The sequence below is a fragment of the Strongylocentrotus purpuratus genome, unplaced genomic scaffold (genome assembly GCF_000002235.5).
Source record: "Strongylocentrotus purpuratus isolate Spur 01 unplaced genomic scaffold, Spur_5.0 spur5_scaffold_3, whole genome shotgun sequence".
Classification (NCBI taxonomy): Eukaryota; Metazoa; Echinodermata; class Echinoidea; order Camarodonta; family Strongylocentrotidae; genus Strongylocentrotus; species Strongylocentrotus purpuratus.
Genome location: NW_022145609.1, coordinates 33,292,189 through 33,364,277, shown reverse-complemented (window position 1 = coordinate 33,364,277; position 72,089 = coordinate 33,292,189). Strand labels below are relative to the sequence as shown.

Genomic DNA, 72,089 nt, shown 5'->3' with positions numbered 1-72,089 from the left:
TTTTTTTCTCCTGAAACAGAAAGTCCACTTAGCTTTAATGTAAATCTTAATTGTTGGATATATAGTGTATGTGATGTTCGGACAATAACATTGTACACTATGTGACAACTGTGTCTGTCATAGAATGACACGTTCTTGATTTAATTTAAGGACTTCGGGAAAACAGTAAGGAAAGAAGATCTGGAAACCACCATGTTTTTCATCCGTCAGCAGTTTTGCTCACTAACACAGCAGTTTGCTCACAGTTATAGCCGTTGATTTTAAGGTATCTAACTATTCATTTAAGGATGTCCAATCAGCCGGTATTCAACACAGTTGTTGAATACCGTGTGCTTACCGTTTCATAACAGTGACAGTTAATATGTTCCGGCCTATAAGTCAGGCCTACTAGGTCATCATCAGTTATTTTTCTTGGTTTTTCTACTCAGATAGGCAGTTTACATTTTCTTCCAAATGCGTTTGGAAGATATTATATCTAACTGTGGTTCTTGAATTGTTTTAATTTTGTTTCAAATGTATTTTACGGCATGACCAGGTGCAAAGGTATGTAGCATACTATTTTATTCTTTTCATGTCTAATGCTAAGATTTGAGCATCTTTTTTTATCAAATGATAGGCCTCGATAAATGTCTGACATTCAACAGTTGTTCGATTTTTCCTAATATCTTGTATACCGTTTTTTAACGAGTGGAAACAAATACATGTTTTCACAACCCATAGAAATTAGTCTTTTTTGTTTACGTATGATTAATTTCAGATTAACTTCTTTAGAGGAGATCCAGTCGTATCGAGGTAAGAACATTTTCAAACACAAAAAGCTTTTCACAGTATAAGAGCTAATTAAGAGATTCGGATATCTTTTTCCTTATCCACTAAGTCACATATTAATGTCTAGCGATGGTTAAACCTAGCGTTTAGGTTTTAAATCACTCAGAACAAGGGATTTTATAATTCATTGTCCGGGTATTTTACTTAATCGCACACAAAATGTACCCACTTATCACTAAGGCCCGGTCACACATAGACGGCGCACGGCCAGCGCATTGAACATTGGAAGAGGTCGTGCGCTCGACTTTTGGCAGGATTTGGGAGAAGCTAGCGAGCTGACACCGATTGTTTAGCGTGTTGCTAGTGCGCAGCGCGTATACAGGGCGTGAGCTCCACGTATGTCTGGCGTTGGTCTAGCGCGCTCTGCGCGGGTCTGGCGTCCTTTTGACGTTTACATTCATGCGTCGAGCTCCCCGCACACTTTTGAGCATGCACAAAAACTTCCGACGCACACAGCGAACGACGACGAATGCATAGCGTTGGTCCAGCGAGTAACGGAGGATGACGCACACCTAACGCGCGACAACGCCCTGGCAAAAATTGCAAATTTTCAATGCGCGGGCCGTGCGTCATTCGCTGTGTGCGGCGGAGCTCGACGCATGAATGTAAACGCCAAAAAGACGCCAGACATGCGCAGAGCGCGCTAGACCAACGCCCGACATCCGCCGAGCACACGCCCTATATACGCGCAGCGCACTATTCGGTGTCAGCTTGCTAGCTTCTCCCAAATCCTGGCAAAAGTCGGTCGCACGACCTTTTTCCGATTTGCAATGCGCGGGCCGTGCGTCCCCCATGCGTCCCCTATGTGTGACCGGGCCTTAAAATATCATTCGTATTCACGTATGAAGAACCACCTCTTAGGTTTACATCATTGGGCTAAATACGAGATAAACTGGGAATGTGCCCAAAATGGAAGATGAATTGGAAAAACTGATACATATAACCAGAAACCAGTATTGAACATCAAAGTTTGGGTAAAAACCTTAATAAAGTCATTTCGTTTTCTGGACAAGATTGAAATGCAAACTACATTAATATGTTATTGGCTTTTCATTTTAATGATTATCCTGATGTGCGTATGAATTTACTGTGTTGTTTATATATATATTTACTGTCGTGCCATTTCCTTATGTTTTAAATAAACAACAGCTGAACCATCAAGACCTGCCACTGTCTCTGTTGAAGTCGAAAGGAACACAAGTACGGAAATTGAACTAGAAGACCATGGCGTTTCTCTGTTTATTCCTCCGGGGGCTGTTCATCAGAATGATCCGTGCAAGATCACGCTGACCCTCTTAAGAGACCCTCCCAGTGTCGACATCCAAGATGATGAATCAATGGCCTGCTACGGGATCAGATGTGATCCTCCAGACACGATCTTCCACCAACCTGTTAAGATAAGGATACCACACTGTACCTTGGCCATCAACCCTGATAAAGTGAAACCATATATCGTGTCCCATGTATGGGATTCAGTAAACGGTAAGTCCGTTTTTTTTAATATTGGATTTAACGAAAATTGATGCCCTGAGATCCCTTTCCAGCGAACCAGGCAAAGCACCTTCGGGACAGCACTGAGGAGTTGCGATATGGCTAAGTGGTAGAGATTGGTATCGTAACCGGTATGTCTCCGGTTCAAAAACCAATTCGATGTGGTAGTGCCATTTGGTAAGTCATGAATTACCAAGTGGACTTAAGAGGACTTAAAGATGTTTGTCTCCTTGTTCTTTGTTAACGAGTATACTGCTTTCCTAGTAGTCGGTTAAAATAAACAATTAACTCTCAGTATACTATGCCCTGTTTTGTTCTAACTTTCCATTACAGGTGATAGAAAACAAAAAAGATCATATGCATACTAAAGCTTGACTCTTAAATCCTGATTTCTGATTGATGTGGACATAGAACGCTTTCTAAGTAATCTCAGTTCTAGGTATCGTCGCCATTACAGCGCCATAACGTCGTGAGGAACAATTTATAATTCCCATTTTCAATAAAGGGAAACTAGGTAAAGGGAATAGTTGGTACTTGTAAGGATGGTTTATTAAACTTAAAACCTTTTGAAGTAATAATACTCCACAAGAACACCATCACTGATATAAAAATCGTTGGTGTTACCATAATCAGGTGCAACAGTTTAAAGGACCAATTGGCTCCATTGCGGGATAACATATCTAAAAACAAACGCATTTTATTTTGTTACCCACTGGCAATAGATCTACCAAGGACATCAAGAATGAGATCATCCAGCTCTCCAGACAAACCACCATACTGCAGAGTGTACAAGACACATCTTGAGCTGTGCATTGGTCACTGTGCTGAGTGGTGGGTTCTTATTCCTCTTGAACAGCAGGTGATCCGACACCAACTTATGTGCACTCCATACATCCCAGATATCGTAGAGAAAGGCAAAGAGATTCAAGTTCATCTTTATGTGCATGCCGATGTTCCTGGCATGGTTGCGGTTAGTACCGTTAACGTGTTATATTAGTAAATTGTTAAAATACAATTCTTTTAAAACTGTCAACTACTGCAAATTTCTGGAAGTTCATAAAGTAAAAATAAAATCCGACTTCCTGGGGTAATTATGTCCAAGCTTGCTTACACCAGATTTCATGGGATTTTCTTGAATGTGTGATTAAAATTGCTGTACGCCATTACAAATATCTTGAGACGTACTTTGATTCAAAATTACTCCGAACATGGCCTGTATTCAAAAGCCTATACAATGCTGGTAACAAGCTGAATTTTCTCGGATAATACCAGTATGAAGTACGGAAAGACATTCTAATGTCCTCAAAGTATATATTATTGTATTGGCTCCTTTTCTCCATCTCTCTCTCTCTCTCTCTCTCTCTTTTCTCTCTCTCTCTCTCTCTCTCTCTCTCTCACATCTCTCTCTTTCTCTCTCTCACTCTTTCTCTCTTTCTCTCTCTTTCTCTCTCTTTCTCTTTTTTTCTCTCTCTATCTCCCTCTCTCTCTGTTATGCCTTTTGTTCGCAATTTGTGCAATATGCTGCGCAATCACACTAGCTGCCTATTCAATATAGTTATAATTAATGTTTACCAGTTTGGTAATTCGCTTGTTTTTTTTCTCGATCTATTGCATCATGAGGTTTTAGTTTTTTAAATTTTAATATATATCATTTTTTTATATTTAATTTTCAATTCCAAATTTTAACTTTACTTTTACTTTATTTCACTACATTTCATTTCGTATTTGTTTTCATGAATCATTATGTGATGGTAATTATTAGGCTCGTTACATTTATTTTCATTGTATTTTATTCAATTGATTTTAAATCCGCTTTTATTTTACTGTTGTAATTGTTTAATTTGAATTGCGTCTTATTCTGTATGGTACATATTTGTATGTTATTTTTCATGTATGCACGGATTAGCGGAAGAACAGCCGTTGGCTGAAGAAAGTGATCCGGGTTGAAATAAAATGAAATGAAATGCAATGAAGAATCATCCATCAGCGGCCTATGGGTTTTTCCGAAATGCTATCTGAGAAAAGTTAGGTGAGCTCCCAATTTTGATCAATCGATGGTTTTGAATACCATGGAAATAAAGTTGAATGGGATCGTGATAATGATTGTGAAATAGTGTGGTTTAGTGAATCCCGGAAAATCCCCAAAGGTTTTAAAGACAAATTTCCATGAGAACGCGATAAATTTCCCCATTCATTAGGCCCATGGTTTACTCAATTGCTGGTCCTCCCATCTTTGAAATAGGAAGTTCTACATGAGGAGAAGTATCAGTCGTACCGCAAGGCTCATCCTTCGGTCCCATTTAGCGTCACATCTCATTCGGGTGACGTTACAGTGGCACGTGATTGTGAGGGGAAGATGGCAGGAACTAAGGTACGAAAATCAGTTTTTAATTATCGCATCTGTTACACATCTTCTTTCATCATAATGTCATCAATCTTTACTGAATATCTGAAACCCTGAAATCCGAATAATAATTCGAATAGGACACGTTTCAAAATTTCCCCTGAAACAACACACTTGAAGATGCAATACAACAAATCATGGTCAATATCGGCCAGCGCGGCCCTTCTATTTAGTAAAAGCCGCTCTCTTTCGGGCTAACGGATAAAGAGTGTGAAGAAAATAAATGATGACATGAAATCGCAAACACGGCCACAGAACCCCTTTTCTTGTTACCTTTGGGTATTTCTTCCAGAAAGAAAGAAAAAAAGTTGTATGTTTCTGAATACTCTAACTTTCTCTTCCTTTAGGTGCTCTCCCTTAAGGAAGTTCACAACCAAATGAGACATAAAGTAGTCTTCAACGTGCCACCGAGTGAGAACGTAACTCCATATGAAGTGATAACCTTCACACTTACACAGTCTGGGAAACTAGGGATGTCTCAATCAACGATGGCATTCGTCATTAGATACGAAGGTTTGTCTACAACATGGAACCCATCCCAGTATTGCAATAAAGAGAGATTGACGATTTTTTTTTTCTTCTTGACGAGTGTTGGTTATACATTTATTTTCGTCCATGTTTTTTGAATTTCATTAGACAAGTTAATTTCCTTAACATTCTTAGCTCCGGCTGTTACTTTTATCAACTTGACTCATAACAGGAAAGCATTACTCGGGGAAAATGAACACGGTTATCAGTTTCGTATCAGCAAAGGCCTAATATGAGATTCTTTACTTATTAGCTTTTACGAGAGTTTTTATGATACAAAAAAATATTATGTTGATCATTTGGAATATACACGCGTTCGAAATTGATTGGTACACATGTTCATATTCACATTGGAATCATTTTTCTCTGGACACTTACTTGGTAGAATGACTGTATCTAAAATGATAATGATTTAAAAATTGCCTTACTGTTTTTAAATTTTCTTTTTAAAACAATCGTATACATAATTGCAGATAAAATCAAGAGTCCTGAATTTGCTCCAGCTATGCGGTAAGCATGTCTTTATCAATATATTCACATTTTAAGAATAAATTTAAGTTAGATTAAAGTGTATTAATAGATATTTTCCTCGAAGTTCAATTACAATTTCGTCTAAGATATTAAGTGAGACAAGGCCTATTGTCTGAACTACAAGGTATTAACATTCTTGATTTTGTTTTCCTTTCGTAGAAAATGTTAATGGAGTTTGGAAGATCATTAATATTTGATAATGCAACACCATGCAGGGAATGCATATTAACTAAGATATAGATACAGTTACATGTATTTGTTTTACAGAGAAATCGAAGGAACTTCTCGAAATGATCTCCCTGATGTAGATGTCCAGAAAATCGCCGAAAAGCTTTCGATAGACGACTTTTATGACCTGGGAGTTGCACTTGGTTTCCGAATACAAGAACTGGATGCAATAGAGTATAAGAGGCTCAAAGACAGACAAGAGGCTATCCGCGAAATTTTGATAACATGGAAACAGAGACAACTACCACATGAAAATGTGAAGGAAGTGCTTCTTTCACTTCTGAAGTCAGCAGAAACAGAGGCAGAAAAGACGAACCTGACAGGTTGTTATTGTTGCTCATTTAGATTTATCAGTAGATTCTTAACACTCTAAAGCATACCAAACATAATGCCTGATGACTCAGAATATCTGTACTAATCTTTTGATTTAGTTATACATTAGCCATTGTTGCTATGGGGCTCAAAACAGTTTGACGCCAATGATGTTCATAGTCATCATAAGTGTGGCGCATTATGCTCCTATATGACAATAAAAGTTTCAGATTCCCTATAACGAATTAATTCTATTACACTTCTGCGAGATGAAGAAAGGATGGAAACAACTTCCACACAGTAGGAGCAATGGATGGAAAGGCGCGATCTCCGTTTAACTTAAAGGGAGTGTGTCATGAAGATACCATGTGTCTTTCCCGTGGCCCTACCCGGGGCCAATCGAGTATAATACGACTACGGACGTCGGACGACGCGACCGCAGCATTCGCGTGCGTGCAACATATGCGAAACCGAAGCGTGAGGAGAACTTCGGTCTGTTTCGCCAACGCTAGCGCGCACTGACCCAATTTAGTACGCGCTGACCCAGTTAATCAAGTCCATTCGTTTACGTGCAGTTGTCCAAAAGAAGACGTAGACGGCGTTAACCAGTATTTGCCCGCGCTGACCCAGTTAATCAAGTCCATTCGTTTACGTGCAGTTGTCCAAAAGAAGACGTAGACGGCGTTAACCAGTATTTGCCATGACACACTCCCTTTAAGATAAGCCTTTGTGATAATGTTACGTTCTTTTAAAGAATAGCAACGTACTATAAAAGCAGAACATTTCGAATTTAAACAATACAAAGAAAAAATGGAAAACAAACCTGATATCATATTATCGGCATAGGAACCGTTACTATTTACAATGACATCACTGCAGTATAGACTAAAATAGTAAGAATAAAAATTACGATTATAATGACGGTAATAATTAGTAATGATAACTACAAAAATAACAAAGAATATTGACATTTACATTTTTTAAATGATGATTAACAATAAAAAAAAAAAAAACACAGTTATAATGATGATAGTAGTAGTAAGAGAAGTAGTAAGAACCATATATGTAGTGCGAAGATTTTATGTTTTCAAAAAAATACATTAGCCAATCAGGGAGTACAAATATATTTGAAACTATCTTTTCAATTATCATTTATTATAGTTTTTCATTGGATCATTTGAGATTATGCAGAATAACCTAATTTAACTATGTTTAATTTCTTTTTTAATGCAACAATGACGTCCTTTATATTTGGTCAACGTACTTCAGATACCGGGTAAGATGTTTTTGTTGTTCTTTACCCTTACCGTAAATCCTACCTTAACCTTAATGCAATCCTAACTGAAAACTCTAACTGTGTGTGTTTTATTTTTCACGAATTGTTTACGAAACCCAGAGCAAATATCCCAGCGCCAAAAGGCAGAACATCAAGACGAGAGATTATCAAAGAGGATGTCCACCCTAATAATATGCTGAAATTAATAAAAGCTGAAAAATGAGCGAAACATAATTAATGAGAGCTTGAGCAATATCCGATTGAAATAGGAACATAATATATCTTTTAAGTTGTCATCAGCAATACGCAAATAAGTAACACTGTGACGTATAAAGCCTAACTACAACATTATTGAAGCATATAATATTTAAACTCACCATTCTGTATAGTTAGTCCAACTAAATCGCCAATTGTCAATTACATGCACATGGTTTTATTTAAAGGGTTTGGTGTGAGCAGGGAGGCACAAAGGCGATTTGATGGAGAGTTAGAAGAGATAATAACTTTAAATCCATAGGTGATATTCAGCTTAATGATAGGAAATAAAGTTTTACACATCTGAAGTTATATTGACCCATGTGATAATAAAGATAAATGATATATTGTTGAAATAGATATAGTAGAAGTGTTTTAAAGCTTCAATAAATTACGAACAATTAGAATAAATACGTAATTAAAGGTATCCGTTCGGACCGCGTGTGAAGCGGATTGATTTGATTCTCACTAACCAGTAGTCAAGATAAGCTTTGATTATAGCATAACAAACACTTAATATCTTCTCATTATATTTAGTGACATTTCTGACCAAGACTTGCTTAAAGTGGCTCGAAATATTAAGTGGACGGACTTCATGGACATTGGCACACAGCTTGGTTTCCATCGGAATAAGCTTGAGAACATCAAACACAAGACTTTGCAGAATCGCAAAGATGCTAACATCCAAATGCTCTGCATGTGGAAGGCATCTCAAAGATCGAATCCTAAAGCGACTGAGACGTTGAAGTCCATTTGGGAATCTGTCTCCTTGGCATCTACGGTTGAGAATACAGGCAACTATTGTTCTTCATTATTAATAAATAATAGCTCTTTGACTTGAATGTATTGCAAATTATGTAATTAGTAATTTTAGTCAAATGTAGAAATGATCAAACATCTTAACTGAACTTTTTCTTCAATGGAATCGTACGATTAAATGTCTAGTGGTAATAAACAATTGTTTTGAAGCTTCATGTTGACTCTTAGGGCTGATGTCATTCACAGCAGTCTTTAAAAAAAAAACTTGTCTCAGGAGATTGGACGAGATAATGCGGTGACATCTCTTCACTAATACATAAGATATAGATGAGCACTACGTTGTATACAAACAACTTAAAACTAAAGCCTTAGCAGTCATGAAAAACATTTTGTTTAATATTTATATATTTTTCTCTTAGACGAAAGCTTGCGTATGAATTCTTCAGCGACTCCTGAGAAAAGAGCCAATCTAAGCAGCCCTATAGAGCCTGAAGATATGGATATCATAACAACATCAGATACAGGTAGATAACAGAATAACAACATCATATGATTAAGGACAATGATAGCATTGTATACATACCCTCTGTATAACATTATTCCAATTAATAGGCATTATCAATTTATTTATCTAAAAAATATTTATAAATATTTTATCAATTAATTACAAAATTCATACACTTCTTAAAAGATATTCATCGTTTGATTTTGATGTAGGGCTAGATGAAACTAATGATGACCTTGACCAATTTGGGGGTAAACCAAACACAGAAGAGCTTTGCAGCGTCGCTCTACCAGTGAAGCGTCTGCCATTAGCATGTTCACTTGGGAAAGCCCTTCGTCTACATGATGACCTCATTGTTGGATTCATCGATCCACCCAGTTCATCAGTACTTCATAAGATCGCACGACAGCTCCTAGACAGTTGGTGGAATGGTTTGAAAGAGGAAGAAAAAGAAGACGAGTTAGCTAAGCTTCTCTCGGTGTATAACATCCCAGATGTTAACACAGGTTCGTTGGAATCCAAAGGCAGTTCAATCGTCAACGTGTTGATGAGGACATACCATTTTTACCCTTTAAAGAGAACTTTAATTCAGTTCTTTTTCACATTCCGTTAATTGAATTTATTTACGCTAAGGCAATAGGATGTTCAGAAATACAGAAGATTTTCATTAGGTAAATATTTGTGCACAGTTATGTATATAAAAATCATAGCCATAAGTTCTGTTCTTTGTTTACTTGTCCTTAAATTCATTTATGTTTTACAGTTAATTTCATCTTTTGGACACCGTCAATGTTCTCATTCATCACAATCATAATGCCAATTGTATTAAGCTGGATATTTTCCTTCAAATTTATATATGCATTTTGTGTGTGTCCACAGGCATCAAAGAAATCTCAAAAGCCATTGGATCCAACACAGACCTACTGGACTTGTGTCATCGCCTGAATGTAAAACCTTCTGTCGTCTTGAAGATCATGAGCACTTCTGTGACCTTCCCGCCTCACGTGATTGGCTGTAGTGCTCTGAAGATGCTTAAAGAATGGGTACACCAAGGTGGGACTAGGATGAGGCTTCTGGAAATTGCTCAGGCTTTCCGTTTCAACGATGCAGCATTCAAGATAGCAGAAGGTAATGCCAACCCCACTGTGTTTCACGTTACATTTAATGGTGGAGGCGTTCTTGAACAGTGGAAGAAACAATGTATTTAACAGATTCATTATTATTACTTTTAACTTCTATTCAGAAGGAGTAATCATAAACCATGTTGCTAGATGAGGATACACGCAATTGAAATGAAATTATCCCATTACCAGTTATCTTTTAGACGTAAGAAGCCCGGCATACCACTAATTAACTTGTTTGAATTTTGCAGGATTATCTCGGAGATTTCGCCAACGATTTCTATCTTTTAAAACATTGACTATACTTTACTCAATACAGCAGAGTTCTTAGAAAATAAATTTGGAAAGGCGAGATTATTTTTGTTTTTAATATGAATCAAATCCTGACTCAAGATGATTTAAACATTTTTGTTCGAACAAACATGCCTCATTGCACGCGTGTTTCCCAATCGCTTTACAGTAAAAACACCCAAAAGGGACTGTTTGGGAAAAGGAACTGTAACAACTTAATATCTTTTATAAATAAACTGTAGTATTTGTTTCATGTTTTAAATGGGAATTATCGATAATTTTTGACTTTTTATCCTCATTAGCCATGAAACGCCAACCAAGCTATATGCCTTTCATCTCGCATGGCATAATTGATCACAAGGGTGGAGAACTGACCCTCAATGAACTTGGTACTGTCGTATCTATCCCTGAAGGAGCTATACCTAAAGGGATGAGATCAGTCGTAACTCTTCGCGTCTCAACGCATGACACTCCAAGGCTTCCTGTACGGGAGGGTGAGGTAGTAATCACTCCAGTCCTAGAATGTTCTCTGACACAAGAACTGCTCAAGCCTGCCACGGTGGTACTTCCACACTGTACCAATCACCATGAACTTACAGACGACTCTTCTGTCATCTTGTACACAAGAACTGGACCAGGTACAAAGTTATCGATAAAGTTATCGACATGTTCTCTTGAAATAAAAAGTAAACATCATCACTTGAAATGTGTATCCTGATAATTTGACAAATGAGGTGAATAACTTATTTCAAATCACAGATAAAATACTCTTCCCGTCATGAGAATCCATTTTAGAATGATAAGCTTGTGCACGTTTATATTAAATTATTTCTCAATAATAAAGACAAAATTACAAGTATGCACTATGCACTTTGAATGAACTCGCTGAACAAAATTTGAATATAGTCAAATACCAGAATATGAATTGCGTTGAAATCTATTTCTTACTCTACTTATAATCAATACCAGTACAAGCCTATTTTATCAGGGAGTAAGATAGTATAATCAATATTTGGAAGCCATCATTTTGTTTGTATTCCCAGGAAAATTCGGTCGTAGCAACCTGACCCCGCGCACGTCACAAATCTCAAACGATAAGATCAAGTTCCTTACATGTCATCTTCAAGTCTGGGCTCTGTCATCGACTGATCTTCAACGACTCCAGTTGAGATGTGTAGTCTTCCAACCTCTGTTCATGACTCCCTCAGAGAAACCTACTCTACGTGTGTACATACTTCATGCATACAAGAACTATATAGAGGTATTTATATCATGCAACTTATATATATCTGCTGCGGACACCAATTGACAATCGAATTATTAAGAACGTGCCCCTGTGGGCTATTTAGGTTATGAAAGGCCTATGGTAACACCTTACAATTCACCAAAGAAGGTCCCATTCGATTTTCGTTCAGACTCAATTATTATCAGAGCATAATTGAGAAAAAGAAAAGAAGGGACGGGAGAGAAAGTAATGCGTCTTGGAGAGGAGGAGGGGGTGGTGGTGAGGAGGGAGAATGAGTGGGAAGGAAATAGAAGGAGGAATGGAACGGAGAACAAAAAAAGCGCGAGAGATTGAAAGATATGGATTAGGGTAGGGGAGATGATGGAAGTAAGAAAGATGGATGGGGAAGGGGCGGAGGGGTATCCGGATTGGAGGAGTTAAATAGAAGAAGGAGAGGGGGAGGAATGAGATGGGAATTAGTAAAAAGAAACAATTTATATGCCACGTGGTTGGTTTTATTTTTATAATAGAGCTACGATAGTCGACGTTAATCCTCTGCATTAACTTATATCATTTTGCAATATCTAGATTTGAGTTGTATCTTTTATATTCCAGGATATAACGAGGAAGGAGGAGAGTTCTTCTGTACCCTATTTCCAAGTCCTGAAGGAATTCAGATTCTCGGTAGAGTCAATAGCAACGGACATAACGATTTTGTTCCACCACGGGACGAAAAGAAACAAAAAAATGGTAAATATGTGTGAATGTTATTCCCTAAAGACTATCGCAGAATAGTGGTCGATATGGAATTTAGAAATGTACGTGAAATATTGTCAGAGGTCTTTTGGAAGAAATTTGGCATCTTCTCAGCTCAGGTCCACTGCCTCTAGATCCTTCAGAAGCGTCCTCTTCCACTCATGGGAGATCCTTTGATTGATGGCATTCTAAAGCATGTCCAAACGAACTCAGAAGACGCTCTTTCATTGAACATATGTGTAATCATGTTTATTATCATTATTGTATTATTATATTTGTTTTAATAGTTGTTATCATTATTATCGTTTTTGTTGTTTTTACAGGTTTTTATTATCAATATTATTATTATTATAATTATCATAACTATCACCATTGCACTTATTATTATTCCCTTGAATACGAACCAAGATGCCCATCAAGAGTATACTAAGTGGAAAGTGCAGCCCTCAGAACTTCGAGCTTGAGTTTTCTCCTGAAGAGAAAGGAAAGAAGAACGGCCATATCGACATACTACAAGGGTCAGAAATCCTTGCAGAAAGAAAGTGTAACATTTCGATAGAAGGTAAGCCTATCGAATGAAGCCAGCTACTTTAAAGACCACACATAAATGGATAATTTCTGTAACAAGTGACCTCAAAAACAATTATAAATAACTAGTAACCTAAACGAAAATACAAACTGTCATTTCTGTAACTTCAATGTATCTATATTTTCTCCTCATTCAATAAGAATGGTTGAAATGAGGTTTAAAATTAGCGCGTACTAAATGCTCTTTTTGGCTGATTTGTGGAAAGAGATAGAGATTTATGTTGCAAAATACATGTAAAATAAATGCCATAAACACTCCTTTCTATTTTACGACATAGGAAATAGCTGTGGGGTAGATCTGTTCGGAACTGAAATCTGTTGTTAACGTATTATTTTGCTTTTCGTATCTTGCTTCTCGCAAATGGGGATATTGCATTTTCTGTTACTATTCAGATATTAAAAGCGAAACCATTGAGTTATGTTTATTTTCTCTCTAAACAAACCCTTTAGACTTAAAACAGCAATTCTAAATACTGGACAAAAAAACAATAAACGCCTAATTCCTAATGTATTTCATTATTGCTTTTGATGCAGATGAACCGGATTATGCAGTCGATCACACAGATTCGTAAGTAAACTGATATCAGCATCCTTGGTATTAATCATAATACTAATGATGTTTTTGTAACAACTATAAGCATAATCAATACTGTTTATTCTTCAAAGTTTATTTCTGTTTCAGATTTGCAATAAAGACACAATACTAATTTGTGCATGGTATTTTCAAGTTTTTCCAATATAATGCGTAAAAGATGGACATAATGACGCAAATAACGAAATTCCCAGCATTATATATTTCGATATCTTAAAATATGGTTTCCCGCCGACCCGCCGTAAATTATGAAATTACTTTTCTGCAGACATGGGCGATTGCAGTATTTACCCAACACTACTGTCGAGATCCTGGCAGATATGAACCATTCACTAAAGGACTTAAAGTCCCTTGTTTACCAGCTTGGCTTCCCTTACTCAGCTGTAGAGAAATACCTCAACCGCCGAGACTCGTCATTCGATTGTGTCTCAAGATCTGGCATTGGTGAGATGCTACGTGACTGGAGACGGAGAGTTCGACCTAGTGAGCAGGTAGATGAACTTTATCTGGCATTACAAAATGCTGGGTTAGGCCATACAGCTAAGGTCATACTACCTGAACGTAAGTACCATACTATACTCTCTCTTCCCCTATGTAAAACTACAGCGTATGATGATGTTTTCTTGACGTGTTGCAGAGTTTGGAACAATAACATATTTTCGAACTTCCTTTTACTAAACCATATACAAAGGCACTAAGAAATACTTTTCCCTTTTATTATTCAGGGAAGCGATCTGGTATGTGCTCGATTAAAAGTACCTCCGAACAATCCGATTATGTTACTTTCTTTCTTCCCTATATAATATGCGAACCATCATTGAGTAGCACCGCGAAATATTACAATGCTTTCTCCTCTATTTATTTTTAAAAATGGGAAGCACCCTCGACTTATTTTATTCTTCTTCCCAATTTCTATGTTCATTACCAGTGAGTGGCACTTCTAGGAGGAACTTTAAACAAAACCAGAAAGCATGGGAGTCAAGAAGTAGGCAACCATGTAAATGAAATATTAACCATCATCCCACGACCAAGAAGGGATTCACTTGATTTACGGATTCAACTGCGAAGCCTCCGTCTTCAGAAACATGTATTTTAAGTCAGCATGATTCTCAGCCTAATTCCGGAAGTTGCTATTTATTCCCTAGCCAATGCTGCTGGGAGTCTAGTAGTTAAGCTACATATGAGAATGGTTTATTTTTAAATATCCTTAATGATTAAACGGGAATCCAACCTTGATAGTAGTTAAGTAATATAAAAGAAAGCAGAACAACCAAAGAAGCCGGCTAATGAAAGATTCAAGAAAATCGGACTGGAAATGAGTAAGTTATGAAATCTCTTTACGTATACGCACTTAAAATTAGCTACAGAAAATGCTTTCAAAATAACCTCATATTTAAGAGGTGACCTTAAAGGATTGAACAATTGGAACTAAATATTTAAACCACATGTGGACAATGTTTACACTGCATTCGTTTTTCTGCATAATTGAGTCAATTGTATATAATTTCGATTAAATAAAATTCTCATAATATAAAATACAACTTTTCAGTTGCACCCTACAATCAAACAGGCCAAATAACATCAAGACAGCTTCCTTTTAATGCAATGGCAAACTTTACTTGGTTAATTCGTCATATTGGCTACAATAATTATGTGCGTAGCATAACGGCTACAGAAATTATTTGCATTATATTATTGCTGCATGAAGCATGCTTCAGTTGACTGGCTGAAATGATCAGTTTTAGAAGACAATTGTTGATAACTCCACTAAATATTGCCTAATTGTAAACCTGTTTCAGTTTGATTCTACTACAATTATGACATACATGAGATAATAACTATGGTAAATATAAGGTTTATTTTATATAGGTTTTGTATGAAAACTGTTTCACTTCTATTGCTATTTCTATTCTATTGCTACGGTACATATGATAATAATTACAAAGTATATTTCTTGTTTTGCGAGGTTGTATGAATATTGTATTAGTTCTATTGCTACAATAATCAAATACTCTCTGATAGGTGCTCTGCTGTTTAGCAAGTTTTAAGCATGAAAGAATATTCCATTCATTTCTGTTTTTATCTTTTCCCTTCATCTTTTAGTATGTATCATTTGCTCTAGTACCATCCAACATCATCCCCTTCGGTCTTTTTCCTTCCATTCTTCCCCCAATTATATGTCTCAGAGTCCACCATGTCCAATTCATTTCTTCTGTCTCTCCTATCTTGCTGTTACTACGTTCCGTTCCTCCCCCACTTTCTGTATAACTCATCTCTACTCACCCGAATTATCTTTGCCATCGTCCTCCCCAGCGAAATGTCAAAACTCTCAAACGTTTTGATGTCTGCCGATTCCAGATAATACGCCTCTGATGCCTAGAGCAGCACACTCCAAAACATATTCATATGATAGTATTTGCCAAAAATATTTACCTTTTAGTTCTGTTTCAACAATGGCAGTGTTCATAATATTATAATCGCAGGAAATATTTCCTATATTTTAAGGTTGTATAAATACCGTTTCAATTTTGTTACTAATATAATCATGTAAATAACATAATCATGTAAATAAGATTCATTAAATAATTGTGTGTATAGCAAGGTTACATGAATACTGTTTCAGTTCTATTGCTACAATATCATAGACGTATCATAATAGTAAAAGACATTTTCTTTATTGTAAGGTTGTATGAGTACAGTTTCAATTTATTGCTACTATAATCCTATATGTTATAATAGTTACAGAAATTCTAAGATTGCATGAACACTGGTTCAGTTCCGTTTCAACAATGTCAAAGTACAAAGGATTATAATTGCAGTCAATATTTCCTCTATGTTAAGTTCGTATAAAGACCGTTTGAATTCCATTACTAAAATAATCATGTAAATAAGATTGTAATTAATATATATTTTCTTTATCGCAAGGTCAAATTAATACTGCTCTAGTTCCGTTGCTATACTGTCACACATGATAATATTTACAGAAGATATTTTGTTTATTGTAAGGTTGTATGAATACTGTTTTAGTTCTATTGCTTCAATAATCATATACATGATAAACTAATACAGTATATGTTTATATATTTTTAATTGTAAGGTTGTATGAATACTGTTTCAGTCCCATTGCTACAACGATTATTTACATAAGATTGTATATTTAGGAGTGTTGATTAGGTCTGTACGGTATGCTGATGATCAGGGTATGATGATCAGGGGATCAAGTGGTCAGGAGCTATGGCATGAGAATCAACGAGAAGAAAACGAAGGTGATGATGATAAGTAAAGGCAAGACAAAAGAAATAACTGTCATGATAAATGGCATAAGACTAGTGCAAGTCAACCACTTCAAGTATCAAGGTAGTGTGCTGACTGAGGATGGCAAGTCTGCCAAAGAGGTCAACTTGCGCTCAGCTCTGGCAAGAGCTGCCTTCTTTCAAAGACAAGATATCCTGATGAGCCACAACATTGGCCTTAATTTGAGAAAGCGTCTTGTGAAGTCTCTAGTATGGAGTGTACTGTTGTATGGGGCTGAGACGTGGACACTTACTAAAAAGGACATGCAGCGATTGGAGGCGGTCGAAATGTGGTGCTGGCGCAAATTACTAGGTGTGTCTTGGAGGGACAGAGTTTCAAATGAAGAGGTGTTGCATCGAGCTCAGGAAAGGCGGGTGCTGATTCAAACGATTAGAGAGAGACAGAAGAAATGGCTTCGACACATAATGCGGCATGATGAGGGCTTGATGCTCAGAGTCATAGAAGGTCGTATTCATGGAAAGAAGAAGAGGGGAAGACCTCGTAAAGGCTTTCTAGACGATGTAATCACAGAATGTGGAGCAACAGGGTATGAAACGATGAAACGGTTGGCTCAAGACCGTGGAACTTGGAGAGAAACTTGTAGAGATACTTGATATAGAATTTTGAATGGGTCACTGAACCTGTCATAAACTGACAGATCACTATTGATGATGTATATTTAATAAACTTGTATGTAAAGTTTATCATCTTTGGGAATAGTCTCGATAGGCCGTTGGCCTCTGTTTTCCCCACCAGATTATGATTCCAATTGAAGATGTTTCATTTTAACGTTTCTTATTGTATATAATTATATGCATATAAATTGTACTTGTTATTATTTTCAATCAGATGTGGAAATAAAACTTAAACTCAATAATTTATTTTCTTTATTGAAAGCAAGGCTGTATGAATACTGTTCAAGTTCTGTTGCTAGAATAATCAGTTCTATTTCGACAATGACAATGTACATAATATTATATTTGTAGTCAATATTTCCTCTATTTAGTATTAAAGGTTGAGTGAAACCGCTGCAATTATATTACTGAATTGATCTTGTAAATAAGATTTTTAATCACTGAATATATTTACTTTATAGCAAAATTGTATGAATACTGTTACATCAATATCATAGACATATGATAATGCTGAAGATATTTACTTTATTATAAGATTGTATGAGTATTGTGTCAATGCTATTGCAACTGTAATCATATATATATGTAAGTGTGATGATAATTACGGGATATATTTCCTTATTTCAAGTTTGTATGAATACTGTTTTAGTTCTCTTTCAACATTGACAATGTACATAAGATTATACTTGCAATGTATATTTCCTCTTTTTTAAGGTTGTATGAAACCGTTTCAATGCTATAACAACTTTACTAAAAATGATCATGTAAACAAGATCGTAATTACTAAATATATTGTCTTAATTGCAACGTTGCGGGAATTTTGTTCTAATTTTGTTGCTACACTATCACATATGATAATAATTACAGAAGAAATTTTGTTTATTGTAAGGTTGTATGAATACTGTTGCAGTTATATTGCTACACTAATCATTTTCATGAGATTGTGATTACACGATACATTTTCTTTATAGCAAGGTTGTATGAATACCGTTTCATTTCTATAACAACCTTTATCCTATATATTATATATATATATGTTATAATAATTACAGTATATATTTTATTACTTTAAGGTTGTGTGAATACTGTATCAGTTCTATTCCTAGAATAATCATGTACATAAGATAATATTTACAAAATACTTTTTTTAATTGTATGAATACTAGAATAATCATGTACATAAGATGATACTTACAAAAGACCTTTCTTTTATTGTATGAATACCGTTTAAGTTCTGTTGATACAATGATAATGTACATACATTAATAAATACAATGAATATATAAATGAAGCTCATCATGAGGTAGTTTGAAAATTTGTTTTGCTAGAATAATCATGTAAATGTAATCAATGATTACAGCCTAAATTTTTATTTTCTATGAGGCTGTATGACTAGCCTTTCATTTGTTTTGCTACTATTTGTATTTATAGTCATGTTTATCAGACATTAATTGCAGAATATATTTTCTTTATTTCAAGGTTTTGTGAGGACTGTTTCAGTTCTTTTGCTACACTAATCATGTACATTATTTAATGACTGAAATGAATATATGCGTTATAAGGTTAAATGAAAACAGTTCTAGTTGTATGGGTACAACAATCATTATTATAAGATTTTAGAGGGTACTTTGTTATTGCAAGTATGTATTAAACATATTTGTTCTTTAGTTCTATGATGCAATGACCATGTACATTATGTAATAAGTGCGGTGAATATGTGCTTACTATAATGACAATAAAATTTGTATTAAACCTTCTCCAGTTGTATTGCCATAACGATCATTTACATAACACAATAATAGCAGCGGATAGTTTTGTTATTGTAAATTTGTATGAATACTGATGTTGCTGTATCGCACAAATCACAAGTTGTGTGGCATAGACAAACTTTGATTTGTGAGTTTATCATTTATTTTATTTAGGCGGAAGAATATAATTGGAACAATGCTACTTTAAGATGACTGCTCATAAAAATGTTATCATATTAAAAAAAAAGACAAAGTAACTTCAGTCTTTGAAAATATGTTTCCATGACACACGTGTGATACATGTATGTGCAGTGTTTTCCTATACGTGCACAGTTTTCAGCAAGATTGCATATCGCTATGATTTGTATCTGTATTATTTCCCTTGTAATAGCTTGTTTCCGTTGATATGGTCCTTTATGGCTTAGTCTGCCAAAGGAATTGGTATTTGTATATATTTTGTTTACGGTTTCATTTCTTGTATTTAGCATACTATATATTATCTACAGTAATTTGTATTTGTTTCGCGATTTTTTAATTGCTCGCCCTGAGTGCATTTTAAATTATTAAACGTTTCTTACATGTATATAATGTCGATTTTGTCATGGCTCTAAGACCAAGGTGTACAGCAGTACTAAAACCAATCGTACAATGCTTTATAAATACATTTGTAAAAATGTAATAATCAACATTTTCTAATGAATTGCAGACAGTGTCTTTTACAAGGCGCTTGCCGAACAAGTTCTTGAATTTTTGTTCATTAGGTATCAAGGTTGTTTATGTTGAATTTCTACAACAATCAAGTATACGAAAATACCAGAGTATATATTAGTATTAGGCCATAGTAAGGTTGTAGAAATGGCATTTTGGGACTGTTATATCAATGATCATGTACATAAGACGATTGTAGAGTCATGTTTGTATTATATTAAGTAGTTGTAACATTTCAGCTGTGGTGGCGCAATGACCATTTACATTAAGAGTGTTGAAATAAAGTAATAGATATTGCAAAAGTGTTGCGTATAATGATCATACATGTCCGAGATCTGAGGGAGCTGTCAAATTCACCCCATCCCAGGTGTGAACTTACATTACAAAAGTTAAGTTTGAATAAAGCTCCTGATGACATATCATCTCTAACAAAAATAAGGGCTCAATCCATTTACCTAATCACTCATGTTAGAGTCGGGTTGATGCTTCAAATAAGTCGATAGACACACATATTTTGTTCTTACGTTTGCCTTATTAAAGTAAGAAAAAAAATCAACGACCTTCAGCAACACAGTGTGTACCAAACGGAACGCAAAACTTTTGATGGGACTTTAAACCTCCCGTAAACGTTGCCCTCGTTACGTAAAGCGAACGTCTTGAGAGTATTGTGGTGATGCTAAATCCGAACAAGGAAAATTGTGAAATTGAAATTTTGTTTGGATATTGTTAGTATTTGTGTTGTTGAGGTTTCTATGTATATATTGTACATTCTCCTATTGTCCCGAGAGTGTTTTGTTTTGAATGTGTTATTAGCGATATCACTCAATTTTAATAACAGCTTTCCTTTGTTTTCTTGAGTTGTTTAATCATTTGTTTCTATCTAGTATATTTTTTGTTTGTTTTATTTGATAGTAATGATATCTTATCATGCCAGGATTGATTTAAGTCAATTATTTGAATTTGAATTTGACTTTGCTTCAATCATTTACGCACCAGATAGTGTGATAGACTAGAAATTGCCCCAAAGTCCATTTTTTTCTTCAAAATGGCTGACGTCAATGATAAGTAATGGACTAACAAATCAATACATATATACTGGTTCTATATTCAAATTTAGCAAATATTTCACGCAAGCATTTTTAAGTCATATCAGAATACTGAATATATAATCTCGCCCTCCTTGTGTTTGCTCCAATGTATCATTTATTTTGTTCGTATCACTGACAGGGTCGTCTTCAGACTGCCAGAAATGTAAATGCAACTTTCTGAAGTCTTTTATTCGTTGATTGATTATAAAGTGTAATTAAAATACAAACTAACTTTCTATAAAATGCAGATACATTAGATATTATTATCGTATTATCATATTCATTCAATGGCGTCGCTTTAATTGATTAAATAGAGGATATACTAACGTAAAATCATGTATAAAATAATTATGTACTTTTATTTCTAGACCATGTAGAAAAAGAAAAAAGTCTTTTGAGGAGAAATTCATTTTGGAGCATTATAACTGTCAGAAATTCGGTAGATGATATGATATATGTGTTTATGTGTGCGTGTGTGTGTGTGAGGGAGGAATTATTAATTGCGATCTTGAATGTAACAGTTCCTCTCTTAGTTTTACACTAATTTCTGTGTTGACCCTATTTACTTTGAGAATGGAACTTAAAAATCATGTCCGTTGAATAAACAAGTTTATATCAATGGAAAGCTGAATGAACGTAAAATACAGATTTAAATCAATAAAAAAAAAAAATTCCTATCATGCACAAAAGACAATTAAAACCTAAATTTTAGCACACCTACAAGAACGGGCCAACAGGAGTCAAATCTGCCGCAGTTACAGTAACGATATAACATGTGGACCCGATCGGTTGGCACAGTGCGTATGTAAAAAAAAAATTTTTTTTTTTAAAGTATACCCAAATTTGGAAGCTCCTAATTAAAGGTTCATTACCAATATGACTTAAAATCTAATTCGTGATAAAGAGTCATTTATACTTTATCCGATAATACCCTATTCGCAATATTTCTGTCATGGGTGACTGTGAACCAGTGTTTTTAAAAGTGTTATTCAATACATAACTTCGACAAAGATTTTTAAACCTACATGTAATTAAAGTTGAACTTGATCTAATTTGATCATCTAATTAACTTCACAGTTTTATCCCAGCAAATATTAATAGCTTCGGAGACGATGTTATGTTTACATTAGGCAAATGTAAATAAAACTGTTGTCTTAACAAGTTACATATGTCTTTAAATGAAAATTTGGATATGGAACATCATTCTATTTCGATAGTCATGAATGTCGATATTAACAGGTTATGATCTCCACAAGACCACAACGATGAAAGAAGATACATACGAGAGGCCTTTGTGGGACCAGTAACAATGTGAGATGTTGGAATGTGGCCAGCTAATACTTGTTCACATATAGGCGTGATAGCTCAGTTTTAGAGCAGTGGTCCCCTAACCGGCAAGCCCGGGCTCGAATCCAAGTCTACCAGTGCCCTTTGGCCCCTTTGGTAAGGCATTAATCCTCATTATGAAGTTCTTCAGAGAGGACTTAAAGCCATCGGTACCCCAGTTTCTTAAGTATTAACAATCGGCTTTCTTAACCATGTTAACAGTCAGGCAACCAAACCAACCACCTCAATCTGTATAGAAGGGGCAGAAGAACTTCAGAAGAAACAGTGTGACACCGACATGAGATTCGATCCGTGGCTAGCCTGTATAAAAAGCTCCTTCACATGTACCACTGTAATGCTTTACCAAAGGACAGCAGCCGTCGCCAATCCCTGAAATTATATATGTACAAGGTCTGGACAAATTATTTTGAATGGATTATAATTAATATCAAAGTTTAAATACTTATAAACGCCCGATCTGAAAGACTACGTAACAAGTAGTTTTATTTAATTTTCTATCTGTTTACAGTTTTGATTATTTCCATTTAAACGACTTACATTTCTATTCCTTAAATTCCATTCTATGACTGACCAGATGTGGAAGACTAGTCAACTGAACGAGCCTCAAACAATCAAACCATGATTGGTTTGTATCAGTTGTTCTATTCATTTATTGAAATAATGGTGTTGGTCTTTTGTATCAGTTACAGCTCTAATTATCATTAACATTATCATTATTATTATCATTATTATAGGTATTATCATTTCAAGTTTTCGTTTGTTCGATTTATAGGGGAATAACACACATATACTGCTTGAACGATCGCTATTTGATGCAGGGCTTCTAGTAGCGGATTCGGACAGTAGTGATCGGTGGTATTACATTTACGTTTGAACCCTCTCATTTTAATGGACTCATTTTGTGATATGTCTAGTTATTTATAGTAGGGACAAGGCAGTGAATTAAAAGGACGTCGATCGTAGCAATCCACGTTGTCGTTGTGCAAATATAAAAGTCCCTAACAATGACCGCGTCTAGGACCTTGGAAATATTTATATATCTCATGCAAACTGTCAGTAATACAACGATCACCAAGAATTGTGTATAATTAACAGGAGGGCGAGATAGTCAGGTGGCTTAGCGTCAAATTTATCGATTATCGTTACAGGCCGGATACAAGCGCCATTTTTGGTACAGGGCTTCCTACTGAACGATATAAGGGTAGGAGCCCCCGGCAAAAATTTCAAATAGGGGTGTGGTGGGTGGGGGCGTCGTCCCGGAGCCCCCAAATAAGAAATAAGGTAAAATAACATTGATTTGTTGTTGTGCAAATGCAATCTTGTGGTACAGGGCTTCATTAGGACTTCTGAACATTGTGAGGGTTGGAGCCCCCAACAAAATATTTTTAAAGGTGCAATTTGGGGGCGGGGCGTTGTCCCAGAGCCCCCAAATAAGAAATAAAGTAAAATAACATTGATGAGTTGTTGTTAAAATGCAATTTTTGGTACAGAGCTGCTTTATGACCTTCTGAACGATGTGAGGGTAGTAGCCCCCGGCATAATATTCATACGTGTGTGAAGGGGACGGGGCGTCGTGCCAGAGCCCCCATGTTATATCTAATGTAAGATCACATTGGTTTGTGGTTATATGACCGTCTGTTTTTGGTACAGGGCTCTCTTAGGACCTACTGAACGTTGAATTGTTTCACCTGAATACTTTGCATACTCCGGGGTAGAATATTGTGAATTGCCAGTAAATAGTCCTATCCAAAATAACAAAAGAACACGGTCATCATACAGTAAATTAAAGTAAGTGGGGTGAAGCCTCGCAATCTGATCTACATGGCAATGCCACTGTATTATTACATTTTCAACATTGGAGTGTGATACTATAAAATCACTACCTTTTCTATTTGACATGGATTTAAGAAAAGAAGAATTAATTCATGATGCTTGCGGACGGGTTGGTTTATACAGTTTTATACAGTTATAAAAGCCCTCCTCCTAACACACTCTTTGCAAAATTTAGTGTCCAACCAATCAAAGGCATAACCCCCTCATGACCCCTTGCCTGTAATTCAACAATTTGCAGCAGGAGGTTTTCAGGCCAAGTACAGGCCCCAAGGATGAACGATCAGCCACGGAGTGGAGAGATCACATGCTGAAGAAGGGCCCTACTTTCATGTTCTCGGACCAGATCATGAAATATGAAGCCCTCATACTCATCTTGATCAGAGCTCACAGGGAGAAAACTTCCCACTGTATGTGAAGGTCCTCCGAATTGGAACATGTGCACTATTCCAGGTGAACGTCTGTCCACAATTGAGATATGAAGTCTTTACCAGCCACTGTAAAGAAGGAGTTTGATCAACACTCACACTGTGTTCTTTCCAAAACATCAAACAAGCTTTCTTCGATCCCTTTTGACCACGCCCATAAGCTAGAGAACAATATTTTGAAAGGTGCAAATGGCGCTATTGGACTCCTGGAAAACCCTGCTGCTCTTAGACGATGGATGCTCTCTGGACCAGAAATGACTAGAATGCTGAAAGAGTTTGAGGAAGACAACTTCACGGAAGATGATATGGAGAATCCTAAGAACTTCCAGCACCAACCATGAGCAAGGTATCTCATCACAGAAACAAACAATGCCCTTTCTACAAGCATCAGGCAAACGGGTAGTCCTTTTTCGGATGATTTTAATGATCTGGTAACGCTTTACAGTTGCAAATGCACAGACAGAGCCGTTGCTACCACAGTCCACACTCTGGATGAGACTAGAAGGAAACAGTACCAAGAGTTTTTCAAGACTGTGCTTGATGAGCGCACCCACTCAATCCACGATCCAATCAAGAGAAATTCACTGGCTCTCTTCAGAAATTCCCACTGCAATATAGCTCAAAGAAAAACGAGAAGATTGATTGAAGTGCTTCATAACAATGTAGCACTATTTGACCAACTCTACATCGCTCCTCTCTCTCAGACATCGGTACTGATCTTCATCTACCAGGTACAAAGTCTGACCTGCTGCATTGCCCTGAGCAGCCTGACCAAGCAGGGCCACCATTAGCATATTGCTGTAAAGTCTTCGACGGAGCTGTCATCGTCCTCTGTCTGTCTGTTATCGGCATCAGTACTTGATGGGTACGCCAACGAAGTCTTCATTCCATACCTCGAGAAGCAACTGCAGACTACCAAGAGGTTATATCTTGTGGGGGATCCTCAAATTCCAGACAGCTAGAAAGTCAGAGTCTATCTGTAAAAAGAGAGGAACTGGCAGTGTCTTGATGTTGTAGTCATCCGTGTCGGCAAATTCTATTATCTTCCTCAAGACTCAACCATTAACTGACATCTTGGTGGCATAAGGTATGGGAAAGAAATACATATACTTCCACATCAATGCCATCTGTGGGAGTTTGGGAGAGCCAAAGTCACAGGCACTTCTGTGTTATACCCATATTTGGGTTGCGACAAGACATCATCATTTCATGGCACGGGAAAGAAGTCAGTCTAGCAGGCTTGGAAAGTGTACGATGATACCACAGAGACATTTGCTTATCTAACCAAGCATCCCTTTTAGAAGATGACCGTTGACTCTGAGCCTTTCCAGGTTCTTGAAAGGCTGACCATTGTCTTGTAAGACAAAGTCGAGTCCATCAGGCTCTATCAATGAGACAAGAAGAAGCCTCCAGCACGACGCCCCGCCCCAAATCATATTGTTGGGGGCTCCAACCCTAATATCTTTCAGTAAGTCCTTACAAGCCCTGTACCAAATTTGGCATGTGTACACACCTAATCAATGTTATTCTAAATGAATTTCTTTTCAGTAGTATTGAGTATTCAGGTGAACAAAAAAATCAATGTGATTATACGCTGTATATGATGTGGGTGCTCTGGAACAACGCCCCTGCCGCCTTCACTCTTAAGTGATTATTTTTTTAGGGGCTCCTTCCTTAATATTGTTCACTAGGTCCTATCCTAAAAGAGCCCTTAACCAAAAACAGACGGTCGTATAACCACAAACCAATGTGATCTTACATTATATATAACATCGGGGCTCTGGCATGACGCCCCGCCCCCATTCACATATATATATGAATATAAGCCGGGGGCTCCTACCCTCACATCATTCAGAAGTTCATAAGGAAACCCCGTACAAAAAAAATGCATTTTAACAACAACAAATCAATGTTATTTGACTTTATATCTTATTTGGGGGCTCTGGGACGACGCCCCACCCCCCCAATCGCACCTTTATAAATATTTTGTTTGGGGCTCCTACCATGACATCTTTTAGAATGACCCAAGGAAGCCCTGTACCAAAAGATTGCGTTTGCACAACAACAAATCAATGTTATTTTACCTTATTTCTTAATTCGGGGGCTCTTGGACGACTCCCCCGTCCACCAAACCCTTATATTAATTTGTTGCAGGGGGCTTCTATCCTAAAATTGTTTAGTAAGTTCTAAGGAAGCCCTGTATCAAAATTTGCATTTGTACAACAACAAATTAATGTAATTTCACCCTATTTCTTATTTGGGGGCTCCGGGACGACGCCCCCACCCACCACACCCCTATTTGAAATTTTTGCCGGGGGCTCCTACCCTAATATCGTTCAGTAGGTCCTAAGGAAGCCTTGTACCAAAAATGGCGCTTGTATCCGGCCGGTAACGATAATTTCACTTAGCCACCTGACTAAGAGAAGGAGAGAGATAGAATAAAGGAGAGTCGGGGAGCAGATGAAAATACTGTGAAAAGAGAGTTGGAGGGAATAAAAGAGAGAGACAGAGAGACAAAGAGAGAGAGCAAGAGAGAGGAGGTGGGGGGGGGGCAAGAAAGCAAAAGCAAAACAGTGAATGGGTATCGGACAAACATATTACCGGACAAAATTATCTGAATGATGGCGCACTTTCAAACTATCTTTCATAGAAATTCGATGGCCAGAGAGACATTCTCATATTTAAATTAATGAATAAATGTGTTCGTGTCTGTAGCGCAACATGATGGCGCTCTTTATAATCATGGAACCCTTGCGATTGACACATAAAAGCCTCATATACACTATTGGTCATAATGGTGGAATATTTATTTTTACCCCAGTTTAGGAAAGGATTTTTAAAAATTATTTATTTCTAATAGATCTAGAAAATGGCATACATTCTCAGATTTAATTGAATATTAATTTGAGAGTGTTCGTTTTTGTATGACTGCTAAATCATATGTGTGCTACTATGCTAATCAGCTAGACAACCTACGTCCTTAAATCATAATTGACAGTAATGAGGATTAATGCCTCACAAAAGGGCACTAATATAGCTGATCGACACGATTTTTATCCTAGGTCCTCACAGTAACGAGGCCATTGCTTAGCCCCTGAATCATAACTGTACGCAGTGTTTGCTAGGGTACGCGGCCGCCCCCACAAATCCCCCAAAACGAAGAAAAAGCAATAAATTGTCAAAAATTCATTGCATTTTCCCCCGGCCCCCAACAGGAAAAATTCCTCTGTGTGGCCATGCCTTGAACCATAATGCATGGCCATACAGAGGAATTTTTCCTGTTGGGGGGGGGGGGGAGGGGTGGGTCTCGTTTTTCCTAAGGTTCATAAGTACGAAATGCAAACTTTCATTCCCATATTAGGGGGAGCGGGGCATCATTTCACAAATAAAATATGATTGAATTCATCATTACGAATATTTTGCTGAGGGTTCGTTGATTATTGCGAAGGTTCAAAATTAAGAAAGGAAAACAAGACGACATAGGGTTGATTATTTATCCGAAGGTTGGTAATTCCTAACATAAAATATGTTTTGTAGTTCCCGACAGGGGCGGATCCAGCCGGCGGGGTGCCAAACAGGGGGTTCAATTCGTGAGAAACTGTTGAGCGACGAGACAGCCAACCGGCGAATAAGCTACGCAACCTCGAAAAATAAAATTTGTGGCTGTATTACAATTTTTTATATAGTAAAAATGCAACGTCTTCCATTTCGGGGGATAGGCGGTAGTGTATGTGTAGGTATAAGCATGGACCTACTACGTCCATGGTATCAGTCAGCTTTCAATTTTAACCAGTCCTATGCAATAGACTCAACACAAAAAGTGACCCACATATTTTTAAATTTTCATCGATATAAATTTATTTATCTATTTCATTTCAATAACAATAACAAAGAATACAAGAAAACGAAGTACAATAATAAATAAAATAGCAACAACAACAACAAAAACCGCTCAACTAATGCATGAGGATCATCAAAACTGTAGAAGGCTCTCATCGTTACCTAATGGTATAATCAAATTATATTTAAACGTCTTTGGGTATAATACATGAATATCCATGATTACTTTAGATATACATATCTTATGTAATAGATATCAAGAAGACGTAAAAGACAAATCATGAGATCATAAACATAAAACAAGTATATGCTGTGCACGTCGCCCGCCCGCTTTCTCTTTCTCTCTCTTCCAACCCAGGTACGTAGATAAAGAAAGGTCAGACGGGATTATGCAATGTTCCGCTCCTCCCATCGCTTCCACACCCTACCCACTCTCTCTCTCTCTCTCTCTCTCTCTCTCTCTCTCTCTCTCCCCCCTCTCTCTCTCTCTCTCTCTCTCTCTGTGCACCTCTCTGCTTAATACTCATTTGTGTGATTACATTTTAGCCTATGATAATCGAAGTATACCCCCATATATAGTTGCGAGGTCAGACGGGATCAGACGGATCATTCAATGTTTCGCCCCTCCTATCGCTACCACCCCTCCCCCTCTCTCTGCACCCGTCTCCCTCTCGCTAATTCTGTCTCGATAATTTATTATCTACCCATCTTTTTTGTAATACTCTTTTGTGTTAATACGTGTAGCCTATCTTATCAAGAAGATTCCGTATCGTCGCGAGGCAGTTAGAGCAAACAAGGTCACGCAGGATAATTCCTTGTTTCGCCCCTCCCCTCGCGTCTTGAAAAACTCGATGTCCCATCAATAAATCGATATCACTCCTATCGGTCGACAATAATACACAAGCTGGAGAGGCTTAGGGTGATAGATAGAAAGCACTTGCATTCTTAAGAAGCTTACATCTCCCTATTTCACTCGGGGTATAATCAGGAGTCTATGGATGATTGGGGGGGGGGGCAGTGGGAAGGGGTGCAACCCCCTCCCTCGTGCTCTGCAAAATTGGTCAAAAGTGTCACATTAGTTCTTCCACTCTAGGTCAGGATAGAGTGGAAGAACTTCTTAGAAACTTATCAATCTCCTCCATTTAGGGAATAGTCAGAAAATCTTAATGATAGGAGAAGGGAAGGAGGGGGTTCATCCTACCATTATTTATCACTTCCTTTTTTTTAACATACTTTATTCATTACCAAGTAGTTTGTTTTTTCGTAATAATTACGATACCACATTGGGCTATGGAATGGCCAAAAATAGAAAGAAAAAAGGGGTCATTTCTCGATACGTAGGCAGATAAAATCTGTCTGCCTAGTACGTTGTCCCCCCCCCCCCCCGGATACATTTCTGTAATATTGTTATACCATGCATAGTGCCCCATTCCCCCCACCCCCCCCCCCCCTCTCTCTTCGCTAAGCCGAGGTAATCACCCACCCCCTTTCTTTACCCCTTGCCATCGCTCTTTCAGGAGCACAAAAGGGTGTTCCAGATGTCTCGCTATAGCGGTCACAGTATAATACAGTTCTTATTATATACGCAGTGCAAACAAACATCATTGTCCCCCTACTATGCATAATAGATGCCCCAAGTCGCATTAATAGAAATTGTTCGGGTAATTTTTTATAATGTAGAACACAACACGCGGTGTGTAGAGGTGAGTGAATCCATTGAAGATTAATGAAGGCCGTAACTATTATACATAATGCATCGGTTTTGCTACCCACAACGCTCCTGGAAGATAGCGGCTAAAACTTTTTTTTGAGAAGGGATTTTGATGGTAATAAGACAGCGGTGTATATACCGTTACTAAGCTAACTGTTCGCCATATATTATTCTTGAAGAACACGGATATATCATCAGCAGTTACATTATAGTGTAGCAGTTGACCGCAGAAGTCACTCTAACTTTAGGATGAACGTTGATTTTTAATATTGGAAACTGCTTCAACGTAATAGTCTGCCGTCTTCTTATCTACTGTAAGTATAAATACATGTTTTGTGGCAGGACAGGTTATGTATTCGGACAAAAAGTTATGTATCCGGACAAATCATTTATTTATGTATCCATTCGATACATGTATCCGTAATATAATCCGCAGTTAGGCTATCTGGCCGCAAATGATTTCTCATCAATAAACCGTCTTATCAACAAAAAAGCTCGAACAGGAACTTGATCAAGATTGCATCCAATATTCCTAATATTTCAAGGTGAGATAGCAATATCATGAATCTAAAAGAATATTTATGGTATAGTAAGTGCTTTTTGATGCATATATTTTGTATTATATCTAACGGTAAGAGAGACGGTGTTAATTTTGTGAAGTCACTAGACACTCCCATTCTCCAGGCAACTTTAAGTTGTGTTCTCATACTGAACGTTGCCATGGTTACAGGTGTGGTGCCGGTGTAATTTATATACGGTGCACATCTTTTTTGACTCATGCAACTAAATAACAAAAATAACAACAACATTTTCACTCTGTCGAATCAGACCAGTTTACTAACATAATTTAAATTGTATGCATATTTGTGAAAACAAAGATTGTTCTTGACAACCTGAAAGCTTGCCCGACATAGCAACAAGTAATATATGCAGACTGGATTCCAAGTATTGTAGCTCATTCTTTAATAACAGGTAAATTAATGGAATAACTCGTCACTATAGGTCCCCAGGAAAGAAACATCCATAAATTTGAACATGTTAGTAAACCTTTATTAAGGCAGGACTGAGGAATTGGCGTGATTCGATATATCATAATTTTCTTTTCCGGCAGAAACTATTACTTTGGAACAACAGAAGTTACAACAACGGAGTACCAATATGATTGGACACTAAACTACAGATGGTTATGAAACACTTCCAAGAACTTTTTTCTGAGGTAAGTTTGCTACACATTCTCATATATCTTATCTATAGCTTCATAGTTGCGTCGATCTGCCTATACCCCTTCAATATAAAATGTTCTCTGAGTTTGTCTTGTTTTGTAAAAGTACTGTCATTAAGATTTCATGATGTACTGGATACATCGACAGACTGTGGGTTTGTGGTTTAAAGGGAAAGTTCACTCTGATAATAAGTTGGTTTAAATAGAAGCAGAAAATGACAGAAACATGTCAGTGAAAGTTAAAGCGTAAACCGATTAAAAATAAGAAAGTTTTGAATTTCTGAATATTTTCCCCCTTTAATTAGCCCTCCACAGGCTATTTATTAATAATCTTCACACAAGCAAACAATTATGTGCATGTTGAAGACAAAAAAGATCAAATAATCTTTCTATACACACAACAATTGTAGCAACTGCCATCACTTTACAGCAAAGTGTCTTTCCATTCCAGATAGACGTACAATATATTTCTCATCTTTATAATTTCCAACATATCAAAAAGCGGAACAATACTATTCAATTTACAAACAAAACATAATGTTGTTTAATTAATATAACAATGCAATTTAGAGGGTCGTTTCTCTTAGCTTCAAAGCCAAAATTTATATTTTGTAAAGCGAACAAAATTCTAATTTGAGTTCTTTCATAAATCCAGTTTGAGGTTTCATTCCAAATCTTTTTATTAATCTCACATTCATAAATTAAATGTATATCTTCTATTTCTTTTTTTTCTTCACAAAATGAACATTTTTCGTTGTTTTCAATTTCCATCCTAATTAGCTGTTTATTTAAAAACAAAAATTATATTTGTAATCTTATACTGAAAGTAGTTCAGACTTATAACTGATGTGAAAGGAAATATCGTAACGTCGTATTTTTGTATCGACACAGATGGCAAATTTTAATTCAAATATCGTTCCCACTTTGAACTTATCAGAGACAAACAATTCTTTCTCCAAAAAGAGCTTTTTAAGTGTATCTACATTCTTTTTTCATGAATAAGTGCTTTAATATGGGAAGGAATGAAAGGTTCTTCCAAATTTGTTTGACATGCTTATAACTCATTATATCTGCACTTTATTACTTGACCAACTGAATATATAAGACAAATAATTAAGTTTCAAATGAAACTTCTTCCCACATTTCTTTAGAGACAATAAGTTTCCATTACTATTCATCAAAACGTTAATAACTCTAATACCCTTTTCATACCAGGATTTGAAAAAGAATAGACTCATTGCCAATTTGAATTGAGTTTTTCATCCATAGAGATTCAGAAAACAATTCAATTTCACTAACAATGACATGCCCTCAAAAACTTCTTTCCATAATGGATTGCCAGTTTCATACATGAGATAATTTCTGAATATCCGATCAACCAAACACAAATTGGCAACTCTGTGATGTATCTTGGGAGGTCCTCTCCTATTTTCCCTGTACTAAAAATAATTCAACTTTCATTTTCATAGTTATTGATGACGAAACAGATTTTTTTTCTTGGATACCTTATAAAGGAGCACGTAGTCAACAGAGTGCTTTGGAAAATTAAGTTATGACTTCGTCATGTTTTCATATTCCTCTCGTTTATAAAAGCCTTGTATGGACCAAATTGAGATTGTCATTGCGGTATTTTTCTGGGACACCCTGTAGGGCAACATAGTTCATGATCCTTTTCGATAAATTAAGTTATGACTGCGTCATGTTTTCATGTTCCCTTCGTTTATTCAAGAGGGCACACGAATGATCGACGAGGTTTGACCCCTCATCTTCGTGGGGGTGGCATCTTTTCTCAGCGGCACAAAAGCATGCACACATCTCACTTTTTCTTCGTCATGTAGACTAAACTTCGAGCTGCTTATAGCAAATCCATTTACAAACGCATCGGAAATATAACATGGCGATGATCTATGATAGTGCGCTTTGTTAGCTCATTGGTCAAAAATGTTTCATTCTTGATAAATGTTGATACTGTGTCATCTCTTTTGCCTTTATTTTGTGGAACGATTGTGGAATAGAAAGAGATCCCACAAAAAGGTTGTTTTCGTTCTGTATATGGCTAGGGATAAGCGGATGCGTAGATGCATATGGAGAAATATGGAGAAATTGAATATATCGGAATTCTGCGAAGAATATTGAGAACTAATGTACTTGACTGAGGTCTATGGCACTATTTAGATTTAGATTTACTTTGAGAACAATAAAAAAATCATACTAGCTTTTTTATACTCTGGATAACAACACCAAATCAACTATGAATTCAAGTAAGTATATGTTTTGCTGTGCAATGAATAATGATGTTTACATATCTAACTCCTCCTCCTCCTAGTATATAATGTTACTCTTACTACCATTCCAGCTAATACTACTTCTACTACTACTGCAACTACTACTACTACTAGTACTAGTACGACTATACTGATTCTTCTTTGTCTTCTTCTTCTACTACTAAGCACTAGTATAACAATACAATGTGTTTCAAGCTTAGTTCGATGGCATTTAATGTCAGACGACAAAAGATAGTACAGTCAGATTGGTATAGTAACGAGAGAGTGGCTTTTAATACTGATGGGGCCATCTGGCGCCCTCTTTTGATTGAAGCTTTACATGTGTTCTTCTAAAATCTCAGAAACAATATTGACACATCCTCCCCTCTTTGAGCTTTGTGCCGGAGAATGTCTCAATTTTGGAGGTCAATATCAACCTGGTACCAAAACAGATAAAAGATTAAAGAATATCAAAAGATTGGTTTATGAGATCTTTTACAATCATATAACTGCACAAAATAATATTTCAAAGCAAAAAATATCAGAGTCCTTTTGAGTTCTTGTGAGTCTTCATAGTGTCAGAAGATTTGGGATTGTGTTTAGAGTCCAGTTTCTTCAAATTTTAAAAAAAGTTCAAATGTCCAGAGTTAGATGAAGTGATGTCATTCACGTATCTCACGAATGTTCTCTTTTTAAGTGTTCAAAATGTTACGAAATCTTTCATCTTATGCGGTTCTCGACGTTGTCTGTTTGAACGTCTCAGCGAGCTTGTGTTGTTCTCGTCAAGCGTCTCAGATGTACCATCACCGCGAAACTTCACAGGACTTGTAGTGGTAGATTGACGCTGCTCTGTAGTCCTCACCTTGGGTTGGTTGTTGTCCTGGCATTCCCAGTTAAACATGTTGGGAATAGGATCAAGTGTATCTGACGTGGATGAGGTCGCTCTGAGATGTTCTCTGTTTCTACGAAGTGTTTGACCATCACAGCGAACTTCATATGATCGATCGTCTATTTTCTTCAGGATCACCGCTTTCTTCCATTTCTTTCTATGGTTGAATGGTTTCACACGTACAGTTGCTCCAAGTGGAAGATCCTTGAGCTTCCTTGTATTTCTGTTGAAATACTTCTCCTGTCGTCTCTGGTTTGAATTGAGTTTCTCGACATCAGGTCCTGAGTCACGATCAGGCATCAACAACTGAGTTGTGGTGGGTAGGAGTGTACGTGTTCGTCTACCCATGAACCTTTGCGCAGGACTGGTCTGGGTACCTTGAGTTGGTGTATTACGAACGTTGAGTAAGGCTAGATCAACGTTATCTCCAGTGTCCTTGCATTTGGTAAGCAGTCTTTTGGCAGTCTTAACAGCAGACTCTGCCTTGCCATTTGCCTTGCTGTTGTGAGGTGAGATGGTGTTATGCTTGATTCCCATCTCTTTGGCAAACTCAGCAAAGTCCCTTGAAGAGAAAGGAGGTCCATTGTCTGAGACAATGATCTCTGGCACTCCATAGCGTCCGATGTGACGTTTCAGTCGCTTGATTACTGCGGGGGCAGTCGTCCTCTGTAGCTTTTCTATCTCAAAGAAATTGGAGTAGTAACAGACCATAATGAGATAGTTCTCGTTATCATGATGGAAGAGATCGATTCCAATTCTTGACCATGGCCTGTCAGAGATAGGATGAGACATCAAAGGTTGGGCAGGTTGAGAAACTGAGTTTTCTTGACAGGTCTCGCATGTCTGGATCCACTCCTTTATCTCCTTGTTCATACCTGGCCAATAAACATATTCACGGGCTCTTCTCAAAGTTCCTTCGACTCCATTGTGGCCAATGTGTAACTCCTCCTTGATCTGTCGCCTCATCTGCTTAGGGATTACCAGCCGTTCTCCCTTGAAAATCAGATCATCAGTCACCGAAAGTTCATCTCTGAAACTGAAGTATGGAGTCAGTGACAAAGGAAGCTTTGTCTTGTTGTCTGGCCACCCATCAAGTATGGTGTCTTTGAGCTGGGAGAGAGTTGGATCTTGGGTAGTCTGTCTCTTTATCTCAGCTATCTTGTCATCAGGGAGAGACAAGAGTTTGACAGCATTCACCACCTCTAGATCATGCTGTCCGCTCTCATACGGAAGAGAAGCACGGCTTAGTGCATCAGCCAAGATGTTGTCCTTCCCTTTAAGGTATTTCACTTCAACATCATACGCCATGGCGCGTAGTAACATTCCTTGTAGGCGTTTGGGAGCTTTGTCCAGGGCCTTCTTCACAATGCACTCCAGTGGTTTGTGGTCACTATATACTGTTGTCTTACGACCAAAAGTGAACTGATTCCACTTTTCCAGTGCAAAGACTATTGCTAGCATCTCCTTCTCAATGACAGAGTATCTGGTCTCAGGATCACTCAGCATCCTACTGGCATATGCTATTGGTTGACCATCCTGTAGCATCACAGCACCTAACCCTGTAGCACTGGCATCAGTTTGGATTTGAAGTGGCTTGCTTTGGTTGTAGAACGCCAACACAGGAGCTTGTATCAGCATCTCTTTCAGCAACCTAAAGGCTTTGTCATGGTTGGAGTCCCAAGTCCACGCAGAGTTGTTGTGGGTTAAGTCATTGAGAGGCTTCATGACATCAGATAGTTTGGGCAGATACCTGGCCAAATAATTGACCATGCCACGTAAGCGATGGATGTCATCCTTGCAGGTTGGAGAACTCATGTTCAGGATTGCATCGATCTTGGATGGATCAGCTTTCAGTCCAGAGTTGGATACTATGTGGCCTAGGAACGAGATTTCCTTCAGTCGAAATTGGCATTTCTCCTTGTTCAACACTATGCCAACAGTTTGACATCTCTGTAGAAGACTCTGTAGTCGGGTATCATGCTCAGCATCACTGTTACCCCAGATTATGATGTCATCTGCCACACATCGTACCCCTTGAAGACCATCCAGTGCTAGATGAAGTCTCTTTTGGAAGATTTCGCTGCTAACCTTCAAGCCAAATGGTAGACGTTTCCATTTATACCTTCCCCATGGTGTTGCAAAGGTAGTTAGCAGACTTGAGTCGTCGTCAAGAACACAGTGCAAATATCCATCTTTGAGATCACAGATGGAGAAGACCGTTGCATTGGACAGTTGAGGCAGGATATCATCGAGAACAGGCAGAGGATAATGTTCTCTTTTCAGCACGAGATTGAGTGGTCTAGGGTCTAAGCACACACGCACTTTACCAGATTTCTTCTGTACAACAGCCATCTGGCTTACCCAGTCAGTTGGAGAACTTACTTCCTCAATCAGGTCTCTTGTCTGCAGTGCATCAAGTTCATCCTTCACAATACTTCTCAAGGATTCTGGTATCACTCTAGCAGGACGAACACTAGGGGTAGCATCATCCATAACAGTCAGATGAACATCGTTCCCCGGCAGAGTACCAGTCACAGAGGATGAGAAGACCACAGGATACTCTTTGTGAAGATTCTCAGGAGCTAGGTTGCAGACATTCTCAGGAAATATGTTGTGGACTATTTCCATAGATTCGTAGTGAACAGTGATAAGCTGCATCTTCTCAGAAGCTGTTTTGCTTAGCAGTGGAGTCAGATCCTCCTTAACTATGACATAGTCAATCCTGTACTTTTTTCCAGTAGCTGGATTCCTTGTCACGACTTTGCACTTTCCCACAGCACGTAGTAGCGGAGAGTGGTTCCACATCCGGAGATGGATGCATTCATTTCTCACTACATCTTCTTCTGACAGAAACTTCTGTGGGAGAACACTCACTGTTGCTCCAGAGTCCAACTGGAACTGTACTCTTCGACCATTTAGTAGCATGTTGCAAAAAATTGGTCCATCTTCAGGACTTACTGTATTTATCTGTACAACACTGATACTTTCAGTGGAGGAGTACTCATCATCTTCGAGTTGGTGAACACTCTTGGAAGTACACACTGCAGATCCCTTGAAGTGATTGGGCTTATGGCACACATTGCACTTTTGACCCCATGCAGGGCAGCATTCCTTCTTCATTTCGTGTGATTTATTACAGAACTTGCACTTTTTGAGCTCTTTCGGCTTCTGCTTTACAAACTTCTGCTTTCCACTTCCAGTTTTAGCATGTTTAGGGAAAGGTTTTCGATTCACCCTGTTAATTTCCTCACTTTTCAACGCCTTCATGTGAGTAGACGTCGCTTCAACTGCTTTACAAACATCAATGGCAGTAGAGAGGTCAAGATCAGATTTGGAGATGAGTAGTTCTCGCATACGATCATCACGTACTCCCAGTAGAACACGATCAACGAGCAATTTGTCATTCATGCAGTCACAGAATCCACACGTCTTACTCATTGTACGCAGAGCTGTCACATACTGTTCAATAGATTCACCATCTTCCTGACTGCGTTGATTGAACTTGAATCTTTCAAAGAATTCTCTGCTCTCACCAAGGAAATGTTTATCAAACTTATCCAGTATCACAGAGCATTTCACACTTTCAGCGGCATTAGCAAACTTCATGCCGTTGTAGACACGCAGACAATCTTGTCCCACACTGTGCAGTAGTAGTGCAGTTTGGTACCGATCTGGTTGTTTGGAGAGGTTTGTGAGAATAGTGTAGTTGTCCCATTGCTGTCTCCAGATTTTCCACCCTTCAACTAGACCTACATTTCCCGCAGCCGCATGGAAATGACCAGGGGGTTGGACAGAAGGCTTTACGAAATGGGCCCCTTGCAAATCACCCTCAGTACCCTCAGGAGACACAGTGTCAGGCATGTTGTACACCACAGCAAACAATTCAGACAGAGATCTCGAATTTCAATGCTTTGCATGCAAGTAACACTACACAAACTTACATGAGTGGGGCTGACTATACGTTGAGTTGACTCTCAAAGTAAACAGGTGAATTCCAGTTCATAACACGGTATGCAGACGCATAATAGAGTTATAGGTGTATTACAAACACTTTCCTACATGGATTTACAAACTTTCACCGCTGTCATCATGTTTCAAGCTTAGTTCGATGGCATTTAATGTCAGACGACAAAAGATAGTACAGTCAGATTGGTATAGTAACGAGAGAGTGGCTTTTAATACTGATGGGGCCATCTGGCGCCCTCTTTTGATTGAAGCTTTACATGTGTTCTTCTAAAATCTCAGAAACAATATTGACACACAATGTACCACTATACCGCTACCATCAACCAGCACTACTACCACTACTGTACAACTACCACCACCAAAACAACTACTACTATTACTACTGCTGCTGCTGCTACTACTACTACTGATACTACTATACTACTACTACTACTACTACTACTACTACTACTACTTCTTCTACTACTACTACTACTACTATACTACTACTACTACTACTACTACTACTTCTACTACTGTTGCTGCTGCTGCTGCTGCTACTACTACTACTATTACTACTACTACTACTACTACTACTACTACTACTATTACTACTACTACTACTACTACTACTACTACTACTACTACTACTACTACTACTACTACTACTACTACTACTAATACCACTACTACGACCACTACTACTAGGTCTACTACCACCACCAGCACCACCACTACTACGACTACTAATACTAATACTACTACTACTACTACTACTACTACTACTACTACTACTACTACTACCAATACTACGACTACGACTACTACTACTACTACTACTTCTAATACTACTACTACTACTACTACTACTACTACTACTACTGCTGCTACTACTACTACTACTACTACTACTACTTCTTCTTCTTATTCTAGAACGTCTACTACTAGAACTACCCACACCAGTACCACCATTACTAATACTACTATTAACACTTCTATTACTAGCACCACTTCTACTACTGTACTACATCTACGCCTACTGATGTTAATACTAGAGACAAGGGGAAGGGGTGGATAGCCTAAGTTTTGTTCCAAAATTAGGAAGAGGGTTCTGTTGTCTTCTAAAGCTCATTACTTGTAGGGTTTTTTTCTTCACAATACACAGGAGTGACTCGTCGATCCGTCAACCATGTTGCAACCGGGCGTCCATTTTGCCGAAGTCGTCGAGGGACTCTTGAACGGCGGTGACATCGGTGAAATTGTTATCGATGACATGGAACCTCCGGAGGACACAGAAGGCGATAACTCCAAGAACGATACTTCGAAAAACGAAAAGAAACCGAGACAGAACAAATCGTATGTGACGGCAAAGACTCTGAATGATCGTGAAGAAAGGAGATTAATGATCAAACTGAATCACTATCAGAAAGAACTCAAGCAATCCACGTATCAGATTGATGTGGCGCAGAGAGCGATCAGGAGGGAGTTACAGAGTATAAACCCAGATCTTATGGTTGATCCCAATAAAGGATTCTTTGTACCGAAAGGTGAGTTAAAGAATCACGTAATAATACCATTTTTTTTTTTATAACAGACTGTTCTCTCCTACCACTACAATAGCAATGGTCGTATCATTGCGACTAATATACCAGTGTACTTTTAACAGCATCTGCATCCTCGTATACATTAAACAGTATCCTCATCCTCGTCACGATCATTATTTTCATCATAACCATCACACACACCATCACCATTAGCACCACCACTCCACCACCATCAGCACCACCACACCACCGCCACCACCACCATCACCACCACACCACCACCAGTCAGTGGCGGATCCAGGGGGGGGGGGGGAGGGAGGAACATGTAAAAACACGTGATTTTTAGCATTTTTTTTTTGGGGGGGTGCACATTTTCAAATTTTTCGAGGGCCAAACAAAAAAAAAGTGCTCACTAATTTAGAAGAAGAAGAAGATGGAGGAGGAGGAGGAGGAGGAGGAGGAGGAGGAGGAGGAGGATAACAAGAAGTAAAGAGAACAAGAAGAAGAGGCAGGAGAAGAAGACTGCGAAGAAACAGAAGAAGAGGAGGAAGAATAAGAATAAGAATATGAAAGATATCAAGAATAATCGGCAGGAGAAGAACAATAATGAAAATATATATGAATAGATAAATTATACATATTATTCTGTTTATACTCGTAGGTATGACACAAGAGCAGGCCGAAGTCATCAAATCAAAACGACTCGAGTTACAGGCTGCATCGAACACTCGCAGTATCTCCCTTGATGAATTCACAGAGATGAGAAAGAAGAAGACTGAACAGGGCAGACAAGCTCTCCAAGCTATCCAACACGATGTAAGCAAGTCTTTTTTTTCTTTTCCTTTTTAAAATTAAATGCTGTATGACGTAAAGCGTGCGTCCAAACATTAATATAAAACCCATGTACAGTGTTGGTAGTGAAAAGGAAACGTGGAAGAAACATGTAAGACACATGTTGTCTGATGTTGTTCTCCTTGTTTTAAAGACATGTTAAAGGGGCCAATGTTTAATGGCCAAATCGCTAGTTACCTCATCACTTTGGCGAAAAAAAGAAGAAAAAAAAAATCAAAATCAAAATCAAAATCAAAAGGGTCAATTTTCCAGTTTTTATCAAACAAAGCGGTGAAAGTTCATCAAAATCGGATGAAACCGTAATATGTATCACGTAGGCTGTATACAAGTTGGTGAGTTGACGATATCACCCCATGTATTTTATTAATGAAATATTAAGTTTTCTCTTTTTTTGACAAGCCTGTATACAGTTTTTTCTTTATATTACAAGAAGTTACAATAATCGTATGGTGATTTTGAACATAGTCCATGAGGAATCAAGCCATTTTTTTTTCATTCCCAGAGAAACAAAAATGATATATTTTTGATAAATTTATGTACAAATAGAGAAGATAGAGAAAAGTGGGTTCAACTAGCGAATTTGCATGGCAGATAATCACTGTTCCGTGAAATCTTATGAAACTTTAAAGTCCCATAACTTTCTTATTTTCCATCCGATTTTGTTAAAACTTTCACTGTCCTGTTTCTCCCCCCCCCCCCCCCCCTCTATTTGCGAAACCCATCTTGCACGTGGGACGGACTTGCCCTTTAAGTCATCTACTGTCTAACCTAGCGACTTTAATCATGATGAATTCCATATAGATAAAAATAAAAAAAACTTGGCGATTGATTATTGCAAATCTGTGTACTAGGTTTATTCGCCCCATGCCGATCTCGAATTCGACTCAAATACATGAATATTCAAAGCAGTTTATTTGCATATTCACATTTCTTATTTAATAGGCCTATTGGTATTCATACATGTCAACGTTTTTGTTAAATCATGTTATCCTGTCACGCAGAGCCAGCCTGAAGAGGAGGGAGACAAACCAGTGATAAAAGGGCGTGACCGATGGAAGGCTCTTTCAGGTGTTCTCCATAGCAACCCGGCATCTTTCTCCCAGATGTCCAAAGTAGCTGCTAAGCAACACCAGCAGCAACAGCAGCAGCAACAACAGCAACAAGAACCACCACCTGCAACGGCACCAGAGGACAGCGCGATAAGGAAAGTGGCCAAAATGGCGAGCGTCGTTGCGGCAATGCGAGGTAATGGCAATTCCGGGCGTTGATCTTACGTTAGAAGAGACAATATATAGATAGAGATTCGAATTACTTTGTGGGATTCCCGGGGTGGGATTATTTTCCTATTTTGTGATATACTTACTCTTTTTATCATTTTTCTGTTCTGTATAGGATTTACGAGGTAACAAGTTCTAGGCAACCCAACGAAGGAACTTCGTCTCATCTTGGACTCTATGAAACGCAATGCTAGCAAGGCCAACAAACAAAACATGGAACAATCTCAAGTCTACCCCAAGGCGCAGGCGTATTACATTTACAAATCTGTGAAGAAGCCTCGCAACAAACGAGTTTATTGTTTACTAGCATCCATGCACGTGTGCCATTTCGGTTAGGCCTATATCACAAAATCCAGTGACAACATTGCCAAGTCTCATGGTAAACCACGAATGGAGTGACCCTGGATAAACCGCATCACATGGAAACACGCGGCTTCGCTATCAGCCACATTACTAGACCAAAGAAAATGAGCTGTCTCCGCCTTTCCAACGTTGATCGGGGTGCGGTTCGTTGACGAAGCCACAAAGGACTTTTCGTTTTGGAATGCATGGCAACGGATTATCGATTACTGACAGGTAATCAATCGAAGCAAGCGAGGAGGCCGTTTTGAAAACAATTAGTTTAACAAGTATTGTGATATTGTCGCCGGACAGATGGTAGAACAAAAGACTGGACAAAAGATGGCGGCAACCTCAAAAGTAGACAGTGAAGATAATTGCCGCATACACCAAAATGAACAATGTGTTGTAACGGTCACAAAGTTAACGTTAACCTTCAGGGGAATAATCACCAAAATGTATTTTGCTCCCATTGTTTTGGGTCCCGTTCCAGTATTCTATATTCAAAGTACCTGATTGAAATATGGGTTTTGTAAAGAAGGTACTAAAACACTGTCTAAAAATGTGAGTAGACAATTTGATGCGCTCGTAGGTCGGGAGTCAATGGGCGGTTAAGTAGTCCCTCTATGTTGGTATCCTTACAAATTAACATAGAATGTCGGATAAAGCATCTTGGGGATGAGCTAGCATGCTAGTTGTGGGAGGGGGCTCCATTTGTAACTTAATATACTTCACTGGATATGTGAAGGTCGTTGGTTCGAACCTCGTTACAATTAGTACAAGTGTCTTTTGGCAAGATATTATTATTATTATTATTAGTCTACAATAATATTGCCCCTCTCCAGTCTCCACCCAGGTGTTAAGTGGTTACCAGTGGGAAAGAACTCCTTAAATGATGTGAGCACCTTGCATGGTGGATATGTGTGCTATGAAAACATAGATTTTATCATCGTCGTTTTTCTTATTGTTATCTCTTTTTTTATTATCAAAATTATCATAATTATTATAATCATTATGTAATGTGCGCTAACACTTCTCACATAAAACGTTGGGTGTGGCTAACATAAGTCTAGCACTCTCGGACGACGTCATTTTATCTTTATTCGAGCTATCGATGTCTTAGCACCGTAGGTGGTTTCTAGCGCTTTCAAGTTCATGTTAGATAGCCCATGACCTCAAATACTAAAGTTGATTATCTTTTCTATAATTTCAAAATGTTGAAGAAAATACCTAAAAACGTTTATTTTGATGAATGACAGCATCAACATACACAAACATCCACACAAATCTTCACACTCAACGCCCCCCCCCCCCCCCTCTTTACACACGGTTTATTATAATTTTGTCTAATTTTCTGACTGTCAAATTTCATTTGGTCTAGTTTTATACCCAGTTGGTCCACGATACAAGGGGTCTAATCAACAATTCGCCAATCATCATTTGAACTAATAACCACTTGATCTACTGTCTATTTAGTCTATACGCACTTGGTCTAATTGCCACTCCGTCCAAATTTTTTGTTTGCCATTTGGTCTAATTGTCATTTTGTGGAGAAAAAGAAAAGAAAACCAGTGTAAGAAACCTAATCTTAAGTGACTCGGTAACATTGCCTCAGATTATGAAACAAAATCCTGGATTTAGCTCATGCTGCAATCATAATTATAAACTATTAGGTCAGTCAGGAATCCCATGACTTTTACAAGCCGATCGCCTGTTTGATTATCAAGATATATACATGATTGGAAATCGAATTTCATTTTTCGTTTTCCTAATTTTTTTTTATAACACTACAGTCTAGTGGGGAAAATAAGTATGGTAAAACCGGTCACTCAGATTTTTTACTTTTTGAGGCACTTTATGATCATTTTGAAAGGCCATGCATCTCAGATTGAACATTGTTAAACGATACCTTTAAGGCATCAGCATCTGCAATTGTGCCTTCTTTTATGTCCATGTATTTTGATGACAAGGTTGTCTATTCAGATTCATTTATGACAACACATGAATGTCTTTCATGAACTGTTTCATAAGCTAATTCTAGGACTGATCTTTTTGATAATTTCACAATAGAGTCAACATGAGCGATTCCAAAGGTGATTTGGTTATTTACTGATTAATGTCATGTGAATGTATATCAACTTCTCAAAAAAAGTGTTGTAATTCAAGTTCGACCGTTGATATACCTCTAATTACTACATGTATATCATCATACTTGAATTTGGTATCATTGGAAAGCCTACTTATTTATCTTTACAATGACGTCCGTTTGCAATGATGGTGCAATCATGGAATGTGCAATGTAACTGATTATGGTGCTACGTTAAAAATGAATTATTGCAAAATGCATTATTGTCAATGTTCAGCACCTTGCATGATTACACAATCATTACAATTGGGGCATCATCGTAAAGGGGAATAAACAGGCTTTTTAATGAAACCAACGCCGTACTGATAATAGTATGATAATATAGGAAGAAAGAGATATCATTGCCTACACTTGAATTACAGAGCTTCATTTTGAGGAGTTTATTTCTAGAATAGCATATCAAATCCGACTTCAGCATAGAAATACATTAAAACCCGTTTTAGTGGCCACCTGTCTATAGTGGTCGTTAGTATTGCTTCTCACTAGGAGAAATGTATGTTGAAGAACTTGTCCAGAGCAGTCACTTTCTGCGTCTCCTGTAAGAGGATTTTATAGACAAGTTTGACCATAAAAATAATGTATAATTTGTTGAAGTCTCCAGAAAATCTTGTTGTTCCAAATAAAAAGCAATGAAATATTTGGTTATATACATGTGTAGTTATACAGCCTGAATCGGATGACCGGGTAATAATATATATCTGTTAAGCGCTTTGAGAGGGCCGCAGTCCTGAAAAGCGCTATATACGGTAAGAACAAATTATTATTTATGTATGACTCTGTATCTGCTCCAATAACTATAATCTGCATGGGGCCATTATTTCTTACAACTTTTGAGCACTTGTGAACACAAAGTAGGCAATAGAAAAATATATTGTATTTTTGAATGCATATTCTTTATTAGTATACTCTACTCTGTTGTACAGCTTAGTTTTCTTTTTCAAAAGATTTTATAGATTTATATGAAATAAAACAGTACATTATTACACTGACCTAGGCTTGCATTGTGTTGTAATATATCAAATGGACCTTATGAAGTATGGGATATTCATACACATGCAGAAAATACCAAGTACCGTAAATGAATCTTAAGACACAGGTATATATAGTCTATCAATTTTTTCTGAAAAGAAAGAGAACTCAGCCAAAAGTATTAATGTTATACTGCCACATGCAGAAATATTCTATTCTTAATACTTTTCTTACAAAACCCTGAGTGATGTAAAAAAAGCTGTTAAGGGGCAGCTAGTATGTTAGATAGAGAGAGAGAGAGAGAGAGAAGGGGGGGGGGGGGGGGGGGGACTGAAAAATGGAATGAAAAACAATACATTTTTAGCAAAATGGATAATTATATATATATTTTTTTTAACATTCTGCTCTCTTTTGACAGAAAAGGGAAAATATGTTGTAGCTGTATGTATAGCCGAACCTGCTTTAGGGACCACCTGTCTATAAGGACATTTTCTGTTTCCTGTTGAATCATCATGTACTAAAGAAACCTGTACATAAAGGCCACTTGCTTCCAAAGAGAGGTCGTTATATACAGGTTTCACTGTAACTCCTACTCTTTCGCAAATCAAAAGTATCTGAAAATAGTTTTAAAAACTATGTTTCATATTCGTTAATAACATTTAAAGGTAAAGACCAGTATTGGCAACGCCCCAATTTCAAAAAATGAAATGGAAGCTCTCATTACCAATCATGTGAAAGAATATGTTTTGACTAATACATGATGATAAAAATTTGCCGGGAAACCGCCTACTAATTCATATATTTGGTAAATTTATTTCTCTCATGGTCTGGTGAGAGAGATAGGGTAGTCCCATATACATCTTTCTGTGTATAGTGCTTGTAACTTTACGAAGAATGAGCCAAATTTCTTATCATTTTGATGATTCCAGAACCTTGCAGATGCTAGATGCTAGATGATCGACCTTTTCTGATCCATTCCACAACGTTTCTTTCACAATGCAATCGCATGACCATTACTGGTCTTTACCTTTAATATAAATTGATATTATGGTGAATTAATGAAAATGAAACTAATTATACATCAAATGTATCATTGGATTGGTATCAGCTGTGATAGCGGCATCAGTATGACTACAACCTATAACACAATCACAAACATGATCTTAAATTAAACATCAAAATCAGGTACACCTGGTATACTACATCTTCAACACTATTGAGAGCTTGTGGGATAAATATCTTGGACCTGCCCAGATATGAAATACAGTTACCTGGGCACAACCTGAAGTCGCAGAAGTCAAATTATCCTAAAGCCAATGTTTTTTTTTAGACCAAACTCCGCAAAACATGTTTTTTACGCTTCGTAAGTCGTGTTTTGCATAAGTCAAATTATTTTGCGGTCCCAAGAGATTCCATGTATGCAGAGATAACTGTGTACTCATGCAGATTGGCATATGCTTCCCGCTGTCAAAAGAGGGCGATATTCCCGCCTGTCATGTGCTGCTTGTGTAGGTCATTGTTAGTTTCTGGTAGATGGGGTTATAATAGTAAAAATAGCATCCTGGAGGGTTGGTATAGCGATGATAGATGGGTTGGTAGCGACTTAGACTTTGTTGAATGCAGCAATGTCTACACTCTGGACCTGAAGAAGAAAAAAAGAAGCAAAAGGTTACAACAGACACCTGTAAAATTTATTTATATATATATATATATATATATATCACTGTTTAAAGAGATCGTTTAACAATGTTAAATCTGAGATGCACAGCCCTACGTGTTATCAGTGTCTAAGATTTGGTGCCTTATTGAAGCCTAAAAAAATTGTGCTTCAAAATGATCAAGAAGGGCCTCAAAAAAGTAAAAACCTTTGAGTGACCGGTTTTTACCATACTCGTTTTCCCCAATAGAATGTAGTGTTATAAAAACCGTTAGGAAAACGAAAAATGAAATTTCGATTTCCAATCATAAATATCTTGATAATCAGACAGGCAATCGGCTAATAAAAGTCATGGGATTCCTGACTGATCTAAAGGTTTATAATTATGATTGCAGCATCAGCTAAATCCAGGATTTTGTTTCAGAATCTGAGCCAATGTTTCAGAGTCACTTTAAAATGAGGTTTCTTTTACTCGGGTTTTCATGGTGAATAGCGGTCTGGTATAACCGGTAGTCTATGACCCAATTATTCTATTCCCGTATTGTTTACACCCAGCCCGTCTACTATCCACATGGTCTTTATAGTCATTTCATCTTCTCATCATTTGGTCTAATTACAATTTAGGCCAATGGCCAATTTGTCTAATCTCCAATAAGTCTATTGTTCATTTATTCTAATAACCAGTAAGTCTGATGACCAAATGATAAAATCAACACTCATTTCTATGGGATTTCAACGAACTTAGACATTTACGAGAAACTGGCCTCAGACATTACTCTCCCAATGGAATTGCGTGATTAGTTGTCAACTGTATCTTGAATATTGGCAAGCCAGTGAGTGGACCTTGGTACTTACCAGATCTTCAAATGCTGTGATAGCGTCTTCTAGATCTTCTGTGCCCACCTTGTCATCCACCACGACACATGTGATTTGGAGCTTCTTAATACCATAGGCTAGAGGTACCAATTTAGCTAAAAGGGAGAGAGAGAGAGAGAGAGAGAGAGAGAAGGAAGATAAGCATATTGGTAAGCAGCACCTTCATGACCACCTCCATCATCATCATGATCATCATTTCCATCATCGTCATCATCATCCTAAATTTTCTCATTTCCATCATCCTCATTAACATCATGGTCATCATCATCATCATCATTGGGATAGCGAGGGGGGGGGGGGGGTGTTTTGGGTGTTCAAACAACCCTCGTTGGCAAAAGAGGGGTGTTTTAGGATTTTAAAGACACCCTTTATATGTGTTTTATCTATCCCCCCCCCCCCCGCCACTGGCAAAAAAAAAACTACATGGACCTTCCAGCGCGCGCAGTCGAAAATGATGCCTCCGCCATAGAGCAATTTTACAAACCAAAACAGAAGCGAGCAATTTTTGCACAAATAATGAGCCCTGTGACCTTTGACCATGTTACCCCCAAATTTAATCAGTTCATTGGCTCTGCAAGATACATACATGACCCAAGTTTGGCAGGAATCCATCAATGGGTTCTTGAGATAACATGATCAGGAGCTATTTTTGCATACATAAAGAGTCCTGTGACCTTTGACCTCGGTTCTCGTTACCCCAAAATCTACTCAATTCATTGCCTCTGCAAGATACATACATGTCCCAAGTTTGGCGGGAATCCATCAATTGGTTCTTGAGATAACGTGCTCACGAGAACGGGACGTACGGACGGACAACCCAAAAACATTATGCCTCCTGCTACTTTGTAGCGGAGGCATAAAAAGTGCTCCTTCATCATGAACACCATCGTAGCCATCATCACTGTCACCACCATTATCATCAACATCTTCATGAAGATGATGCGATCTTAAGCTTCTACTTACAAGCACCCCAAAGTAGACCGTCCATAGCCACAGTTCTCACGGCCTTCTCAATCTCGGCCATGTCCGTCTCATCGTCCCACGGTTTCACGTCGAGGATGATGTTAGACTTTGCGATGAGAGCAGGCTTCTTGGACTTCTTGGCCTGGTACGCTGCTACACGTTCTTGTGTCCGCTTCTTCTTCTCTTCACTCTCTTCCTCCTCTTCGTCATCATCGTCATCCTGCAGGGAAAATAATATAATATATCGTACTTATAACGCATCTCACATTATGTTACTATGCGCTGTAAGAAAGAGTAAGAAGGAAAGGTGGATAGAGTAACATAAGAAAAGTGAGATATGCTCAACATACTTCCTTTTGTTAAAGGAAAAGACCAGTTATGGTCATGCGATTGCATTGTGAAAGAAACGTTGTGGAATCGATCAGAAAAGGTTGATCATCTAGCATATAAGTATTGGTGTGTACTGCAAGGTTCTGGAGTCATCAAAATGATAAGAAATTTGGCTCAGTCTTCGTAAAGTTACAAGCACTGTACACAGAAAGATGTATATGGGACTATACGCACACGTGCGCGACACGTGCGTTTATCTCTCACAGACCATGTAGATAAACTAATTTACCAAATATATCAATTAGTAGGCGGTTTCCCAGCAAAATTGTTATCATCATGTATTAGTCAAAACATATTCTTTCACATGATTGGTAATAAGACCATCCATTTCATTGTTTCAAATTGGGGCGTTTCCAATACTGGTCTTTACCTTTAACATTGGAAAGTATTTTTGAAAAGAAATGTTTTAAGCCGCGCCTTAAAGTTGTCACAGTTTTTTTCAGATTTTTCGGTAATTCATTCCAAAGTTTGGCCGATACAACCTGAAAAGAGCGAGACCCGTATAATTCAGTATTTATTTGTGGGATGGTGAGGAGAGACTTTTGGGAAGATCTGAGGGTTTTGTTTGCAGCATATAGGGTAAGTAATTCCATTAAATATTAATCCTTTGAGGAACCTAAAGAGAAGGTTGAGTTCTGGGAAGAGGTGAAAAATAATTTGTGAGCGTTATTATCTTATTATGCAAGTGTGGAAGAACATCAGATAAGACATGTTCCCTGAAAATCATGGCTCTTCAAATGCCTTCATATTCTAAGGCCCCCCCCCCCCCATGATCTCGGCCGTGAAACGACCTATCGCCGCAAAAATTTGCATGCATGTCAAGTGAAGTGCATAGAATACTATGGTAATTTCAATTTTTTTGAAAAATTCACTTATTTGCATATTTATGGTAATTTATGCAAATATAGTAATAACATTAACATTTTTATCCATAAATCATATATTCTTCATATTTGAACATTAATTTTCACTACAAATATTATTTAGACCATTTGGGATAATAATACAGCCAAAAAAATTGGAAGCGCCAGGTTATTCCTTATATTATCTATTGTTTCAATAATTTCTTATGTATTTCTATGTTTTTTAAACTTATGTATTTCATTGTTTTTGTTGTTTTATTTCATTTCCAACTATAATTCAACTATTTTGACCCAAAAATAAACACCTAAGCTATAAACAAGACCAAATAACCAATGTTTTATCTCTTTATTTGAAAAATTAGATTTCCATAAGTTTTGTGCACAAATCACAAAAATGAGCGATTTTCGGGCTGACATGCAAAGACAAAAGGACACGTGACTTTGTAATGGTACATGTAGGTCCAATTTTCGAAAAATTTCTTTCAAAAGATGCGCAAGACTCGTAAGAAAATAGTCACAAAATTTCAGTGCAAGATTTTCTTGCATTAAAAAAATTATTATTAACTAAAATTCTGAACAGGTTTTGGAACACAACAGTTACAGAGGTCTGATCTCTGTTGACGTAAGACTTTGTTGGCACATATTATGCAATTCTAATTTGTAATGACACACAACTTACCCGAAACATAGCAACATTTTTCAGAATACCTCTAAAACCCACACCAGACTATGTACGATCTGCTTGCGGTCTGATTTTTCAAGATTTGCGTTAGCATTTGATATGAACATTCTAACTAATAAAAAATCTGAATGATCTAGGTTCTGAACAGTTATGTGAATATAAAATCAAAATTACAGGGGATTTCAAGCTTCTACGATTTAAATTTGATTTCGCCTTCATTCGGACTAAAAAGCTTTAATCCACCACAATTCTTTTTGTTAGAATCTCATTTTAAAACATCATATTTTTTGTTAGTATAAATTTTGATAACTAATGTTATGATGATGTGTTTGAAAATCTGATCACAGTGTTATAGTGTGCGGTGGGCTTAAGGTCTTTAGATATCTATACTCACTCCAAACAGGTCAAAGTCATCATCATCATCATCTTCATCATCGTCGTCGTCGGCTTTGGCTTTGCCATTCTGGACTGGTTTGGCCTGTGAAAAAAATAAGCGAACGGTCAACTGATACTCAAAGGCATATCCTTGCGGGGGTGGGGGAGGGGGGGGGGGGGGTGGTGGGATAATTCTGAAAAAAAGTTAACATCAGGGATTCAAAACAAAGTAAATTTGCACATTGTAAGGAGTACGAGATGATATCCCTAGTCCCTAGTGGCCATGGTCCTGTAATGAATCTAAAACTGTCACTGATTTTCGAACTCAAGGGCAGGGCTCCACACTAACTTTTTTATTGGGGTCTGGACTTGAATCTTGGGCACCTATGTGTTCCGGGCACCTGTTAGTTTTCAGCTCTGTCTTAGGTTTAGTGTTTGGTCCCAAGACAAAGTTACTGACCTGGGCCGCGTCTTATAAAGAGTTGATACTAATTGCAACTTATTTGCGATTGATATCTATCGCAACTATGTACAAAAGAGATAGAAGACTGCAAACTTGTGATTGATTGGAGGACTTGCTATTGATTTGGATCAATGGTAACTCTTTATGAAGGAATAACAAATATTTTCCATTTTAGTATTTCAAAAATGAAATTAAAACCTCATTTTCAGCATCCCTCCAAATTTTTACCAGTACTGGAGTTTATTTTTAAGTTATGAAATTGTAAATAATAAACTCTTTATGCAGTATAGCTCCCTCTCAAGGTCAAGATATTAATTGAGCCACAAAACAATGTTTCTTCACTAAAATCGACCGATTAGCTTTTCCCGTTTGGAAATTCGATATCACAACTACACATCTGAGATTTTCATAGTCGCAGCTACCATTGTACGGCCGTAGGCGCTATTTGAAATTTATCAAAAATTTACTGGGAGCACCGGTAAATTTTTATATTAAATTTTTCTCGAAAGCAGAAGTGTTTTAGGGTCTAAATTTTCTAGTGCTTATGAAACATCCACAGAGGCATTCAAATGTATCAAAATTGTAAAGAATCACTATCCACCCCATTTTCAAAATTTCCCAAAACTTTGTATTACCTTTAAAGGAAACCAAAACCTTTATACTAAGTTACTTTTATTGTAAAGTTTAAGATATTTGAAAAATATCAGTGAAAATTTGAACAAAATCGGGCAAGGAATAAGGAAGTAAGAGCTTTTTTAAATTACTAGTCACTAGAGAGCGGTATTCAATTTGATGACATCATCTCTGAACAACTCTCCATGCCTTTTGTACATAAAATTTCACAATTTTTTTGTTTTCTTCATATTTATTTGTGTTCTTGATCCGACTTCATAACATGTGAAGTAGAATATCATTTTGCATTCTATATCTTGCTTTCAGGGGAGTACATTATCTCAATCACAAGAAAGAAGGAAAAACATGAAATTTGATGTACAAAAGGCATGGAAAGTTGTTTACAGATGATGTCATCAAATTGAATACTGCCCTCTAGTGACTAGTAATTTAAAAAAGCTCTTACTTCCTTAATCCTAGCCCGATTTTGTTCAAAGTTTCACTGATATTTTTCAAACATCTTAAACTTTACAATAAAAGTAACTTAGTATGAAGGTTTTGGTTTCCTTTAAGAATGCAGTCCGTTAAGCGACTATAGCATATGTCATAACCACTCAAACGGGAGCACAAACAGGGGGGCGTTTCACAAAACTTGTCATCAGTGACAAATGACAGTTCTTGTTATAAGCTACTGAAATCCTTGCTTCTGATTGGTCATCAGCAGATTTGTCACTGATTTTTGTCATTTGTGATTGATAAAAGGCTTTGTGAAACGGGTCCCAGGACATACCGTTGCTGGTTTGGATGCAGCCGATGTAGAGGATGTGTCTAAGGCACTCAGACGCTCCGTCAGCTTGGCAACAGCAGCTTGAAGATCGGTTGTGACTGTGTGAGGAAAAAGTACATTATTTGACGTATGCTATACAGGACGAGGGAATGGTACTGTAGGAAAAAACGTTCACAAATCGTAAAAGACACTGCTAACCTCTTTTGCATCAAGAAACTGCCTAAATTAGTATAGTGTGAGTTGTGACTCAATTGTTTGGCTGAATACAAATTTTATAAACCAGTGCCAATTGTGAAATTTGAATGTTTCACAAAGTACAAAGTTTCTAGTTTTATAGGTTCTGGGATACCTGGGACCCGTTTCACAAAGCCTTTTTTCAATGACAAATGACAAATCTGCTTATCGCAAACACTGTCATTTGTCACTGATTAAAAGTTTTGTGAAATGGGGCCTGATCATTCCATCAAGACGGCAGCCCTACAGGAGCTTGGATCAGACCAAATGCCACTTCCAATCTTGATTATTAATTTGTCTTTATTCATAGTAACTTCTGGGACAGCAAATGGCCAAATGGCTAGATTTTGTCCATTACTCACTTTTTTTAAGGTCTGCATTCTCCTTCTCTACTGCAGACAAACGAGCCAAGATCTCTGGGTTGTCTACACCTACGCCAACACTAAGACCAACTCCCTGTAGATAGCGGATAATCACGGCCAGAGAGAGAGAGAGAGAGACAGACAGAGAGGGGAAGGGGGATGGAGGAAGAGAGAGAGAGAGGAGGGGGGAAAAGAAAAGGAGAGGGGAAGGGGGATGAAGGAAGAGAGAGAGAGAGAGAGAGGGGGACAGAGAGAGGAGGGAAAGGGTGCGGAGAGAGACAGACAGATACAGAGGGAGGGAGGGAGAGAGAGAGAGAGAGAGGGGGGGGGGGGGGGGGGGGGGAGGAGGAAAAAGCCAGAGAATGAAAAAAAAGTTTTAAAATGGGAAATGGAATATAACACAATCATATTCAATGTCAAATGTACTACTGAATGGACTAAGCACAGGACAGAAATGCTATTGAGATAAGGATAAAGACAGCAACGGACAGGGACAGATTTATGAAGGAAAACAAAATTACTACATAATGAGATGTTAACTACAGGAGACAGGGACATAGGATGTTCAAAGGAAATGTACAAGGAAGAAATAAATATATTTAGAGGGACATATTGAAACAAAGAGAAATATAAAGAGGCAAGATGTAGTAAGATAACAAGATACTAGTACTCAGACAGGTAGAGGAGCCTTAACAATGTGAGTCTCAAACAAATTGCATAATTTGAACAAAATGAGAAATTAATGAATTAATTAATGAATTTATGCAGAATATGCTTGAATTGTCAAAATGTCATAGACTACTAAAAAATACGCAAACTCAGAGCATCTTTACATTCAAGCTTTAGCTAGGAAAAAATGAAGATATGTACGTTTCAGTACAAACAAGTATAAACTAGACAAACAAATAATATTGGAAATACCAGTAAGCAATATCAATCAAACTTTTACAAGTTAGCCCTGCCTAATTCTGACTTGTCAAATAACAATTTATAAACACAAGAATGTATTACAAGTAAACAACATCAAAGAAATGAAATATACTACTACATATGTCCCAGACAGTATGAATGCCAGAAAATAAATGTATCCCTTAAAGTACAATTAGAAAGTTTACATGTCAACAAAATGTTCAAACCTACCCCCAAAACCTAAACATGATGAATAATCACCCAAACCATATTCCCAAATTAAATCTATGGTCAATAAAGCAAGATCACATGCAAATTGATTTGATTACTTCCATGCATTGTGATTAGTAAGCCATTTTATAATTAAAATAGTTAGTTTCATACAAGTTTAACATTTACATAGAAGGAAAAGGATGAGTTAGGAAGAGAGAGTCGCACTAGACATCGTTTACAACAATTTTTTCAGAAGTCAACACAAAAACAAAGGACAGTTCGGACAATTAAGACGTAGATGAAGGCAAGATATCTACATGCTCACGAGGGTGGTAACTGGTAAGGAGCTTTTACAATCAATTCTTTTTAAAATTTTGATTTAAAAAAAAATCTAGATTGCCACACATTCACAATGAGATACCCGCTGACTGCACAAAATTCATTAACATTCATATGCATCGTAGAATCTTTGGTTGTTAAAAGCTTTGATAATTTTGTGTTTGTGAAGTGATATGATTAATGCTTTTTTTATTTCTTTTTTGGATGTGGGGTTGTCTACTTGCATTAAATTACAATCTTTTCAACTCTAAACAACTAGAATTTATATTTAAAAGTTGTAAATTGGAAATTGACTATGATAGACGATATAAGCCAATGGATAGAGTTGGAACGACCAGAGATGGATTTACAATAAAATGTCTTTGATTCTAAATTTTAGGTAATGAATGAAAGAATATTATTAACAGCTGCATTTTCAAAGATGCATAAGGAAACTAGAAGATATGGAAATGTATAGTCTAAACCCGTCCACCAAAGTAATTTATACACGGTACTGATCTGTAGAATTCCAGTCAAACTTTTACAGAGTAGCTTCCAAATCCAACTTAATTGAAGAAATTGTGCTCCTTTGACAAAATGTATATCCTCATTAAATGCCAAATGTTATCCTCTTGTACGTAACCATCAATAACCTACTGTAATTAACGGTGTATTAATCGCACTTTTTTGCTGCCGAAAAAATATTCAAAGTAGGGGGTGCGTCTTATACACGGTTTACACACAAACCAAAACAATTTTTTTTTTTTTTTTTTTTTTTTTTTTAAAGTTTCGATTTATGCCCCTCCACCTGGCGCTTTGCCTGGCAATGTCTCCCAGCTCGGTAATCGGTGTGTTAACTCACCACTCGGAAACTAGAACAACACTCAAATTTGTCTGTCATCTTGGTTTGAAAGTAATCTTTCTGATAGAATATAGAATAGAATATTTTATAATAATAATTCCTCCAATTTTTCTTCTATTACATGGCGTACCACAAGGTCCTCTACTGTTTTTTAATTTACATTAATGATCTTACACATTCAGCTGCACCTCGCAGTTAAATAAAAGGCCTTCCCGCGTGGGTTTTAAACACGGACCTGGCTTGCTACCGACAGAGTCAGCAAAAAAGAGGGGAGTGGTTAATACACGAGGGCAGTTTATACACCGTTAATTACGGTACACATAAGTTATGTAAAATCATAGATTAATGAATATATTATTGTTAGCAGAAAATGCAGTCATGCAGTGTGTGAGCTACTCACAGCACTCAATGAGGTTTGAATGTTCTGACGTGCGCGTGCAATTTCGCTGACCAGATTGCTGGCCGGACCATCCGATTTCTGTGAGTGAAAAAAAAAAGCACAAACGAAAGAGAAAGAAATGAGAAAGAAGAAAGTAAACATAAATGTGTGAAAAATGAGAACAGGGCCCATTTCACAAAACTTGTCATCAGTGACAAATGACAGTTTGTGTTATAAGCTAGTGAAATCCTTGCTTCTGATTGGTTATCGGCAGATTTGTCACTGATTTTTGTCATTTGTCATTGAAAAAAGGCTTTGTGAAACGTGACCCAGACGCCACACATAGTAGCAGCTAGCAGGCATCATGTATATACATGTACATCTATTGAACAAGTTTTTATCAGAACTTGAATTTTACAATGATATTCAAAAATCAATCTATCAAATGTAATCCTTTACCATATTGAAGTGATATTGTACATCCTTTCTTCATTTTACAAGCTGCGAATTTTCCATAAGAAACAATTTAGATTGATAAATCAATTAAAGAAGGCATTATTCAGAGTTTAAACAGAGCTTTTCAGGAGAAAGGTGATTTCTACATAATATATGTTGAAATTATACTATTTTTTCCTGACTTCTGGGCACAATCATTTCAGAATATTAAAAAGCAACCCAGTCTGCCTGTGGAATAGCATTACTGCACATGTTAAGGGCCTTTTAAAAATTCAAATGACCTGGTACAGAACTGTTAATCGACGCCCTGCTCAAGTTTACACTGTTTTCTGTTGTACGAGGAGAAATGTAGAAATAAACAGTGGATCCAGTGATATCACAGTATCACCTTGCCACCATGACGATGTCGTTTTCTTTATTTCCATATTTTTTTTTAAACTTGACCAAATCTTTACACTCAGGATTTAAATGTATTCTAATTTCAAAAGTAATACTAATAGCGGATTATTGTATAACGCTAATGTCTATCAAATTTGACATTCCTGTCTTAATAAAAAACTTTTTACAAGTTATTTTTATATCAAAGGTACAGATAAAAAGGGAAGCAAGAGTTTCAATGAGATATCAAGAACTAAATGAGTGTTCATACACTGCACTACTGTACTGTTAGTAAGAAGTGTAATATAAATGTTAGTAATTAAAACTAGATTGTCAAGCGTGTCAAAAGCGGGGGGAAATTATGATGTTAGTTACTAGGAAGCATTCACACAAATTAGCACAAACATTAGTTAGATTGGATTAACTTTAAAACCTGAACAAACCCTCACGAAACATTATATTCAACTTGAAGAAAACAAAAGGTCAATTAGAAGTGTAATAAGCACATCACATGAGGGATGATTTCTTTGTAAGGAATCAGAACCTTCTCAAAAATAGTTTACTGGAAATTTCTGGAATGCTAAATAATTTTCATATTTGATGCACGTAAATGCTTATATTCACAAAGGAGGAACAAACTTTAACCATGGTTCATGTTAGACGTGTACCAATCATCTAAACATGGTTTGCTTTAATAATCTAAGGGGTTTCATGGTGCTAAACAGTGATCAAACTGTGCATTTTAAATTTCTTCTACAAAAGAGATACTGCCGTTTAAATACACTACCAGGTATACTGTAAAACGCCTTGTTGGGTAGCCAACTAACGCACGTGTACCGTCTCGCATAGAATAGGGCGCACAAGTTTGACTTCGGTTCTATAACCGCCTTGTACGCAGGGTTTTATGACCTCTTTTCTTTTCTTTATACTCCTTAACCGTTTGCATTAAGGAATGCAAGGCAAAATTTTAAAGGCTGATTTTAAACATTCAACCTATACAAAAACTATCTTTTGTTCAGATGATTTGTACACTGAAATTAAAACCCCCACAGTGTATTAAAAAAGGTTTTGATTTAAAAAAAGGGTCCCATTCATTGGACACAAGGTCATGCATATTCCATTGTTTAATATGGACATTCAATTCTAAGGTTGAGATTATGAAACTCCATGAATGTGATTGAGGGCCAAAGGCTTTGTACAGTACAACAAACATGAAATATAACAGGATCATGTTATCATAATATTCATATTTTGGACAACCTCTTTTTCACTAAAAATCTTCCGGTATGGATTTGACTGGACATTTGACAGGACAGAACAAATCTACTGTGTGACTTTGTATTATGAATAATGGTAGATTTCATGCTGACTATATTATTACTTACCGGTGTATTTGAAATGGAGTTGTACAATAGTCCATTTTCGTAACGTAACCAAATTTAATGCATTTAAGTCTTTGTGAAGACAGAATCCGAACTGCATACATTAATAGTTACCTAGCAACACTTAATATATGTAGTTTACATTCTGACTATTGAAATACTATTATTCTTATCAGGTAAATGAAAAAAATTGTATTAAGGCACTTCACGAAGACTTATGCATTAAATTTGGTTACATTACGAAAATGGCCTATTGCATCATATTTGGAATTAACAATTTGTTCCCCCTTTAGATTAAAAATAATGGTAAACAGATAGGAGGGGGGGGGGTCGAAGGGGTTACCAATGCTGTTCATGATTGTTTTTAAATTTCAGGTCAAATATTACTACAGTCTAAGAGAAGCTAAACCAATCTCTCCAGAAAACAATCTAGGTGACTATGTGCAGAGTCCATTCCTCTCCAGTTTACCTGTACAACGAGTCCACTGTGTTTGGAAGCCACCTGTTCCTGATACTTGGTCTCTGCCTCCTGGAACTTGTTCCTCTCGTACCAGACGTTCTCTTTCATCAAAGGATGAGCCATGGCTTAGGATTAATGCTGGGTGTTCTTAGGCAGGATGGTCTGGAACAATAACTGATCTGATCACCAAAAGAGACAATTTTTGCATTAGTTGGTTTGAACCAACCCTGTAACCGATCATTGACCAATCAGGTGAAATCGGATAATAAATTCTTATCGCCGATCAATAAAAATGATCCCAAAAAAAATTGGGTTTTTTTTTTTTTTAAATGCTGAAAATTATAATTACCGGTACTAACACTAAATTACTAGATCTAGGCCTAGGCCTACTTTATTTAGCTTTTCCCCCAAATAGAACCAAACCTGCTCTTTGAATCATTTTCCGATTTAGTTTAATGAGTTTAATAACCATCAACATGATCACTGCATAGCCATCCTCACTCTATTTTAGGCCAGGTCAGGCCAGGTGTTCGTCTTACCCGGACGGGCCCGACCCAAGTCCCAAAGCGATGACCTGATGATTCAATGAGTCTGGGCTAACTCGGCCGCGCTGCAAAAAACTGTCATTTTTTGCCATTTTAGCCTAACCTGCAAAAACTGGAACGAGTTGTCTCCGGTTTGAGTTAGCCAGACTCTGATTCGATGTGCTAGCACAGAGAACTTTAGCTTACAATTAGCGCATGCGCAGATCATTCATCCGATCTCAGCCTCATTTTCATAAGTTGGCGCCTAGCCTAGCCGACATGGGCCCTTCAGATTGGCTATCGCTGTTCTCCATCGACTCAATGCTATAAGATATTTGTGTGTGGGGAGCAAGCTTGCGATTTTCTGTTTTTTTTAAATACCAAAATTATGATATTTTAGTCAAACCCTCTATTTGTTATGATGTTTTTTCATTTAGGTATTTCACTTAAGTATTTCACTCAAGTTTAAGTTTTACTTAAAGGTAATACAAAGTTCAGGGAAATTTTGAAAATTGGGTGAATAGTGAATCTTTACAATTTTGATATATTTGGATGCCCCTGTGGATGTATTATAAGCACTAAAAAAATTAGCCCCTAAAACACTTCTGTTTTCGAGAGAAATTAAATATAAAAATTTACCGGTGCACCCGGTAAATTTTGATAAATTTCAAATAGCGCCTATGGCTGTACAATGGTAGCTGCGACCATGAAAATCTCAGAATATGTAGTTGGGATATATAATTTTTAAACGGGAATAGCTAATCGGTCGATTTTAGTCAAGAAAAATTGTTTCATAGCTCAATTAATATCTTGACCTTGAGAGGGAGCTATACAACGTAAAAGAGTTCATTATTTATAATTCCATAACTTTAGACTCGATTTCAACCGCGACAACGATCAATGTATATTGTGGGAACGCATATGCTTCCAATATGTTCATTTGAACCAAATTCATGACCCATATCAAAACTTTGTAATACCTTTAACTATTTTTTAAGTTACAAACTGGAAATCTATTCTGACTTTCTGAGATGATTGTTAATTTGTCTATTTTATGCGTTTGCAATGCCGTGTGTGCGTCAGTTATGTGTAAAGTGCGTCACCTGTTTAAAGCAGGGCGTGTCAAAATCTCCGGAGCTTCCTGGAGTTAGCAAAGACCCAGAGTGAGAGTTCAGACTCGACCTAGAGTCTAGACGTAAATTAAATAGAGTAAAGGAGGGGGTAATCGACCGTCAACAGTTTTCGGCCCGTCCATTGGATGCATGGAAAAACGGCCACCCATACTAGTCAATGGCACATATCGCGGAGACAGCGTGGCTCAAGCTGCAAGTCGCGCATTGGCTTAGCAACATGCGTACTATATGCATACGCTTGCATATCGCGCGATACAGTCGTATCCACTTCCGTATCCACTTCGTATTCTCTTCCGGGGTTTATGGCGCGAACGGCTATCCATACTTTCATTCACTATACGCGCAGATGTTACGCGATCTAACCATGGTTTAGACTGAGCAGAGCTCACCCCTCCCTAAATTAGCTGATTCCAAAAATGTGGGAAGGGTATTTTCAAACTGTTAGAACAAATGATCCCTTGGGGCTAGCGAAAAAAAAAGCACCTGGATATTATCCTTACGTCTAGCCCTACTTAAGCCGCGGGGGCGCAGCTCAGGAAAGTGGCAAATTGTGGAGCTAGGATGCAAACAACATTTCAATCACTGTTTTGACCAAGATATTTTTAGAATTCTGGGGGTGGCCCCCTATGGGGAATATGGAGAAAACATGCTCTTTCATATGACACCTCATTTATTGAGTTTCACCTTCAGGATCATTTGTTATAAAGGTTTGAATTTCAAATTTTTTCATAAAATCATCGACCAATTTTGCATGGTCGCGCAATGCACGTAGACCACATAGGGATGCATACAATCTCTATGGTAAGGATTTTAGCACACAACATCGGGTGCGCGATCAGACACCCTACTCTTCTTAGTCCAAGTTAAGTGGCCGAAAACCCCCTCCTTTTGTCTCTGGTCAAATTTGACTCGACGCCAAAAATACAACCAACAACAACATTCACATTGTCCACAAAGTAGCATTCAAACACACACAATTTTCGACTTCGCCATCCTGTGCAATCATGTTCCATGATTCCGGTTTTCAACTTTATAACTTAGTGAAGTCTAGATATATTCACACGTACATAACTACGCGTTGTGACCTACGTACACTCGCGTACGTACTCGATACCATGCACACACAATATCAATGACCTGTCACTAGACAATCACGAATCACACCAATGAAAGCCCATTAAAAGTCCCATTCCCTAACGAAAAGAACCAAAAAGATAAGTAAGAAGTTGCAAACATTAACTTCATAATGTTAATTTGGGATTTTTACGTCAACTAGGAACATTCATAATAGAAAATAAATATTAATTTATAAAAAAAAAATTAGAGAAATTTACCGGAGCCGCGCCTACGTTGATCACACGTGTAAGTTAAAAGGCTGAAGACAGTAGATATATTATTTCCAAAAATTCTTTATCTATGGTATCGCTTCTTGAAAAACCAAAATGGTAAACGGAAATGACAAAAAGTGTCCACTTGAACAGATTCAAAAGGGCCGAGGGCCGGGTTTTTTTTTTTTTTTTTTTTTTTTGGGGGGGGGGGGGGGGTGTACTCAGACTCAGAATTGGTTTAATAGGGGATATGCGGCTAATGCCTCAAAAAATCCATACCTATTTTAAAGATAAAGACCAGTTAGGGAAACGTGGAATCGATCAGAAAAGGTTGATCATCTAACATATAATTGGTGTGTATCATGCAGGCGCGGATCCAGGATTTCTTAGGGGTTGGAGCCCAAATTTGAAATTTAGTGAGCTGAAATTTGACAATCGTGCCGGCCAATATTTGCTTAGTGGGGGGGGGGGGGGGGGAAGGGGGTAGTGAGTTAAATTGTTGTTGTTTTTGGCCCTCGAAAATTTGAAAAATCGCACCCCCCCCCCCCCCCCCCCCCCCCCCCCCCACTTGAAATTATCGTCGGATGAGCATAATTTCATACCTTATTTGCGACACTAGCAGGACACAAATTGGTGTTGGGTCCAGGGGGAGGAGCCCCCAGAAGTTCAGGGGTTTTATACATTAGATTATCGTCAGATGTGCATATTTTATACCTAATTTGTGACACTGGTACGGTCACGAATTGGTGTAGGGTCCAGGGGGCGGAGTACCTGTAAGCTCAGGGGTTTTGTGTAATAAATAATTTTTCTATCTCTCTATCATTATTTCCTTCAATTCATCTCAGTGGCTCCATACGTATACGTGTATTATTTCTCACTCTCCTCACCGCCTGCATTTGTATTTTTTTCTTTTTCTTTCTTTCTTCTTTCGGTTTATCCACTTTTCTTTCTCGCTGTGTGTCTTTCTTTCTTTGCCCTTTGCACTCACATTTGTCTCTCTCTGTTTTTTCCACCTCTCTTTATCTACCTGTCTTTATGTCTGTCTCTATTATCTCCTTTTTTTTTAAATCATTATTTTTGCTTATTTATATTAGGCTTCCTTTCACATTTGCTTCAATATCCCTTGCAAGTTATGGCTTCTTCTCTATACTCTCTCTTTCTTTCTACCTTCTTCTTTTTCCTCTCTTGCCCCCCCCCCAGCCCAACCACTCCCTCTCTCTCTCTCTCTCTCAATCCTCATCTCTCACCCTCTCCACGCTCTTCTCTCTCTCTCTCTCTCTCTCTCTCCCTCTCTCTCTCTCTCATTTTCTCTCACACACTCACCCTTTCTCATTTATTTGTCTATCCTTGTCTATTCTTCTGTTTCTTTATCTCTTGCTTGTCTTTCTTCATCACCATCTTTCGCCCTCTCCATGCTCTCTCTCTTTTCTTTCTCTCTCTCTCTGCCTTTCTTTCTCTCTCTCTCTCTCTCTCTCTTTCTCTCACTCTCTCTCTCTCTCTTTCCCCTTCCCTCTCTCGCCTCCTTCTCTTTAGCTCTTTCCCTTCTCTCTCTCTTTCTCTTTCTCTCTATGTCTCTGTCTCTCTCTGTCTCTCTCTCACTCCCCTTTCCTCACTCTCTCTTTTCCCTTCTCTCTCTCTCTCTCTCTCTCTCTCTCTCTCTAGCTTTTTCCCCTTCTCTGTCTCTCCCTCTCTCTCTCTCTCTCTCTCTGTCTCTGTCTCTCTCTCTCTCCACATTTTTATGATTTTGTAATTAATATTTCACTCTGTATTTGTTCTCCTCTACGGAATGACTCCTAATCATCCAAGGGGTTTGATGCTAACCACCTGGAAAACGAAAATTTATGTTTTTACCCTTTTCAAGATTGCCCCATTGATTATTCCGTATCCAATATTCATATCTGTCATGCAGGTCAAAATGTCGGAGGCATATATGTATATACACAAACTGGAGGTACCAAATGGACTTATAATGAAGTAATTGTTTTATAAAATAATGTAGCACCTTAATAATTCATTTGAATCCATTATTGATATGGTAGCATAGGAATATAATTTTGTAAACCTCAGTATTGATATTTTTTTATTTTTTATTATTATTATTATTATTATTATCTATTTATTTATTTTTTATTTTTTATTTATTTATTAATATTATTATTATTTTTTTTTTTTTTTTTTTTTTTTGGGGGGGGGGGGGGGGTGGGGGGGAATCTCATTTAGATATCAATATCGTCCTATTAAATATCATAAAGTATGATCAACCATCAAACATACTGCATAAATATAATGAAGCCGAATATCACTATACCGAGATTCCTCGGGTACATTATATGCGCGCGTTGCTGATTATAAAGCGACATTCACACACACAATTATGCCTCTTCCACACAACAACCAGTACTAGCATAGTCTGGTAGAAAACAAATTTAAAAGGCTTACGGAACGGGGGGGGGGGGTAGTCGTTGGTGGAAATGTTTACACTTAGTGTAGTGATTTTTTTTTTAAATGTTATTATTAATAATTAATAATTGTTTATATTTTATGTATAAAGCAAAAAGCTTAAAGGGGTTGAAATTCTTCCCCCCCCCCCTTAAAAAAAAAATAAAAAAAAAAAGTTTCATTTCTGGATACGCCATCAAAATTCATTTGAAAATTACTCTTTGATTTGCGGCTTTATGAACTTCATTCTTGCATGTTTTTAATACCAATCTTCATTAATACGTAAGAAAACAAAGAACACAAACTGCATCTGTTACAAAACAAATAAGATAGAAAAGGGGAAATTTAGAAAACACTAAAAGTTTAATGTACAGAGCCCCACCCCGCTCTGTACCGTGATGGACTACCTTCGGTTGACCGATTGTACCATCTCCTAATTTTGTTCTTGGATAGATTTTAGTAATGTTTTCTTCCTAGTCACGTCTGAATTGCTCTGTGCATGAAGTTCATTCACAAATTTTGAAAATCGAATGGATAGTAATTCTTTAAAATGTGGATATATTTGGATGCCCCTGTGGGTGTATTATAAGCACTAGAAAATTTAGCCCTCAAAACACACTTTGTTTTAAAAAAAAAGGAATATTCAACAATTTACCGGTGCTCCCGGTAATTTTCAAATATTTCGAACAGCGCCTTAGGCAATTCCATGGTAGCTGCGACCACAGAAATCTCATAATATGCAGTTCTGATATATAATTTCCAAACGGGAATAGCAAATCGGTCAATTGTAGTAAAGAAACATTTTTTAAAGCTAAAGTGATATAAGTCTTAAGAGGGAGCAATACAACATATAGAGTTTATTATTTAAAATTTTATCACTTTAGACTCGATTTCAACCGCGACAACGATCATTGAATTTTGTAAAATCGCATACGCTTCCAATATGTTAATTTGAACCAAATGCATGACCCCATACCAAAACTTTGTATCACCTTTAAGTTATTTCAATTTGTCACTCGATTTACAGAGGTGAACATTTTGTCTTTGGCTAGTTTTATGATTGCCAAATATGCGTCTTTACTCACGTCCTTGCCCATGTTTATTTCGCTTTAATTTCGATTTTGCTTTTGATGTAAAATAATTGGAAATTAATCATCAATATATTAAATACTAAAATATTTCATCAAAGAGACATCTATAACCTGTTTAACAAAACGTTAAACAGGTTATAGATATTTCTTTGATGAAATACAAAACCTGCGTCTGTCCACATCGCCTTCTCCAGCTCTTCAACAACTAGGTCGATTGATAGGAGACATTCAGTTTGCTGATCTCGATGAATTCACATAATATTTGCCCCCTCCCCTAAAAAGAGACAAAGACATGTTCAATTCCCTGTGGTATTTAACGAAAATTTGTATCCGAAAATTGAATTTACCTTCCTGCTATACGCTTAAGAAAACGTATGAGTGCTCGGCTCTTAATTTTTTGTTAAAGATTTCCATTTTCATTGCCGAAATCTCTTTATACAAAGGGTAACAGTGCGATTGTCGAACTTCAAGAAATGTCACTGTGGCACAATAAATGGTATTACCAAATCGAAATGTGGAACGGTTGGCCCAAACTTTGCATAGATAGGTTAAATGCATTGATAACTTGATCAGGAATAGGCTCTACACATGCAAGTAACAAACAAAACATATTAACATCACCCCCCCCCCCCTCTTTGGGTCACTAAATGCCCCGGTGTACAGAGCCCCACCCCGCTCTGTACCGTGACGGACTACCTTCGGTTAACCGATTATTCCATCTCCGTTAATTATTTGTTCATGAGTTTTCATAGAAACCTATCAATATTCATGAAAGATCAAGAAATGAAGCTTTAATTTCCTTATTCCAATAAATAAACGGTGTGATTTGATGTTGGGTTAACAATAACTCGCAAATGCGTTTCGTTTTATTTTTGCTGCATAATTTGTTGTAATATTTTCTTCGAAAAAGCCAGTGTAATTTTTTAAAACATTTATTAGCATATCCAGCATAGAGTGTAGCCGGCTTAAACCTACCCCCTTTTTTTTAATCCCCCTTCGAAATGAAATTGAATGTGCTCTCTTTCATGCTTTTATTCCAATATTCTCATCAGTTACGGTGTCTCCCGATCCTTAATATAATGAAATATATTATTTACAAAATAGTATGAATATGTACAAATACTTACCTAGATACTGCGGGCTAATTCGAAAAGATGTCAAACTATTTAATTTTGTTATTGACATATTAAAATAGATTACATTGCAGCAGTTCGATTTCAATGATATCTGTCTAACCACAAACCAAATATAATTTCGATTTTGACGGAGTCGTGAAAGTGGTCTAATTGCTAATCAAAATGTTTTTTTATAGAATCTCAGAAAAACTCATCGCTCAAAATGTTGAGGAAAAGTTATAAACGTTGGGTAAGTAATAATAATTACGTTTGTTATTCGAAAGCAATGACATGGATTTCTATTTATATCGCGCCGGAAAAAATGATTCCAACTCTTATCACCATATTATCTCATAATAATTTCATAATACTGACGCCATTCATATTATATGGCTTGAGTTTCTATAACGTCTTTTTCTATCAATTTTCAACAAGTATTTTCAAGTACTTTTAAAGAAATAAACCATTTTGCGTTTTGTTTACTTGTTTGTTAATTAATTTTGTTTTAAACACTTTGATCTAGTTATTATTGTTGAAGTAGGCCTATAGCTAGATAGTTATCTTTGAATAGAACTGCAATTTTTCCAACAATAAATGATATGTTTTGAATTCCAAACTTTTTCGATAAGGAAATTCAAAACATAGAGTTTGACATATTTTCGAAAACAGTATCTGTCTACATCACCCTCTCCAGCTCGCCAACGACTTCGTCGACGCTAGGACGATTGATGGAAGAGTTTTGACGACACAGATTGCCGATGGCGATGAGGTCGGCATTGTTAGAAGCTACTCCCATCATTGTCACTAATCGTCCAAGCTGGAAGACGTCACTCGAGATCGAGGTGTTCTGATCATCGAGGGCGCACTCGGGGGCGATGTGGACATAGACCGCCTGTTGATTTAAAAAAAAAGGAATCGAAGACGACTTGTAAGTTTTGTTAACTTACTAAAAGTCGAACTCTGTTTATCTTAGGGACATTACTTTGATATCAATTATCGGACAAGTTTGAGGCTGAGAAGATGACTGAAAAATTTCTAAAATATTTTTATTTTGCTTGCTCGTTTTTTTTTAAATCATAAAAATTGTTCATCTGTTTGTTTGTTTGTTTGTATTTTTGTTTTGACTGACAGACATTTTGTTTAAAATAGCAAAACAAAAAAAAATTCTTCAGATTTTCGAGCCCCCAATCAAAAAGCTCAATTTAAACAACGAAAATCACGAGAAATCCATCGCACGCACATACCCCATTGCGGTATTTCTCCTTGTCTTCGTCTGAGAAGCTGAAGGAGAAAGGGGAGGCCCGAGGACAGACGAGACCGAAGTCTACGATGACTGCCTGCCATCGACCAGTCTCAGTCTTCCGCAGCAGACAGTTGTCCTCTTTCAAGTCGTTCATGAGATAGCCCATCTCATGAAGGCGACCAAGAGCCTTGGCAGTGTCCAGAGACAGTCGCATACTGAAATGATTCAAGGGAAAGAAAAGAAAGACGAATTATTAAAAAAGGAACTCATAGACTGATCTAGGACTATATAATAATAAAGATATTTACTTACAAATCATGCTGACTGAGGTCTATCTCTCGGATGCCTCGGCTCAGGGTGAAGGACTCCCCCGTGGTGGGATCACCGATGAACTCCATGGCAAGACCGATGGTACTTGAGTTGATCTCCAGACAACCAAGGAATCCTGGGAAGCAATCATCTCTGCCAAGGATGTCAAGGCAATTAGCTTCCGCCTGGATGTCTTTAACCTGATAAATAAAATCATTTAAGACCGATTTTATTATGCTGTAAACATTCAAATCAAAATGATGATTAATATTCTAATTATGTTGATTCTTTTCTTGCCATAAGATATTGAACACTTGCAGAAACTATATCTTACTCTCCTGTTCTCGATGATAACTGTTGTTTATTATAGTAGGCCTATATCTGTAAAGCGCTTAGAGACATTATTTTTTACTAAGAAAAAGAAAACCAATCGACCTACCTTCTTTGTCATTTCTTGAAAGTTGTCTGGGAGATCGATGGTCTTGACTGCTATGGGCATATCGGTGACCCGATGACGGTACAGATAGACCGTACCGTTCACCCCACTGCCCAAGATGATGTCTCCACCTCCTGGGTGGAATGACTTGAGGTCAGTCATCCCACCCCACAGGTAGGAGGCGGCTAGGGATGCAGCTCCGCTCGAAGTCCTCGTGGATTCACCAATGGTACCGCTCACTGATGGAGATCTAAACAGATGGAAACAAACAAACGAGAAAAAAAGTGTTTATTCTCTTCTAATGTAACATTATTATGTTTCATAATTTTGAGATGATATGGAATTGGTTCCAGAGTCTTACCGTGAGGGTTGCAGGTGCATGTGTTGTATCCACAGAAGCTTGAGCAGATATGGAAAATGTGGGTGGAGTTCCGTTGACTGCTGCTCGTAAGCCACTAACTCTAGGGCTGGGACTTGGGGGTCTGAAGGAAAAAATAAAAAATAATTATTTGTAACTTGATGATATGTGGAAAGATATAGGTGTATGATGTATTTGATTGACCTCTAGCAAACATGAATATAAACAACTTTAAAATCATTTTTATTTCGCAGACATTCATCTTTTTCTCGTTTGTTTTTGTATTATTTTTGTCGCTGTTTGATTATTTAGTTAATTTGTTTAGATTCTTTTGTTCGGGGTTGACTTGTCTTCAGTTTCTTAATTTTCCAAAGCATTTCTTACACAGGGAGAGAGTCTATGGGTGCATTGTCAGGTGTAGTTGGAGGGAAGGGGACTGTTCCTGGTGTTGATGGAACGTATGGTGCTGTCTCTGGTGTCGAAGGGGATTTAGGTGCTACTCGAGTATCGATTGGTGCTGTCTCGTGTGTTTGGGGGTAACCCTCGAAGCAACTAGTATGGTAAAAAAATGGAGTTCTTAATCTAATCATCCTTTCTATATATTTGATAACGGGAGATTCTATTTTTTATACGGCAGGGGATTTAATTTACTAGAGGTGATATTTCCGGCAAAATATGGCTATTAATCAATTCGTATTATTTGTCTTTCTTTCTTTCTTTCTTCCCTGATTTTTCTTTCTTTCTTTATTCATTCATTCATTTATTGGTTTGTTTGTTTGACTGATTTTGGGGGGCATGAAGTCACGATACGAATGAGTTTTCCATATTAACAAGTCAACACTTTTTTCATAAAGGTTTAAGCCTACATTTCACTTTAACCTTACCAAGATATACGAGGAGTCTGGTCAGAGGCAGGTGCACAAATGGAGGGCTGCCAAGTCAGATCCTGAAAAGACACGAAAAGTAGTTTAATCTTTAAGCACTTTGATTTAAAGTTGAGTCATTAATGACTTTTTCTTCAGGTAAGCAAGCTATTATTTTCGTTCTCATATTTCATTCATCTTTAAAATGGGGAAAATATTTACCTGGAGATCGCCGAGAGCAGTGTCTCTCTGACGTCTGACTTCAGCCAGCTCTAACTCTAGGACCTGGTTCTTCATGGCAGTGTCCAGATATTTGTCCTCTATCACCTTGGCCCTCTTCTCTGCTACTCGCCTTTTCTCCTCCGACTCTGTCACCAGACAGCTGATGTTCTTCAGGATATCCCCACAGTCTCCACTAGCACCAACACCAAGCCGAGATGCCACGCTCTGCCAAGGACAAAGGAAAAACATTAAACAAAGAATATTTTAAAAATTGTTCTATTGTAAGTTGATCTTCTGTTTATTTTGTATTTTTTTAATTAATAATTTGTTTACAACTTTTTTTAAGAGATCTATTATCATTCGTTAAAATTGATTTCTTTGGAATGTCAAGGCCTTTATGCTATAACTATAACATGTGGACTTACGACAAGCTGTTGGTGGAGTTGTTCTTTCTCCAATGAGTTCTGCATGGATTGCAGAAGCAGCTTGCCAGTGAGATCAATCACAGCTGGTGGAGGGGAGGGAGAAGATGGGTAGAATATCGTGTCTTGGGAAGACCAGCACAGCTTCTGTTTACAAGAAACAAAAGTCAATAACTTTGCATAATTCCCGGTGAAGACTGAAAAGAAAAATTTGTGTCTAAACTTTAAATATATTACCCTGTAGTCTTGTATTATTTTTTTCATCAGTTTATTCCATTTTTCTTTCTAAAAAAAAATAAAAAAATAAAGCTGTAGCTTATTTTGCATTTTCTATAGAAAATGCAAAATAAGCTATAGCTTTCGCCCCTTCAAATTTCTTTCATAACTTCATAACTGTACATCAGCTTAAAAACATTTGATTTTCAACATTTTTGTAATTTTAATTGCTGAATTATCATAATTTGAGTTATGTTTGTTATTTCCTTGCTTACATCCAGGGAGTTGGCCATCGGTGGTTTGATGGCATCATGATAAGCGGACCCGATACAGGGCAATGGTCTTCCCAGGACGTAGGGATGTGGGGAACGAATGCGTCCGATACAATACATCGCCTAAATCTCTATATTCAGAGCTAGAATATTGATGCTATATGCTCTAGCAGAAAGAAAGAGGGACAGAAAAATGATGAAAAGGAGATGATATGAAATTATTAAGTTGTGGAAGAAAGAAACCATTACAATGCATTACATTACCCATAGAAACACTGGGTATTGTTAGCCCGGGTATACGATTCACGTGTGTTGTCTACAGTTTAACCGATGCAAACGACATTTTGTTTTCGTGAAAAAGTGGTCATTGTTTGGTGCCCTATAATATTTATTTTTCTCTCATTTTTCTTTAAACTCACTCAAGTCATTCTATGTCATGTACCAATGCAATACTTACTTGGATGTTCGAAAAGAAAGCACTATAAAGTCGCAAAATAGTCGAAAATTGCCCAAAAAATTGACTGAGATATCTCAAGATCGCAAGGTGCAAAAGAAATATGGCTTGTTTACATATTCTAGGGCGTGGTCACTAAGGTGGAGACGCGCATCTTATTACGCAATGGCGCGCATGGATATGCTCATCCTTTCATGAGGTAAAATCATTAGCAGAGAAAAAGCTGCTTTTATGTGTTTCGTACTTTAAAAAACATAAAGTGTAGAAAATGCAATAC

General features: G+C 37.3%; 3 protein-coding genes across 6 annotated transcripts; 1 reads left to right on the top strand and 2 right to left on the bottom strand.

The window, feature by feature from the left end:
• Positions 1-30,268: 30,268 nt before the first annotated feature.
• LOC100893004 (bromodomain-containing protein DDB_G0280777) lies at positions 30,269-43,201 on the top strand. 3 transcript variants are annotated; one of them, XM_030996103.1, is made up of 6 exons: positions 30,269-30,434; positions 31,431-31,535; positions 39,805-40,186; positions 40,845-40,999; positions 42,037-42,280; positions 42,428-43,201. In XM_030996103.1, the coding sequence occupies exons 3-6, from the start codon at positions 39,829-39,831 to the stop codon at positions 42,439-42,441; spliced, it is 771 nt and encodes a 256-aa protein (XP_030851963.1). In that variant the 5' UTR covers positions 30,269-30,434; positions 31,431-31,535; positions 39,805-39,828; the 3' UTR covers positions 42,442-43,201. The 3 variants fall into 3 exon arrangements, with proteins under 3 accessions (XP_030851963.1, XP_003723504.1, XP_030851962.1); XM_003723456.3 differs by lacking the exon at positions 30,269-30,434 and adding an exon at positions 30,441-30,633; XM_030996102.1 differs by lacking the exon at positions 30,269-30,434 and adding an exon at positions 30,685-30,864.
• Positions 34,506-38,555, bottom strand: LOC105442754 (uncharacterized protein K02A2.6-like). The gene has a single exon (XM_011675187.2). It carries the CDS (start codon positions 38,553-38,555, stop codon positions 34,506-34,508), a length of 4,050 nt encoding a protein of 1,349 aa, XP_011673489.2.
• A 4,110-nt stretch (positions 43,202-47,311) lies between the features above and the next one.
• Positions 47,312-59,606, bottom strand: LOC575168 (elongation factor 1-delta-like). Of its 2 annotated transcripts, XM_775584.4 has the most exons (8): positions 59,397-59,606; positions 56,733-56,810; positions 54,031-54,124; positions 53,438-53,532; positions 51,592-51,675; positions 49,263-49,482; positions 48,279-48,394; positions 47,312-47,408 (listed from the first exon to the last, which is right to left on the bottom strand). In XM_775584.4, exons 1-8 carry the CDS (start codon positions 59,508-59,510, stop codon positions 47,370-47,372), a joined length of 840 nt encoding a protein of 279 aa, XP_780677.2. In that variant the 5' UTR covers positions 59,511-59,606; the 3' UTR covers positions 47,312-47,369. The 2 variants fall into 2 exon arrangements, with proteins under 2 accessions (XP_780677.2, XP_011683338.1); XM_011685036.2 differs by lacking the exon at positions 56,733-56,810.
• Positions 59,607-72,089: the final 12,483 nt, after the last annotated feature.

Excerpts from the sequence above, each read along its gene's own strand:
- LOC100893004 (XM_030996103.1), top strand. The coding sequence starts at position 39,829 with ATGTTGCAACCGGGCGTCCATTTTGCCGAAGTCGTCGAGGGACTCTTG. Across the intron at positions 40,187-40,844 it reads AGGATTCTTTGTACCGAAAG|GTATGACACAAGAGCAGGCC; the intron begins GTGAGTTAAAGA and ends TTATACTCGTAG. Across the intron at positions 41,000-42,036 it reads TCCAAGCTATCCAACACGAT|AGCCAGCCTGAAGAGGAGGG; the intron begins GTAAGCAAGTCT and ends CCTGTCACGCAG.
- LOC575168 (XM_775584.4), bottom strand. The coding sequence starts at position 59,510 with ATGGCTCATCCTTTGATGAAAGAGAACGTCTGGTACGAGAGGAACAAG. Across the intron at positions 49,483-51,591 it reads ATGACTTTGACCTGTTTGGA|GATGACGATGATGACGAAGA; the intron begins GTGAGTATAGAT and ends TTTTCCCTGCAG. Across the intron at positions 48,395-49,262 it reads CGGTCTACTTTGGGGTGCTT|CTAAATTGGTACCTCTAGCC; the intron begins GTAAGTAGAAGC and ends TCTCCCTTTTAG.
- LOC105442754 (XM_011675187.2), bottom strand. The coding sequence starts at position 38,555 with ATGCCTGACACTGTGTCTCCTGAGGGTACTGAGGGTGATTTGCAAGGG.